Here is a 71,148-nt window from a genome sequence, read left to right on the forward strand (position 1 = left end):
TCAGAAAGTTCAGAAAGAGCAACTCAAAACTTTCTTCACAAATGCCGTGTTACTATAGCGGAGTAAAAAAGTACCAAGCTCGAAACGCACTAGAATACCAGGCGGGCGTAACTCCGGCATTTGCAGAACAACGCTGCAGCGCTCCCGCGCCCGTCCCGCCGCGACGAGCGCCGTCTCACAGCCGCGGTTCTCGCAGCCGAAAGCTGACGAGGCGGTTATTCCCGCCCGAGCCGCCCGCAGTCACGCACACGCAGGCCGGAGCTCCGGATCCCGGCTCCCGGCTGCAGGCGCGAGGCGCGGCGCGGCCGGGCGGCGGCCGGGCGGAAAGGGGGCGCTGCCGGCCCGGCCCTCCGAGCCGCGCCCTGACGGCTGCCGCCCGCTGAGCCCTCACCCCAAGGGCGGCGGCAGTGCTGAGGTGCGGCGGCGGCCCGTCACGTACCTGCCGCGTGCCCGCGGGCGGGACTCGCTTCTGGCGACACGCACGCGACGGCCGCGGCGTGAGGTGGACGGACCGCTCCGGGCCGCCTCCCGCGGCCACGTGATCTCGCCCCGCGTGGCCAAGATGGCGGCGCCCAGAGCTGTCAACGCGCTGTGGGGCGGAGGTGAGTGCGCGCCGCCGCGGGGCGGGAGGAGACGCAGCCTCGTTCTCTCGGCGCGGGGAGAGAGGCCGCAGAGCGGGCTCCGCCGGTCCCAGCGCCCGAGGGCTGAGGGACCCGAGGGCTGAGGGACTGGGGGCCCCGCGGAGGTTGGGGCTCTCTCGAGATCGCTGGGAGCACCGCGGCGCGGGGCCTGGCGCTGTGTGAGGGGACAGCCGAGCGCGGGCTCCGGGTGCGCCCCGTCTAACGCTGCCGTGCTTTGTGGAAGCGCGCCGGGCGCGCACAGGCTGCAGGAGCGCTTCCCTCTAGGCTTTATGTGATCATCTTAGCGTTTAACTAAGAAAAAACGTTTTTTGACAGAACTGTCTGTTTATCCTACCAACCCGCTGAATCTCGGAACTTTAACGTGCGTGCAGGTGCTTTCCCGCCCGCCTTTCCTCACGCCGCGCTCCGGCTGAAGGCGCCTTTCCTACCGCGCGCCCAGCAGAAGCGAATCGCTCGTTTGCCCTACGGCCGTGCTCACGCGGCACTGCTGCACCAAGTGCTCGACGGAAAACGCGTTATCTCACTGGTGTGAGGCGATTTACCTCTCGTCGCTTCCCCTCGGGGTTTTGCTGTCTTAAACTAAATCAGGTTTTGAGCCCTTTGAACAATAAGAATATTTCTTTTTCGCTTCCGTTGCAAAATCTTGAATGTGTGTATAGGAAGAAGCACCCTCCCAGTGATCTCAATGAAAGGCTTGTATGATTAAATGCACATTTTGTTTCGGTCTTAAATAATTATTATAGTAATAGAGAGTAGAGCAATTCCGTGTTAATTTTAATTTGCACATTAAACTGCAAGCACAATACTGCAGTGCTATGCAGCTGACATAGCAGCCCTTTTTTCACTGTATTGATCCTGATCTTCTACTGCACTTTTATTTTCCATTCTGCCCAATGAGTTCTGAGCAGCCTTTGGAAAACGTAAACGCTTTTTCTTCACAATTAATCCTACATCAATTCAGGTCAGAAGAGCCACATTGGTTGTTTTTTCCTTGATGAAGGCTAGTGTCCACAGGGAAATGCCATTTTACTCAGATTCTTGGAACCTGGGCTTCAGCTGAACGCTGGCTTTCTGAGTCTCCTATTTGTTTTACTTTAAATGCCAGTCAAATTCTTTGTGCTTACGCATGTGCTATTTGGAAACGGAATCACATTTTTAGTGCATGGTACCATTCAACACTGGCTATTTTTTTTTGTTTGTTTGTTTTAAATCTCAAATGATGTGAAATTTAGCATGCAGCTTCATTCTTGATTTCTTGCTTCAGAAGCGGTACATCTGCACACTTTGTTTTGGGTGTTGTGTGGCCATGTGTGGTCAGTACAGCTGCCTCCACCCCTCCATGCCCAAAAACCCCATGTCTGTCATTCAGTTAAAATACCCAAGCCATTTAAATTTGTTAAGCCTTCATACTCTTCCTTCAGATGTCAAACTTTATTCAGATCCCCTGATAGAAATACATTTCCAGAAGTTGAAAAAGCAAAAATGTCATAGTTCAGACAAGACTGATTAAACTGAATCTAATTTTCCCTGAATTGGACAGTTCAGTATAATTTAATTTGCAAATACTGAAAGACAGAAGTAATTTTAATTAGATTTCAGTCCACCTAAGAGAATCTATTCCACCTAAATTGAAAGAAAATTACTTTTTGATAGCCTCTTATGTGATATCTCTTTATACTTCTGGTGTCACATTTCTATGAATGATGAAAGTTTTCATGATTATGGAACTGTTTCTAGATAAGCACATTTGAAAAGCAGAGATCTTGAAAATTTGTGTGCTGGTTAAATACTTTCTCCTTATATTGGAAGGAATTAGGCTGTCATAAAAGCGTATATTCATTATGTTTGAAGATGTTGAATGATTATGCTTGCAAACAGTTAAAAAGTGTAATTTTTTTGTTAGATGTATCAGAGAATTTATTTGAATATTTCCTGTCTTGTTAGAGGCAGAATTGCAATACTGTCAACTGCATGGGAACTGCTGAATCACGTCCTGAACTTCTGATTGATCACCTGAGGTGAGCACTGAGTCAGCCAGAGGAGCACAGGTGAAGGCAATTCACCTGTGCTGCAGGAAGGGGTGGAGCCTGGCTGCACCTCTCCTGGACCCATTTAAGAGCTGACTGCCAGTGAGGAAGGGTCTCTCCTGGAGATCCCCTCTTCTGGTGTTTCTTAGTGAGCCCAGGATATGGGTAAGCATTCTATCTGTTCTGTTTGGGTATAATAACTGCATAGCCAAACTCTGGTACAGTTCATAACTGTAACATCTGTACATACTTTGGTTATACAGTCAACCCAAGGAGAAGGTATGCAGCTTTCTAAGTGTGTGGGTGGCTTGCACAAACCTCTGGGTTTCTGTAGGCTCCAGCCTGCATGTCCAAGAGGCCTTGCTCTGGACTTAGATGCCACCCTTTTTTGAACAGTATTTGTGAAGGATTTTGCAGGTGATGTATAGGAATGCTAATTGTATTTACAATTTTGTAAAAGATAAATAAGAAACTGCTATAACAGCCACAGTGATGGCATGCTAACCTCTCATAGTTTGTGCTTATAAATAGTACTGGTTGTATGGTGTTTTACCAGATTGTAAATGCTCTAATTATGTATTGTGACAGTTTCAGGTATTACAATAATTGTGTCTGTGATGTTCATTAGTAATAAAATCAAGAAGGCATCAAAGAACTGCATGTCTCCAAATGCAACTTAGGTGATTTCAGGCACAATAATCTTTTACTGATCTATTAATTTCAGGCAAGTAAATTATGGTAGACTAGAAGCCCCTATTGTCTTGTAATGAAGTTTCAGGACTCGAAGCCACAGGAAAATAACTGATGAGAAGACATGCCTTGTTGAACAAGTCTCTTATTGTGTTAAATATTGCCATGACTGATTTCTTACATTGCTTCCCTATCTCTACCAATGAATGAGTATTAATCATCTGTGATGTGTATTATTGCCAGGCATATGAAGTGAAGTTACTGTAGACTGAAGGGTGTGTGATGTATCTCTTAGATATGTGGTCTGTGTGTGCAGGCTGTAAGTCTATTTGCTTGTGCATTACTTTGTCTGCATTCTGACAGAACTGGGCATCTTACAGATGTCCTAAACAGGTGCAGGTAAGCTTTTAAATCCTGCTCATGTGGAAAAGCTGTGGATGTTTCTTTAGGCTGTTTGTAATGTGCAGTACTGGAGATTGTATTTTTCTGTAGATGGAAAGCCATATTAAAATGTTTGTTTTCAGGACGTTTTCTGATAATTTTACTTTTCTCCCATCCCTTAGCACCATGGAGAGGAAATATGTGATTAATGCATGTTTATAAATCTTTTCCAAAATAAAGGGGAGAGGGGGAGGCATAGCTAGAGTAAGGCTGTTGCACTATGGCTTCAAAGCCTCATGCTTCCAAGTTTGCCTAGAAGTGCAGTCTCTTTAGAGATCTTTATGTATTAGCAATATTTTCTGTATTACAAAGTGTATTATTGGGGTGCATAGATCAGGTCTGTTTGCAGGTCTGGTAGTAACGTGTTGTTGAGTGTTGTTTATCCTTCAGCCTGTCTAGGTAAAGTAGAGTATTTCAAAGAAATAAAAGGAATAAAAACATCTTCTCCAGCAAGGTTGCTCATGAGACTATTCTGAAGCATTTTCAAAGTTAGAAACATTAGCTCAGACCTGGTAGGGATTAAACTAATAGAAAAAGATGTCAGTAAATCACTGAGGCAATATGTAGCAATTATTTTATGTCTTTCAGATAAAGTGTGTGTGAATACATATATATATATATAAATTTTATGTAGTATTTTTGTGTGATTAGACATGGCTTTGACATTTAAGGTAGTAAAGCAAGCAGGCAGCTTTCGAAGTATCATTTTTATGGTGAACTCTGCATACAAGCATACAGAAATGTGCTATAGAGCCAGCAGCTGGGAGGTGCTTAATTAAATAGATAAATGAAGTACCTGCTGGAATTATCTTCACATCTCTCTTTCCTGGCTTTTTGGCTTTGGAAACGTAGTCAAGATCAAAACTGTTACTTTACTGAGAATATCTGTCCAAAACCTCTGTAGTTTCTACCACCTGCAAGGGTAGAGGGCTCTTCCCACTCTGGGTACAGTTTCAGAGATGCCCTAGGGAACCAGTCTGCTTCCATCTGCTTGATAATGTGCTTTGAAATGAGAATTACATTTTTTTTCAGATGTTGCTTGCCCTTTGCTAAGTGTGATCATAAACTCAGCATGTAGAAGACAAGAAGGTTTATTGTTGTGACAAGAGTAAACCATTAGAATTTCCTAGCACTGTTGATAGTCAAATACTAAAAGCATCTTTTTACCTGTATCTTTATCATTGTTAATCTTAGAAACGTGCAAATCAGAAATTAAAAATATTCAGTCCTCACCTGTAGAAACTTCTTAATTTTTTAAAGCCATTTAATGCATTAAAAAAAAAAAGCAAACAACCCTTTATAACATATAGATAACAGTCCTGTGGGAAACATTTCCTGGTATCTCAGGCTGATAATGAGTATGTCCTATAAGTCTGAAGGTTTTTTGGCAGCTGGGAAAAGTGATTGAAAACTTTTGTCAGAGAGTTTTCAAGATCAAATGATGCTTGGCTGCACTGTGCAATATGTGAGCTGGGCAATTAGCTGGAAGCAAACATTAATTCACATTTTCCATTAATTTGTAGACAGACTCGTGTCTCCAGAATTTAGCATTAGCATTATCAGCTGCAAATGATGCACAATGGAAGTTCAAACCATTTGATTGCAGCACACTTTTAACATTTTCAAATGATCCAAAGGTAGTTCCATCCCTTCTTACAAAACGTCAGGCAGACAGGGAATTATTCCCATTTCAACAGTGCAGCTGTGAGTAATTCTGGGGGAGACATACGCTTTCATGGTTTGAGGTATGAGAGAAAAAAATATTCCCCTTTCAATAAAGTGTTTAATTGTTGTCTTCTGTCAGCTGAGAGGTAATGTGTTGTTGGCAGCACACAGAGCCTTTGTTCTGATGTGATGTATCACTGCTAGCTGGGGGGCGTTTGTGGGGAACAGTTTCTCTATTAGCTTTATTCTCACCCATTGACATCAGCCAAGGTTGTGTTCCCAGGAAGGAGGCTCCTTAGCAGGTGTCCTCACCTCGCACACCTCACAGCAGGCCAGCCACTGTGCTGGGGGCTGTGCAGCTTTGGCCGCCTCCCCAGGGTCCATTTTCACATACCAGAAAATGTGGGGTAAACCCAGCTATAATCCTTCTGGCAAAACTGAACTGTTACGTTTTGCATGTATCCTTTTCCGTTTTGCAGTCTCTTTTCTTAAAAAGAGAAAAGTCACCATTCCCTAGACAGAAAGGAGCCCCTTTCTTCCTCCATTTTAGCTCTGTCCTGTGGCAGCTGGGTGCCCTGGTGTGATGGTTTGTGAAGCTGGTGCCCAGCTCTGTAAGTGGGCTATGGTCCTTGAAGGAAAAGTGGTATATACTGTGTGATACATCTTGGCTGGTCCCTGAACTTGTTTAATGCAATTGTAGCATTTGAAGAGTAAGAACAAAGAACTGAAACTTGCTGTATTCTGGATGTGGGCATTGTGAATGGCAGTGTATTTTAGAGCACGTAGCTCATCTTACCAAAGCGACAGGATGAGATGCCACTTGAGCACATAGTGGAACAGGTTGTGCCTCCTGGATCTCAGCACAGGTAGCTACGGGAGACAAAAGGGACTGAAATTGTTAACAGCAGTTGATGGATGGAGAAACTGTAACTCCAAGGGAGTAATTTGCAGAGCATCTTGTAGGAGCGTGACATCAGGAGAATTAAATGGAGTCTGAAACCTGTGCTAACACTTGCTATTTCTAAGCTGCTGGGTTAACGCGTCATTTAAAAATGGACATACATGAAGTGGCTTTCTAGATTTAGGTAATATTCCTTGGAGCCTAGTTTTGCACTGGATTTCCTTAAGTAGATGGGAAGATTACTGTAAGATGTACAAAAAAAGACGTGATAGCTAAAAAGTTCTGAAATTCTGTTATGAGTGATTTCCAGATCTGTAGGGGGAACAGAACTATTCCATTCTGACATGTTTCCCATTATTTCTCGCGTGACTTTCAATGTATAGAGATGGTAAGGTTGATGTTGCAACAGAAAATGAGTCCGTTTCAGTGGTTGAATCACCTTAGTACAGTGACACAGTGTTTTCATTTCTTACTCTGAAGTTTGGGTTTCTGCTCAATTCAAATAGAAGATCGGCTGCTTCTAGTCTTGGATTTGCAGCTAAAAGTACAGCAGAGATCTGTGTCAAGAAATCTAAGCTGTTTTTCCCTTCTGTTGTATTTGGACATACTAGATATAATGCTCTGGTTTTGACAGTTGTGAATCATGAGCAAATGTAAGTGAAAGTGTAGGAATTTCTAGCAATGTTCACAGACAATTCTCCTGTTCTGCTGCAAACTATAATTTCAGAGTAGATATTGGTTGTATATGCAGTCTGTAAAGGGCCTCTGTGCTAAAACTGCCTGTAAGACTCCAAGTTACAGTTATCTCAATTGCCATTTTGGGATTGTGTAATTTTTCCTCTTTTTCATTCCTCCTTTCCTCTTACCCACTCCCAAACCAGCACAGTTTAATAGCACTTGGAAATTCACATGTGGTGAGGCACTTTAGTACATCTTCCTCTGCACACCAGGTTGGGTTGGTGGCTTGCAGTGCTTCTGAACACCACACCCCAGTGCTGTTGGTCTAGTTATATTTATTAGCATTAAAATATAATTGGAACACTTTTGCATGTAATCAAATGTGAGGGGGATAGGTTATAGTCCAATTGTGGGTTTTGTTGGTTTGTTTTACTTTTTGATTTTGTATCTTTTCAAGCTGTATGCTTTGTTGCAGTGTTTTTTTTTCTCCTAAGTATTTCTATTTAAGATAGATACACCTGTGTGCTGGATCTAACTTTCATATTATATATGTACTTTCCCTTCCTTTTTCACATAAGGAGGGGTCTATATTTTGTGTGCTCTCTGCCTTACAGTTACGCATCCTGCAGGATTATTTGATTTCAGTGTTTTAATTTAATTTTCCAGTTTTTAGCTACAAGTTATGAGTTTTTCCCTGACCACTGCTGTTACCTGGTGGTGCTGATATTTCATCAAGTTTAGAGAAGCTGTCTACCTGGATTCAGGCCTGGGCGAGCTGCTGTAACTGATGCACCTGATCCCCTCTGCTCAGAAACCCAAGCCCTGTAGTGGCAGGATTCCCAGGGGCTCTGAAAGAAAGCTGCCTTCAGATGCTGCTCCCTGCTTTCATTTTCTTTGTTGTTTTTGCATAGCTGCACTTTATGCTGATGGACAATGTACCTCCCCACCAGCAAGGTCTTCTGGAGAGGAGATTCTTTTTAAAATAGAATGGAAACAGAAGTAGCTAAGAGTACAGGTAGTGAAGAAGTTACTTTGGCATCTCTTGACTGCTATTCAGAAATAAAGCAACAAGTTATTAAACAAAATAAAAATGTTGCAGCTTTAGTGTTATGCTGATGTGTTGGTTTCTTATTATATAGTCTATGCTTTCAGTGCAGAGTACAATGCATATTGATTTTGTTCTGCCGTGTTTTTCCTTTAATCTGTTTCATTCTGTTACAAGAGCTACATTCTGTAAACACTGCATATGGTTTTACAACAGTTGAAAATCCTTTATTTAGAAATTTTTTTGAATTATTTTTAATTTTTTTATGACCACAGAATGAGTGTTAGTTGTCAATCTAATTAAATTCAATTGCATTTCCCATATGTTTTGTTTTTCCTTTGCTCTTATGTGCCTCTATTTTTATCAGGATATATAAATTTCTCTGTTTTTTTTTTTTGTTGTTTTAAATAACAATGTTGGCAGACAGATACAAGCATGTGACTGTCCTGCTTTAAAATACGTATGAATATTTATAATCTTAAATTCTTCCAAGTGTGTGGAGGGGGGGGAAATTTGTAGTTTCTTCTTATTTGTCAAGACTTATTCTCTCGTTGTTTTGAGTTTTATGACCTTGCTGTCTTTTTTCTTTTGTAAAATTAATATATGTATATATAAGAAGAGTCATTAAAAGTTGCTGTTTCCTATTTCAGCCTTTTTGACCAGGCTGACTGGACAAGCAGACAGAACATGTTAATTATTCTTCCTGATAAATGCAGTTCTGTCTTGTTCATGTATCTTTTGCTACTCAGACTTACCTATCTAACAATATATACACCATTATTTGTAGAGAGAATTATTTTCCTGATATCCTAAGAAAGTGTGTGGAAACCTGGCTTTCAACTACTTCTTGTTTTTTCTACTGTTGTAAGTTTTGTGAACTCTATTTTTGTGAACATGAGCTATTTACCCTGGGAGGAACTACAGTAACTAGAGAACTTACAGAGCTCTGGCATCACAAATGTGCTGATAGAACAGATAAGGATTCTCAGATTTATTTAATTAAATCTAGTGGCTCACAAGCATCTGAGATAAAGACGTCTTTACTAAAAATGCGGTGATTCTGTTCCCGTGGTAAGGGAAGACAAGGTCTGCTGTAGCACAGTGCATGTATTGTATTACAGTTCACATCTCTCAGGCTTCTTCTCTGGTCAAGATTCAACATTTCTGCTGTTTCTGACATTTATTTTGAAAAGGAGCAAAAAAAAAAAAAATCACATCAGATCTTCTTATGCATCAGAAAGTATAGCTATAATCACATTAAGAATTTTTTTTTCCAATCTCCAGCAAGGGAGAAAGTTACTGACCTTGCTTACCAACATTAATTCAAAGTTTTGGATAATCAGGAATTACCTGAGGACTGAAGCTGAAGTTGTTCTCTTACATCGTGGCTGTACCTGGAGGCCACAGACTTCACACTTCTGTTGTTGGCATAGTCCAGGATCCTTACACTCCAGCAAATGTGCAGCAATTTGTAGAGTAAGGAGGGGCTGAGGCTTTGCCAGCTTGCTCTTGCATGGTGTCTCACCCTGGTGTCTGTGGGACTTCATAGTCCCCAGGCTGATGGCTGTGGTGGGAGCAAACAGCTTTGTGGGGCGCCTTCTCGGATGAGCTGCTGAGCTCGTTGTCTCTCTACCTACAATACAGGTATTTATCTACGTTGCAGGTGCATTGGCTGAGGTTAATGAGTTGTTTGTAAAGCACTTTGAAGATGAAAAGCTCTGTAAAAATGTTAAGTATAATTATGTATGAGCTCTTGAGTGCATAATGGCTGTTTGCTTGCTAGTATTTAAAGCAGTTTATAACACACTAAGTATGAAGGCGCTGTATGAAGTCAAGCTCTAGTTTCCATTTAAGAAAAGTCACTCTTATTTTGTGTTCAGTAGTTCAAGTCACACCACTCATCTTCTGTGTTTCACAGTGAACAAAAACATTTGGAAGATTTTCTTGAAAGAAGCATCTCAAAACTTTTTGAGTCCTTATCTGGTAAGGGTTTCTTCTCTTTCAATCATATCTCACCCTATCTGTATGACCGGCTTTTGTTTGCTGAGTTCCAGTGTCTTGCCCCTTCTTCTGTTGTACCAAATGTTCCTTCTGCCCTCCTTATGCTTCTGAGTGGCCGTGACCTTCCTCTCCCTGTGTAGGAGACTGGGACACAGTCATAATAAACTTTTTAAACTTAAAATCTTTTCAGTCTTTGGGTTGAGGCATAAAGAAAGGATATTTTGGAGGATATAAGAGAAAAAACATCTAAGGTAGTGTTTGCAAACTGAACCGTTTGTTGGTGAAGGGTAGTATCACATGATAACGCGATACTACAGAGGTTACTGGACAGAGGAAACATGATACTACGATACTAGTTCTTAAATTCCTTTTTAGCTAGTTCATATTAAAAACATACTATTTAAATGGAAAACAATCTGGAAATATTTTATGACATTTTATGTCAGAAACAAAGTATTGGAAAGTGAGTCTGTCTCATGAAATAGCTGATTCCCTGGCGAGTTTTCCTTTTAGAGCTGTTGTCCTTTCCAAATCAGTAGATGTCTTTCCCTATATGTTTTAATTTCTGAAAAAAGAAGAAAAGGTTGGAAGCCAAGTGTTCGTTGAGCTGCTTATGCTGCATGGAAGGAAGACTTAGGGTAATAAAGGACTCTTCAGAGCTCCTCAGAGGTCTTCTGGCAGCTTTACACTGTAGTAGTATGCAGCCTGAGAAAACTTTCATGAGGATGTTTGAAAGTAGTACTGTTCTCTCTCTCGTTTAGAACATAAATAACCAGCTGTGTAAAGTCTCCAACTTCTGCATTTTAAGGATGTTTACTTTCATGTATTTATACTTAAAATCACTGTTTGAAGTGATTATTTCAGTTTTAGATCAGGCGTACTTTGAACCATGAAGGACTACTGTGATAATGAACATTATCTAAATTTATACATTAGCGCTTACAACATATCAGACGTTGTCAGGCTATCTGCTTCATGTTTAGCTGTACATGAAGTTAAATTAGGTCCTGCGTTATGTATTTTTTAGATTTATGAGTAATCAACACACTTGACGCAACATTGAAAGAAAATGACAAATTATTTTTCTCACATATATCCAGCTGTTCAGTCTCAGATCTTCTGACTAGAGTCAGGAAAAAGCAATAGTGAGCTACTAACTTCCACTGTGTGCAGGCATAACTGGAGCAGACGCGCGTCTCTTTTTCTGACTGTGCCATTGCACTGGTAGCAAACATATCAGAACTGTCTTCACTGTGTCTGTTTGCTCACCGAGTGGGGCTCAGGGCTCCAGTGAAGTTGTTTGCTGACTTGAGGATGATTTGAGAGCCAGAAACAATTGATACCTCCTCCAGTAAGTGTCTCAGGTGCAATTCTGCCAATACCCATAACTCCTGTTATTACATCCTTTATATATTTTAGCACCAAAGCTCCTCACCTGGAATTTATCCAGTGTTGCACTGAAGTCTGCCGACAGACAGACTGAAGATATGTTGAATGTGGAAGATGTCTGGCTCTGTGGTGAGGCAGCTGCAGGAGCACCAGCACTAGTTCTAGAAACAAGGCTTTGGCTCTGTCTGTCCAGCTCTCAGAGTAATTTATAGTGCGCCACAAAACAAATTGGATAGAGGTTTAATGAATGACTTCACTGGCCTGAATCTTAATTAGAAAGATGGTTATTTCAGCTGTAATTGCACTATTGAAATTGAGATATCAGAATTTCCACATGCAGATCTGTGGTTCTAGTAAAGCACTCTCAAGATGGGTGTGTGCTGTTGCATTTATCAGGGTTGCTGACCTTCCTTGCTAGCATTGATGTGTACTGGTTGCCACATGTAAGCTCTGCTAGTAGCCTGGTTTTTATTTCCTTCTGCAGTCTTTCCCATGCAGTGCAGTATGTGCCTGTGTCTCTCATGACCCAGAGACAGCTAAGCAGCCTTATTTTTCAGCTGTGTCAAGGTTATATGTGCCACTGTATTTTTAATTAAGGGTGGAAAAAATGTCTCTTTTGTATCAATTTGAATGGAAAGTCTTTTGCAAAATATTTTTTCACGCAATTAATGTCTTCACAGATTGTGCCCTTTCAGTCACTTCTGCCTCTGGAGTTCTTTCTATCCTAACAAAGCTCTGAACAAATACATACAAGAGTGAGCTGGGTTCTAGCTGCAGCTTCCTCAATTGCAAACAGCTAAGTCTTGTTCTAGCAAGGGGGAGATCCAGCTGTGGGCCCAGGTTGCTGCCCACATTGGTCTGCATCTCCAGGGGCAATACTGCTGCAAAGCTTATGTTTAAACCACAAACCTATTACAACAAGAACAGAAGGAGAGTTACAGTGGATGTTTGTCAAATCATGCAAGAGAATCTAGGAATTCTGAGATGAATTTGTGAATTAGTAATTGGCTAAGTGGGATGTCCCTGTGGAGACTTCCATGGATCGCTGCCCAGCTTTGCAGACAAAATAGCTACGCTTGTTCTGAAGAAATGCCTGTCGTATTTTGCTGGCAAGTTAGTTTATCTTCATCTTGGGGGAAGCAAAACACTTACTGCTGTTTATAGACACTTACTATCTGTGCCAATCCTTTTCAGTTTAGAAAAGGATTTGGAAGCTTAATCTCTTGAAAAGACTTATTGCTTACTTGATCTGTTCTAGAAATCCAGATGGTGGAATAGTTCAATAAAATGTACACAGAGTGAATAGAGATGAAGGCAGTTTAGAAATTTAAGATATTTGTGCAGAAAGTAGCTGTCATGGGCCTTGCTCTGTCCATCATTAGGACATCTGATAGAAGTTTTATGTGGTAACAGTTACTGTGAAGTTGCAGCAGCAGAAGTGAATGGGAGCACAGTGAAGGTTTTGGAGGTGAAAAGCATTGCCTAAAGTACAATGGGACTTATAATCCAGTTTTAAGGGGTTAATCAGGTGCTGTAGTTGGTCTTTAATTGTTGTTGTTCTGATGTGATAAGTATTGCTTGTAGGTCTTCCAGGAAGTCTCTTGCAGCAGTAGCTGGGGTGTTGATGGTACAGGATGGGGAAGTCCTTCCTTACTGCCTTGTTTTTGGGATCTGAATGTGACGTTTGCTCACTGGAGAGTGAGGGGGCTGAGGAGCAGGGTTGGGACCCCTCCTGAAGACATGCTTTGGGAATTCACAGATGATTGCTGGCATCCATCTCAACTGCTCCTGCATTACATCAGACAGATGTAGGGAAGTGAGCGTGTGAGATCCAGGCTTCCATGTATGCTGTCGCTCTCTTGAAATGTGCTGATATCCTTCATCTTCCCAACATGTGTAAGGTCATGGTTTAAACTGAACCTGTAATCATCGCAGTGGTGATTACTGTTTAATTTAATTGGTGGTAAATCAGCCACCAAGCTGGTGCAAACAGATGCCTTAGCCCTTTCTCAGTTAAGGTGCCTGCTGTACTCAGCTATTTAATAGATTTCCAGTTTAATATTTGTTGGTCCAGGAACTTGAGCATGGCAAATGTGGTCTGGGGAGATCCAAGTAGTAGAGCGTAGTTGAGCCTTGTACTTTGTCATGTGCCAACTAATGTGTGTTAAAGTTGAAGCTCAGGTCCCGCTTGTTAGTCTGCATCCATGAACAGAAAGAGGAAAGGCAGTGAAGGTGTGACTGGGAGAGCAGTGGCTGCAAAGTGCTAAAGACGGGCAGGCAAGGGAACACATTGCCTTTGTGTCCAGGGTGCTGCAGCTCTCTTCTCACTCTGTTTAAAAAAAAAAAAAAAAAAAAAACTGCACAAGTTTTTCCAGATGCTTCCTTGGATAATTTCCCTCCTGTTCCTGACAGACGATTGCAGACACATCCCAGTGTTTGTGCAGAGAACCAGAGTGGCACCACAGAGAACTGCAAGCCGTGCTGCCTGTGCTGGGAAGGATGGCTGGTGCCTTGGGACGGGAGGGGCCTGGATTGCAGCAGTGCTGTGCAGGAGGAGTGGTGTTGTCTGGAGCCAGAAAACACACTTTGAAACCACTATGTGGGAAATGCAGAACACCTTATTACCCTTTCCGTACCACAGAAGAAAGCCCTTTTTTGTGTCTGACATTTGTGAAAGCTTATAAAAGCTCAGCGTCTGTGGGGATACCATTGCCATTCTGATTCAGACTGGCTGCCTCCTCCAGGCTGCTGAGAGCACGATGTCAGCTCTTCCAAATTGCTGTCCCTGAGTTTGCCTGTATCTGTTGGAGGACTCACCAAGGAAGCACAAGGTTTCCGTATCTCAAGCCTTCTGCCTGGCTAGGGCTGCTTTTTGGCTTCCTGGGGCTTGCTTAGCCTACCTTGCCTTGCCGCCTGCCCAGCCCTGCAGCTCACCTTGCCATGCGGTAATGCTGACGAAGATCTATTGGCAACAAGTGGTCCTGTCTGTCCACGTTGCCTTCAGCAGTTCTGACAATGGCCTTTAGGCAAGGGGCGCCTGGCTGCCAGCACCATGTCAACAGGCAGGCCGCCTGGCTGTGCAGCGCAGCCGCTTGTCCCCGTGCCAAGAGCGAGTTCTGCTGATCCTGATCTGCTCCGTTTGTCAACACGCGGCTCCCACTGAGCTGTGTGAGACGAGGATCATTCTTGGCATGGGGCTGTCTGGCTGCACCCGCCAGGGCCTGGCAGCCGCCCCACCAGGATGCCAGCACCCAGCCTGCTCCCTTGGCCCTGCAGCTCTGATGCTGTGCTGCTGGGAAGGGTTGGGATGGGAAGAGGGAGATTCCTTTGCTTCGTTTGCAAGGCTTTTTTTTTTTTTGTGGCTGTCTGGATGATTAATGTGAATAGGAAAATACTGTTGACCCATTTAAATCACGTTAAACGACATCCATTGCTCATCTGCATAATGAAATACACACTGAACATTACAGCCTAAGTATAAGAGCCAGTGAACTACAAAAATAATATTTTACTCATTTAGATTATGAAGTAAAATATAGGACATTAGTACTAATCATAGTATTAAGTTTTAAGCCATGCAAATTGTAATTGTCAGTGAAAAAGAACTATAAGTTGAAAAGGCTATTAGCATTTCAGCTTTAACAGTTAATTTGAGTAATCTTTTTTTTTTTTTTTTTTGCTAGTGTGCAGCTCAGGAAAGTCTGTATGCAAAACATTTAATAATAAGTTCAGCACTGTTTGGTGTCATTATTTAATTTCAGCCATTACAGAGGTGTTAGAAATATTAATTTGCAGTATTCAAATGTATTGACATTTTACGTTACAAAGAGTAAATTGCAATCTTCACTTGAATAAAATCAAATCCAAAAGGCAAATTGTTAGTAACAGGTGAGATAATTTTGAGCATTTAAGTATCAAAGCAAAAGCTGAAGCCTTTAAAATATGAATTTTATCAAATAGAGACATCATTTTCAGCATTTTAAACTAACTACAAATTTTAAAACACTGAATTTAGGCTGTCAGGTTTCTATGGTTACCCACCTTTCCAGCGGTTTTATGAGATGTGCAAATAGGCCTATGAGTCACTTGTAATTATTTGTTTCTTATTTGTTATAGTTGTAATTCTGTGTTCAGTTTGAATCCAATATAGTTCACACCGCATGCTTTGGTTTATGTATATTTTAGTGCATATGATTGACAGTGATTGAGCATTTCTTATGGAGTGCTTGTTTTTTTTGTCGTAAGTGATGTATGTTGGTACTTCTGAAAAGGTAAACAGCTTCTTCCTGTATCAGTGTTTGATAAACAGGACTTTTATGATAAGAAAGAGGTCTTTGTAAATGTTAAGCAAGGAGATAAGTGGAAGGCATTTAAAAAAAAAATAAATTAAAACAGCTCCCAAGCGTTATACTCTTCCCAATTTGATCCATAATCCTATCATTATAATTCATTCAGTGGCCCAATGTCACATATTTATGAATAAGCTTTCAAGCTATGCATTAAAAGCACATCCTGATGACTGACAGGTTTAAAAATAAATGCTTTAAGAAGGATGCTAGAAGTTATCTGCAGCAAGCTCTTGATTGGAGCCTGTGCAAAACATCTTCCTGGGGAAAAATCAAAGCTTTTTTCCTCAAACACCACAGCAGTGTAGTTGGGGCAGCTGTAAGCTCTTACAGCTACATGCTTATGTATTTTGAAGCCCAGCACACAGGGTGAGGTGCCCCAACCTTACCTTCCGTTCCAGCATAGGGCACCGGCATCTTATTTTCAGTACGACACTCAGTGTCCTAATAAAACTTACATTTTGAAGTGGAAACAGGGTAATACAAGGAACTAATAAAATTCAGCAAAAAGCAAGAAACACTGTTGAGTGTAATGAGTAGTAATGTAAGTACTTTATTAAGATATTCCTTCCCAATTTGCTAATGATGTATCTTCTTTTTCATTTTGAGATAAGACCAGCTTATCGTTCAGGAATTATCTGGTATCCTTAGAGAGTGGGCTGCAGTTGTTTATTGCAAGGAGTCTTGTATTCTGGGTGGAGAAAAGCCTGCTAACAACTAGTTTTCTCCCTGTTTTTTCAACCTATGCAGAAAATCCTGAGTTTGAGGGCAGTCCTGTGTTTTCTTCTGTGCAAATACTATGTATTTTTCAGCAGCCCTGCTCATCCATTGAAAGGATTTGTTAAAAAAAAAAAAAAAATTTTTTTGGGATGATTCAGGCACGTTTTTCCCATTTCTGATGGAAAAGTAAGATATTAAGGTAGGAATTATTTTTAACTTGCTGCCAGCAACATCTAGTGCTGCATCAGGCATGGGTGCAGCACGTAAACATGCCAGCTGAAAAGCACCTGTTTTCTGGAGTGCTGGAGCAGATTTTATTCAAGTAGGATTTGGTGAATATTAAGCTGTGGATGGGTGCATATTAATGACAAGATCCTGTATTGTGCACACGTGTGTGAGGGCTATTGGAAAGGCTTATTTTTTTAATCTGAAATGACTGCTATTTTTAAACTGACTAACTTGTTCCAATAGTTGTTACTCCTGTACAACATCAAAGTGGGGAACACAATAACTAACCTGCTGAGCATAAGTCATTCCTCTGATTTACAAAACCCAAAGATAGCTAGAAGGTGTTTGAGAGGTGTTTTTAACATGCAGACCTGAGCAGATATGTTTCTCGTTCTGATTTACTGACTTTATGATAGATTAACTTACTCAGTATAGGAATGTAGTAACAGAAGAGGAATGTTTCTTCTGCTAGCCACAGAAGTTGAAATTTACCAGATGTTGTATTTTGGAGCCTAAATTCCCCTGGTATTAACTATGTGAAACTCTTAATATTGCTTTGTCCAACTTTTCAATCTGGCTCATTTGCTGTGGTACTCTAGGCAGCACTTTCTGTTTATTTTCTGTTTGTTACACTGTTGGAGAGGGAAGATTCAGTAGAAATAGCACTGGGAGGGAAGACTGCACAAGAGAGCTACAGTGCTGTGTTTCCAAAGTTAAGCATTCCTCTCCAGGCACATTTCAGGTAATAGACAATTAATTTCCTTTGGTATATGTATAAATATAATGCAGATACAGCTGGATGCTACTCTGTATTATTTAAGCCCCATGATAAAATGAGAGAGTGCTGTTTAATGACATCAGAATTTTGCTGTCACTGCCTCGGTGTGACTGCATGTGTCTGTATACACAAGAGCTCAGGGAATTGGTTGAAGGGGTTTTTGAGGATATAAAATTAAGTTTTTCTCTTGGCCTTGTTTGTTGAAGTTGTACTGTGGGTTGCTGCTGATAGAAGGTGGCACCAAGCCAACTTCCTAGCAGAGCTGCAGGAGGGTCACAGCTTGTCGTGACCTGGGCACTATTACTTGAATGTTGTTATTATTGGGATGAAGTACCCTTAGGCTGTCATCCTTCCTGTAAATAGAAGAGGTTCTGATTCTCTGTGGCTTCCCAGTTTACCAACTTGCAGAACAGCTATTTTGTTGGCCATAGGTTTGATTGAATAATGAATTAGAAGATCTGCATTATTCAAAAGGATCTAATTCATCATCTTAGCGTGCCAGGCTACAGCAAGTAATAATAAGGAAAAGCCAAACAAGAATGCATTTCCATGGAGTCTGTAAATTTCCAACCAATTAAAACATTCATTTGTATTAGTATATGGCAAACAAATTGCCAGGCTCTGCTCTCCATGAAGTAAGGGCAACATTTTTATCAGCCGGGAGTGTTGCTGGTGCTGAGGGCCTGACAGGCTGCAGGAGGCCTGGGGAATGGAGCGGGGCTCATGGGGCAGTGAGAACAGCAACCCCTTGGTTCCTTAACTGAACAACTTTGTCATTAGTATCTGACTGACTGTAATAATTAAACTGAACAATGCCAGTCTGAATACAGATTTTGAAACATGCTGATCCTGATTTTGGATTGTCAGGGTACAGTCTAACTGTGTTGCTGTTATAACTGAAGTCACATCTACCCTAATGAATATTTCATTTCCCCAGTCACGCTATTAAAACCAGAATATTTTTACCGTTTTGTTTCTGTTTTCTCTTCTCCAGTACCATCGTGATGGCTGCGTCCTGTTTACAAATTGCTGCTGGTCACATTTTCAGTAGTCCTAGTAGGTTTCGCTTTCCCCTGATGTGGGCAATTAGGAGGAAATATTTCTCACGAGCATGGATTTGCTCTTTCTGTGTAATGACATAGTCCTGTAATCCAGGAAACAGTGCTGTATGGTATCCATGTCCATGATTTCCTGATGTGGGAAAAAAGTGTGGAAAGCATCTGGAGAGGAGGAGACCCCTTTACCAGCTTGTTTCCTGTAAGCGAAATTGGAAGACCTTGTCTGTGCAAATAGATTTCAAAATAGAGTCTGCCCTTTGACTGTCTCCATAATTACACAGCTCTCTCTGTATTTTATTTGGCTGCCAGAGCAGTTAACCCCTGGAAGTAAGGGGCTGATGGTGGCGTGACCAGCACGGGTGTGCAGACATGACCATGTGAATACACTCTTGTTTAGAGAAGTCTGTCGTTAAGACCTCATTACGATATACTTTTACCAAATTTAACAGTTTTTACGTGTTGGATTGTGTTGATTAAGATATGTTATATCCTTAATGCTGAGAGGTATTAGTTGCGAAAAAGGAGAAAAAAAAAAGTTATATTTTGGCTTTGATGTAATCAACATCTGTCAACAGAATGAATTTGCTTTTGTTTAATTTCAAGGGCTCTTGTCCTTCTGCTTTGCCCAATCAGTTTCAACTTGTGCCTGAGGCATTTCCCTATGTTGTTCTTTTTTTCTTCTTTCTTTCTTTTACTTTTTTTTTTGTTAGCAAATGCACAGGTTATTGCTTGTGGAAAGTGAGCAGCTCTTCTGTTACACAGGTTACACAGAATTGAAGAGAACCTTTAATCTTTCCCAGTCTATTTTTGAAGCTTGCATGTACCTCTGCAACACTGGAATTACAAAGTCAGTGTTTTATTAATTACAACTACAAATAAAGGTCTATCGAGACACAACCATTAGTTCAGATTTTAAAACTTGAGCATTAATATAAAAAGCTATATCAAATCTTATCTAGTTGCATTGGTTGGATTCCAGATGATTCAGCTATCACAATTTCTAACACTTTGCTTCAAACTTCAAAGATTCTAAAAAAAAAGGAAAACTTGCACAAGAAGTCAATCGTACCACTTTGCATAATAGTAAGATGTACTGACAAGCCAGATTAAAAATGTCTAGTATTTTATCCTCAAATATCAATATATTCAGAAAATCTGCATGGTTATTATAGTTCAGGGTTTTTTTTTTTTATGATAAAATAGATGAAATCATGTATTTAAAAATTTAAAAAATTGCCTGATGTTTGCAATGTTCATATATTCTAGGCAAAATTTGCTTTATCAAGAACAAACTGCTTTTATTTCCTAAATCAGTTTGGCATGAATTCTTGTAAATCTAAATGATTTCACTGCTGTGCTCCTGTAGCTATTAGGAGGGCCTTTATGATGGAAAATACTTAATATGGTCTAATTTCAGTTTGTTTCCCTTTCACAGTGTGCTCTTGTGTTTGTTGTAGCACAGAAACGTCATGAAGTTCAGCCTTTGGTAACATTTTTGCTAATGGTCAGGAAACCTGAAGTCTTTCATAAATACCAAAAAATTGTTTGCTAACAGCCACATTTGATGACTTGTGGATGAACAGTTTTTTGCATGGCCACTCTGCACCTTGTTGAAAATGCAGCAGATGGGTTGCTGTAACAGTTGAAAAAGCATTAGTGAAGTGCTTAACCATGAGTTCATTTCCAGCATCTCCCTTTAAAAATACTTCTTGACCAGAGGAAAATCACATTTAAATGACTAAAATCAACTTAATTAAGGGTCATTAATAGAGATACACATAAAAAAAACTCTCTGCTCTGAGAGTGAAATGGGAGCATTTCATTATACAGCGTAGCAGATAACAATTAAAATAGACCTAGAGTAAAAGGCTAATAAATATAGGGCACATTTGTGCTGCAAAATCAGTCACTTCAAATGCTCCCACCCATCATCACACTTGAATTCTGTATTCAGCCCCTTTGGCTGACTCATTTAAAAGGAAAGGAAAATATGATTTCCACAAAAGAGAAATCCATCTGGTAATTCACGAAAGCTCGCAGCACGTATTTATATGATTAATACAAATTAAAGTCTGAGGTGTGCAGAGGAATCCAGCAGCAGGCACACACACAGCCTGCACAGTGGGATTCACCACAGAGTCGGGAGAGCAGTTGTCTGTAATTTTCTGTGTGCAGAGCATCGTCTCTGCTGATGTGATTTCAGGAACACCAATAATAATTCTCATTATTGCAGTTGATAGTGAATATATTCTGTTGTTCGTGGCAAGTGATGCAACCTTGCTGCTGGAGGAGAAAAGGCAGGCAGAGATGGCAGCATCCCGCCCGGTGCTGTTGTGTTCCAGGCTGCCCGGCTCTCTGATGCCTGCAGTTCTGCTGGAAGCCGCCTAAATCCTGCCTTTATGAACCATCTCACAGCAATTAATGCACGCAGAATGCTTCACAAAAAGGATGTGCTCAGGCATCAGTTCAGGAGAAGTCCATCAGAGGCTGCCAGGAGCTGCTCAGGGTGGGGGGGACGGCAGCAGCACAGCGATTGAGGCGATGTGGAGCATACAGCCAGTTGCACTGTCTCAGTGATTGATGGTGTTGCTATATCAAATTAGCTGTGAATATGGGAGCTTGAAAATAAAAGGAGCTGTGGAGACATGAGGAAGGCCTTCTTATGGAAGGAAGTGGATGGAGTCCAGATTTTCATTATGAAACAGTAATGTCGTTATACTTTAATGCCATTTTATTTTTACTTCGAAGGAGAATGTTTTCTTTTATAATTTTGTATTGTTCCAAACAAAGGTTTAGTTATTGTGTTTGTAACTCTTGTGATGTGCTTTAGGAGACAGATCATACTGTGGTGATATTTATTTGGTCGTTGCATTTCACCTGTTTGAGCGGTGGGTATTTTTGTGCACATCTGGTTTATAATGAGCAGTTAGTGGGATAACAACAGACCGCAGTACCTCATTATCCTGTTACTTGTGACAAGACTCACAGTGTGGCTTTGGGGGAACAGAAGGAAAAAATTTATTCCCGATAAGAAGGTATCCCTTCTGAACGTGGAATGGCTGATCAGGCATGAATCCACTGATCTGAATTGGTTTGATGTGTTGATTTGGGACGTTTGGAGCTCTGCTGACAAATAACTGGCAGAGACTTACATCTTTATTTTGCCAGTGAGCAATGTGCCCAGCTGGACAGATGCCCAGCGGTGCACCATTGAAATGGCAGCACTGAAAATATGACCTAGGTTATTGGTGACCATGTGGACTTCAGCTGCTCGTGGCATTGTGTGGTTTCAGTGCCTTTAGCACATGGGTGCAGAGCTGTGGGGCAGTGCCATCAGCTGTGGTGAGAGCAAGGTCCTCCTGCTGTGCTTTGTAAGGTGCTGCCTCTGCAGATTCTGTGTTTCCAGCTTCTGAAAATGTGTGCAAACTGTTCAAGTTGTAGGATGCTTCAGGCTCTTTGGATAAGCTTCTGCACTCTGCAGGGTTTTGTTTCTCATTTGGCAAGATTTTTTCCTTGTGAAGGATATACTAGGAAAGTAGTAAGAGATTAAACTAGTGATGAGATGATAACTCACAGAACGCCAGCCCAAGCCACTTCCACATAGTGGAATAATGGGGCAGGTCCACTTCCACAGAGGCACTCTCTTCCCACAGGAAGCAGGGGACTGTCACTGGTACCCAGGTTAGGCTGGCAGTGGGATCTGAGCCTCACCCTCCAACTCTGCCTCATTACTTAGGAACAGTTTAAAACAGTGAAAATCTTGCATTGAGTAAAATTCTCTACAGCTTTTCAGGTGTTACACAAATTCAGATATTGTTAACTAAGCTTAGCACTGCCCAGTGTAGAGACACTCAGGAACGAGTCTAAAGCAAACCTTGTTCAGCAATCGCGTTCATTTTTTGGGGGCCCAGGAAGTTTGTAGTTCGACTCTTCTGTGTATTGTGGGGTGATGTAAAAGGGCTCTCTGTAAAGCCAAGCGTGCATGGGAAGAGATACTGTGACATCTGGACAAGATAAGTGTAGGAAGGAATATACAGTAAATAAAAATAGACAACATACAGAAAAACTCCTAAAAAAAAAAAAAAATTTTTTTTACATAGTTAAAAATACGCAGCAGACAAATTTCTTTGTTTCTGTGATGTAAAGATGTCTAGGTAACCTCTTCTTAAACAAAACCACTTTCTTTTTACTGAGTATTAATTATTCATACTGGTTACTTGCCACAGAAGGTTGCTCTTGTATTTATACACATGACTTCTTTCAAAGGCAATTTAACTATTACGTGAACCTTATTCCTTATTCAAAAAATAAAAAAACTGCAGTTTAGATTATAGACTTTTTTAGCAAAGGAAATAAACACAATATTTTATAGTGTTTAATTTGACAGTGTAAATAATCATCTTAAATGTAGTGTACTTTGCTGTCTTGATGCTAGTGTCATCTTTTGTAATGTTTTACTGTGTTTCTGTTGTCTTTCTGACAACAGTTGGGCTTCTATGCCCATTTTTCTTGGCAAAATGCATCATTGCCCAGAAAGTGAGGGCAATGATTACTCAGGAACTGCCCTCCCAACTTCCCACGTAAATTAGGGGAAATCTGATTCAAATACTCCAAGGCAATTACAGACTTCAGTGGCCTCAATTGCCCTTGACCAAGACTAAAAATCACTTGTGGTGTTTGTTCTCTTCCTGCTAAGGCAGGAAATGGCTACAGACTGAACCAGAATTTTGAATCTTGATGCAAATGATGAGAGCTCAAATGTGTGATGAATTCATTGAGAATTTTTGGATGAAAATGTCTGAAATCAACGTGGAATTGTATTTTCTCTCTTAATTTCTAGCAGTTTACCCTTTCCCCAAACTTTGCGCAGTGCAGCTTCTAGCCATGCAAGCTGCTACAAACAGATTGGGCATCAGTCCTGCTGAGGTTTGGGGAATTTCCCCGTGCTACATTTTAATGCATTAAACCAAGACAGATATAATATTTTATAAAGCTTTGATGTAATGATTTGTGATTATTTTTTTTGTTGTTGTTCTCAGTGTTTCTTGGTGTTAATACTGTAATGGTACAAGATTTTAATTTCTTGGCTACTGCACAAGTTCTGCAATTGATTTTACATGGTGCCTTTCTCTTTTCATATTTTACAATTGTAACATGGTAGTAGAAGAAAAGTTAACCATTTCAAATTTATGTTACCAGGTTCTGTGACTGGCTGCCTCAGAATTTTTTCTTCATGCAATCGTGTCTACCTGCACAGGCAATCAAGTAATCAACAACAGAGATGCTTCTTTTCTCAGGGACAAAGAAATGCTGTTTATAGCGTAGTTTGGCCAGCAGTGGTTTCTCCAGCTCATCCAGTTCCCGAGGTACTGCAATTGTTATTATCTAATCTGTTTTTCAGTCAGTGTAGGAGTTGACTGCACAGCTGATCAAGTGCATTCAATGGTTTGGATACAGTCCTATGATGCGGTCTGGCATTTGAAATAACAGTGCTAGTGAGAGAAGTTTTCAGCTCCCCACCACATTAAACAGTGATGTGTCTGGTTATTAGAGAGTTTAAACCTGAGGCTCGTTAAGTTACATTCATATAAACATGGAATGTTATAATCATCTGTTAGCACTTAATGCTTCTAGTCCAGGTTCTCCTTTTGGACAACTATAGACCTACTAGAAATCATTAGGAATCATTCATGAACATCTAAGTCCTTTTCTGTATACATCTCTAGCAAGCTAATTATAAAAATGTTTATATCTACCTGAATGTTTTGTTAATTGCTGAGTCACGTTCAGGATGAGAGCACACATTACCTGCTAGTAGCTGCCCTACAGCCCCACTGTTCCTTCCAAACTAATCTTAACTGTCTCTTTCTTCCAACATGTAATTTTCTTTTTATTTATTTTGGGGCCAAAGGAGGTTTTCTCATGTAATTTTAACATATGTTCTACTTCTGGTTTCTTTTTTTTTTTTTTTTTTTTTTTAATTACAGCACACAGTTCAACTGTATCTTTCATTCAGCCAAAAAATTGCCCTTCCTAAGCAGTGCTTTTCTGGATGAGCATTAGTACTTTCCACATGATTATAGATTTCTTGTGCAAAGTGCAAAATATTTCCATGAGCCAAAAATACAAAAAAAAAAAAGTTATTTACAAAAGCAGATGGGAGTGCTGAATGTAGGGCTCTGACTCCTAAGGAGCTATGGAAGCTCTGTGTGCAGGGAAAGCATGTGGTTTTGTGCTTTATATGCTTTCAAAGGTTGAAGAACTGTATCACTTGCTTCTTCTAGGATAAAGAGGAAGAAATATATTGTCATACTAAAAAGTATTCTTCACAGATCACTGTGCTTACACTGTCTGAAATTAGTCTAAATTTTTCAACTCTGAAAACTTGAGGATATAGTTATCACTTGCTACAGAGTATGCCAGAAACCAGGTTGAGATGATGTATTTTGGTGTGAAATTGTAGATGTAGATGTTTATACATATGCTGCTTTGGATTTTTCCCTTAACAAATTTCCCAGGTCAACAGGTTCAGGTCTCAATAGTTAGAAAATCAGTGCCTTCAAAGGAGATGGTGGAGGTGCTGTAGTGTATGCAGTGGGTAATCCAGCAAATGTAATTTTTCCTTCTAAATTAAGTCTCATGGTATATATTTCAACAGGGTGCTGTACAGGCTGATATGCCGTTTCTCTTAAATGAAATTCACATTTGAAATTCTGTTGATGTGAATTCGGTAAAGATACAGTTACACTCAGAGTAGAAGTGATGAAATACCAGTAAGAACAACAATGGCCTTCTTATTTGAAGTCCTGCAGGAGTTAATAGGTTACACCACTCTTCTTTACCCCCACACTGGGATGTTGTGTGGTCTTGTACACAGCTGAAGTGGCCGCTTTGCCTCCTGCCCTGCCAGCTTGATTCTGTTTTGTGAACTGATGCAGAGCCATACTCTGGTGGGTGAAGATGCTCTGCTACCCCACTGGTGAGATCACCAGCACCTGTGGAAACCAAGTGCATTTTTCTCACTGTGCGATGTTATTTTGCTGTGAAATTACTGTGGATTCAAAAAAATAAATCAGAAGTTAAATTTAACATCCACGTGACTACTGAGAGCTTTCTGTGAAAACAGAAAAAGTTTATTACAATTTCTGCAACACAGAAATTGGGAAATCCTCACATAGATGGACAAGTTTGCATGTAATTTGAGAACTAGATTAACAAGCAAAAACTGTAAATTAAAATAAATTAAATCCTAGAGTTCTTAGTTCAAAAAAAAAAAAAAAATCAAAAAAAACTGTCTCATGAAAATTAGCACAAGTTTTGTGTGAGCAAGAGACTAAGGACCTAATCGCATTGTCCAGGTCATTGTACTGCTCAGATGCTTTTCCTATATGATGTGCCACTCTGCAGAAGAAAATAAAAAGGCTCTAAGTCTTTCTCTCACAGTTTTAAAACTTGAGACTGTGCTAAAAGTGTACTGCAGTCCTCAGGATTTCAGCACAGGGAGGTTAACAGACTGCACAAGTCAGTAGTACCAGGCAATGTTAAGTTCAAAAGGGCAGTGGAAGCAATACTGAGGCACCCTTGAGGGTTTGCCCTGATGGCTTAGGAAGGTCGATACTACGACAGAAAGGGCAAGCTGCCATGAAGCAGGAGGCAGTATCTGAGAAAATGATCCCATTGTCATGCTCAGTTTTCTGATCTTCATTTTCAATCCTTTTTCTCCAAGCACATAAAGAAGCCAGACTATGTGACGACAGGCATTGTACCAGACTGGGGAGACGACATAGAAATTAAGAATGAAGATCAGATTCAAGGCCTTCGTCAGGCTTGTCAATTGGCCCGTCATGTCCTGCTTCTGGCTGGAAGGAGCTTAAAGGTAATGATTACGTAAGTCCCCAAATAGCTTGAAAGTCTTTTATGCTTTCACTTAGTTTTTTCTTTTTTTCTTTTGCTATCCTTATTGTGCATCCAACTGTAACATAGACATTAAAAAAGGACTTGTTAGCTTCTGATTCATTTCCTGATATACCTACTAAACTATTTCTGTATTTTAAATCTATGCAGTCTGAGCTGCTGGCTCGGGTGCAGTCTCCGTAATCTTCCCTCTATTTGGATTATGCCAAATCAAATGAGCTTCTCAGAAGGCCCATGATACTTTTTTTTTTTTTTTTTCCTGTAATGTTATGGCCAATCTTCCTCATATATTCTGCTTTTTGACTCTGCATGTATGCGAGGCCAAGGGGCCAGGCTGCTACCTCTCTTCCCCTTCGTCCTTCAACTCCTGCTGTCCCACAGGGTTGGCACAGCACAAGTCTTTGAACTGCTGTTGGAAAAAAACAGCTGCCAAGCTCCACACTATTTTCCAGAGTGCATTGGTAATAAAGCCTCAGGGTTTCCAGTAATGTTTCTACAGTATGCTTTTTGGGATACCTCTCAAGAATAAATATGCTGGGAGGAGCCTACTACAAGTTTTTGCAGATGAAGGAGTGATTTTTTCATGTTACCTTGATATTTCATTTAATAGCATACTGAATAGGGTAAAATGGGCTGAGTAACTATGAGATGCAGAGATAGATGGAGACTGTAAGTCAATGTCATTTACTTAAAAAGAGAAAAACATATCAGTTTACCATGGATTTTTCTTTCTATTCTCATTGCACTGTCGCAGAGATTTAGTTCTGGAGCTGGGGTGGCCAGTAACAAAATGCCTGAGGCTTTAATTTTACAAATATGCAGGCTTAACCTTTTACGTGCAATTATTTTCTGGTACAGTAAAACTTGCTTCTGTATAGGGACATGTAGAGTCCTGATTCTTCAGATACACATACCTCAAGAGTGCAACATGGGGATTATGAACGAGAGCAGATTTTCAGTAATACTGTGTTATCATACATGTTTTTTATTGCACATAAAATGCATTTATACGGAGCACAATATAGTTTAGGACAAAGTTGATACTGCAAACATTACATTATAGCAAGAAGCTTCTACATACGCATAACAATTCTAGGAGAGAAGGAGAGTGTTTGAAAGGAATGATGATGAGGAGCTGGCATAGGCTGGGAGGGAGGGAAGTGGCACACAGAGCAGGGATGCTGCCCAGGCCAGCTCCACTTTGTGCTACAAGTGTTTCTTCAAGGCTGCTCTGAATGCAAGCATGTCCAAGGGCCTCCCTTCATCAGCAGGGAGCGTCTTTGTGCAACCAGTTTGTACCCATCTGTTCTCATGCCAGCCCTGCTCTTTAATTTAAGCTGCTTCCTGTGTTTCCTTGAGTCCATTTCCTTCACACAGTGATTAGAATTCCTATAGCTTTCAGGGTGCTGGAGAAAGCAAACTAAGCTCTTTTAGGCTGGCCTTGTAAAGGATACTCTGAATTCCAGTTTTATCTGAAGAGCCCTATCTCTCCGCCTGTTTCTGCTCTCCTGCTGAGCCTGCCTTGCACCCAGCCCTCCACGCAAGCTTGTGTTGACACTGTGATCTGCCAGCAGTAATGTCCCTAGTGTGACAACAGTGGTGTCACAATATTTGGATACAGAGGCACCATGGACTGAGCATGTGTTTTTGCTGTTGCCATTTACTTCCCATTGGACTTCAAAATAGCACATGGTGTTTTATATGATAGCACTTCCTAGGCTTGGGGGAGAGATTTTGGAATAGAACAGCACTTTCTATGACATGGTAATAGTTGTTTTGTGTTTTGTTTTTTTTTTTTTTATACAGTCACATTGCCTAGCAAATTGTAAGGGATGTGGTGCACAATAGGTGCAAGTAAACCAGGTAATGTTAAAAGCAGAACATTTCATAGCACCTATGTCTCCCACACGGGCAGCACAGACTTGTCCACCAGAGGTCCAAAAGCTACCCTGAATTCCTTGGGCAGGGGCAGCCCCCAGTGTGGTGCACTGTGCTTCCATCTGCCTGTTTGCAGCAGGTGGTATATGGGTGAGCAAAGGCAGAGCAACCTGCATGGAGCCAGAACTGCTGGCTGCAGCACTGGGCACAGATGGTATGCAGAAGCTGCAGCCATCACAGCTGCTGCAGAGCAGGGCAGCTGCACGGGAACCCCAAATTGCATATTGGGTGTTGCTGTCACTCTTCATCTGCCCAGCCATGCTTCTATGCTGAGCAAGATGCAAGCTGAGCAAATAAACCCAGCTTTATCCTCAGCACAGGACACAAGTGTGCTCCATTGTATTCTCTGTACATGATTGCTGAATATTTCAGCATACAGTTATGTATGCCTTCTACGCACCGCAGCCTACCTGCGTTCCACGTGTTAGTGAAATGCCCTCAGGAATCATAGCTGCTGTAACGTGTGTGTATGAAGTATGATTTTCAAAGGCTCAAAACTCATTCAAATCAAAATCAATTTGCACAGGAACCCTCGAAGGCACTTTTTCCCAATGAGGGAGGTTTCCCTACCAAATCTCAAATTTCAGCTCTAACCATTTCAAGACAGACTTGATCCCAAAGAAAAGCTAGAACAGTATTTTAAGCGTGATTGTTTTCCATCCCACAGATTCTCAGAAAATGGCTGAATGATTTGAGTTTTTTTTAGTATGTAAAGCCATGAGAAGAAGATGAATCTAGAAAGCATCAAGCATAAAAGTGTACGTTCCAAAAAATGATGGATAAGTGCGTGTAAATTCACTGTGGTCATGCAACCTATGGCAACTTGAAGTAAAATATCTTCAAGATATGAACTCAAATATTTAGATCTTTTACAATGCAAAGGAGTACTCAGAGCTATTTCATGAAATGTGCAAGTGCATAATGATATATGGACTGGGCATTAATATCCTTTATCTACAAATAAAAGAGGAAAGTAGTATGTTTCAAATGACTGGAACAATGAAAACCATTTCTATAGCAGCTACTGAAACAAGAGCCATGGAAAATCGGTGTCTCTGAGAGCAAATGTGGAAAAAAAAAAAAAAGTGGCAGGAAGTAGAGCATATTTTAGTTTTTTTTTTTAAGAACCTTTGAGTGCTTGTTTCTACTGCATCCTTGGTTTAAAACATTGACATATTGGACTTTTTTAAAGAGAACAATAAAGCATATCAGACAGCTTCATGTGTTGTATCAAAGCAGTGAATTTGAAACACCCAAGATTTCACTGAAACGTTTGGCTGCAATCGCATTCGGTAAATATGAGAAGCTAGCTTTGCTTTCTTAACAGAATGTTATTTTTGATATTTCAGGTTGGCATGACAACTGAAGAAATAGATTCCGTTGTTCATCATGAAATAATCAGACAGAATGCCTATCCTTCACCTCTGGGCTATGGAGGTTTTCCAAAATCTGTTTGTACTTCTGTAAACAACGTGGTATGTCATGGTATTCCTGACAGGTATTTCCCCAATAATTTACATTTTAACACCAGGAATGAAAACGTTGAACTGAAATTAATAAACTGTATTTAATATTGAGCATATTTCAGCTTAACTATATGTCACATGTAGATGTATTGCAGATGCATATCATGTTACCATACAATGCTGATAGATGCTATAGAAGTGTATTTGAAGTAGAGAAGCAATAATATTGTCCTGTTTGTCCAGATACTGGGGAAAAAAAAAAAACAGCATAGTGCCTTTTAGAGTTTAGTGCATGGAAAATAAATAATGATTTTAAAAAAACAGAGAATAATTCTGATTTTTTTTCTCCAGTGAAATAAGTATAGGGTAAGGAATAAATATGTTTGATTTTTTTTTTTTTTTTTATCATCATTTGCAACACATTCAGCTACTTACAAAGTAAAATACAAACCCTAGTGAGAGAAAAAGAATAAACATAATAGTGGATTTTTCAGATGTTGATATATTTTCCCGCTAGTTGTTTCTCGTTATTTTATATTCAGCCATACTTGTTCTCAAAGTAGTCAGAGCTGAACATTAAAAATGGTTATTCTGTTTTCCTCTGCCTTTCTCTATCACAAAATCTCTACCCTCTGATTTTTATGTATGTGTCATTAGGTGTTTATTCTTGTGTTCCCTTTGTTGGGAACCGTCTGTCACCATTATTTTTCTCCTTTCTGTTTTTGTTTCAGTCGACCTCTTCAGGATGGAGATATTATCAACATTGATGTCACGGTGAGTAATTCATATAAAAAAATAGTCTTTGATCAACTTTAGCGTTCCTGGTAGCAACAGGAAGAATAGTGGATGGGAGATGGGGAGCGCACAGATGGATGTGCTGTTTACTTCTAAGGCAAGGCACAAGCAGCTGGTTTCCTTTTTTGTTTTTAACTGTGTGTTTATTCCAGCTAGACCCAGGCCTGACTTGAATTTAGGACTGGAATCAGATGCACTGAGATCAATGTTGGCCTAAGTGAAATGTCAACCCAATCCTGCTATGTGTCATGTTTCTGAGAAGGTGTAATTGTTATTGATCCACTGTGTAGTTAATGCAGAGCACCGCAGTACTGGGCAGCAGCTGAAGATAGATATGTATGAGATGAGCTAACATGAAGAAAGCCAGCATTTTTCCTTCACTCTGCCAAGATTGATCTTCCTCTTCCTGCTGATTTTGAGTGGGGCCTGTCATTATCTTACTCTGTCATTAGAGGCTACATTGGCCTGTGTATGTCAGTCTATTTGGACAGCAACTCTTTTGCTAGCAGTGTTCCCTACATTTATTAAAATCCCCGAAGGTAGTGTTGTGTTCCATTTCTCGTATAACAGCCCTGAACCTTTTGCACAGAAACAGAAATAGTGTGATATAACTGTGACTTAATATTTCCAGAGAATGGTCAATTACAGCTGCTTAAATAAACACCGGCTGGATTTTTGCAGGAGCAGGAAAATACAGAAACTGGGAACTTAATTCTCGTTTCATATAGGCAGCACAATGCATTTGTGTCTTGCAGAAGCTTTTTGTCTTTTCACTGTACATGCTTTTATTTTCCCAAAGTGCTGTTTATTTTTAATACAGACACAGATGTGTTTTGAATTTTGCCTTTGTTTTCCAATTTTTGACATACAAAGGAGTACCATAGGGATGAGATTTTTTAATCATTAAAAAACTCTTGATAACTTAATACTGTTTTTCTTGGGCCCAAATTTCATACTAGTAGAAGTGAAGAAATCTCAGTTGGACTTACCTCCGAGCATGAGATTCCAGCATTTAAATCACTTTTCCTATGAACATTAGGGTCACTGACCTTTTCCCATGGTATATGTCTGATCCAGAACTGCCTTGTTCTGGGGATCTTTTTCCTTGTAATTTATTCCCCATCTCCATACTTTCTAATTGTAGAATTCTGACTGCCAGCTTCAGTGATCTTTTGGTGTGATCTTTCTTTTTTGCAGTATATTTTTGGCCTAATTTTCTACTGTGGGGAGCTGATGTAGCTTTGCTCATTTTACTAAACCAAATCAGCTTGCAACAGCCAAGGATTTAACATCTCATTTCTCTGTAACTCATTAAGGCTCATTTGTTGTTTTTTGTTGTTGTTGTTGCTGATATTTCATCTGTCAATATAGTATTAACAACTCCTTAGATTTAGAAAAAAAACACAACTTCAGATTCATATCACAGATCCTTTCCACAATATACTAACCCAGATATTTTTGTATTAACATGGAGTATGCATCTTTTCCACCCCGCTTTACAAAAAGATGTACGACCAAATATTAGTGGTCTTTTGGAAAATATATTCTTACTGTGTTCTGTTTACCCTCAAAAAACAAAATCTCAAAGTTCCCGTGAATGTGAAAATTCCTGCAAGGGTAGGAATTGCTAATTGTCTTTGAAAACATTTTATATTGTATGAAACTGAACTATGCTATGTTTGAGAACAGTTCAGTCTCAAACAATTTAAGGAAGAAATACTACTTTGCAGCGTTGCTAATTGATCTTTTAATTTATTTTTAATGAGCAGAATTGGGATGTTTCACAGGGAACGGTGTAAAAATCAAAGTAAATATGCCACAACAAATTGTTTATAATTGCATACAGGTTCTATAAAATGATTAAATAATATTCTGGTTATTAACTATAAACACTTTGAACGACATACAAATTGTTTGAAGAAAAAAATCTATTTTTGCGCAATTCAGATGGTAGAATTTCATAGGTGAAATACAAATTTTATTGGCTTCATCGTGTAGCCTTTAGAATGTATTTAAGTGTAGAAAGAGAAGCATTATGCATCAGTGAACTGTCAGCATTGCACAATTTCCAGCCAGCTATTGGCAGGTAAAGCTTCTTGCAACTCAAATCTTTCATTGACTTTTAAGGAATTAGTGTGTTACAGTTGCTGAGGTTGTAGTTTATTAATGTTAAAAATACATAATTGCAGTTGATGGCCAGCAGTAAATGCAATTATTTTTAAGCTCTGCTGTGTTTTAAATCTGTACTCATTTCTCCAGGATGATGAAGTGTAATGTTTTTGTTTGGCTTTTAAGTGCCGTACTTGCTAGAGCTACAACTGAACTCATTTGGCTTACATACGAACTAGCTGGAGTGAAACCTCTCCAGCAGGCATTAAATTGTAAAAGCAGATCTAGCAGCAGCTCCAGCTGGCAGAGGGAGGTGTGAGCCGGGAGGACTGCGAAGTTGGATCCTCGCTGCCATTCACTGTCCTGTGCAGTGCTGTGCACCCGCAGCTGCCTGCATTTTCTTTACATCTCCCCCCCAACACAAACCTGGCCCTGAGATAAACCGTCTGTAGCCAATTTATTTTTTTTCCATTTGCAATTGACCAAAAGGAATGCGAGTCTGTGTCTTTCACAAATAGCTTGCGAGTGGCAAAAGTTCAGTGCTTCAGACTTGGTGAGTCATTAGTCCCAGGAGGATAGTTGCCCACTGTTTGTGGAAAAAAATGTTTTAGAAGATCAAAACTGTGCCCCATTACAATTTGTCTTTTGATAGGGAAATTTGGCTTGCTCCCACAGTTGTGTCCCTCCTGCAGTACTGCAGAGCTGCAAAACCCCTTTCCACATGGTGCTGCAGAGCTCTGCCCGAGAGGGAACTTCAGGAGAGCTGAGGCTTTGAGCCTATGAAATGACAAACAAACAGAAAGCCAATAGGTCATTAGTACAACAGGTCGCTGCGCCTTCTACCTGAGATTAATCCCACCATGCTGCCATGGGGATGTTCCCTGTGGAGGGATCGTTCTCCCAACCCCTGCTGATGGGCTGGCAGCTCTCCCCATCCCAGCCCAGGGACCCCCTTGGCACTGAGTGTGCGCACGGCCCCCTCGTAGCTTCTGGCATGCTCCTGTCCCCTGTCTGAGCAGCGTCACCCTTGTCTCCTCCTGTGCTCTGCTGGGTGGCCACACACAACTTCTGCGTTTAGTCGAGTTTTTAATTGGCAACCCTTATACACCTTGCAGTCTTCTGTGCTTTTTTTTTTTTTTCCCCTCCCTCCGGTGTTTTGCTTTTCCAGTCTCATTCTCTCATGTGCAGCCTACCAGTGACCTATCTGTTGCAATATATAGCTCATTCCTAGAAAGAATGGATTTCGTTTAGATGATCTGTTTCTGGATGCAAAACAAGAAACTGTCTTTACATTTCTGCATGTGTTTAGGTGTATTACAATGGCTACCATGGTGACACTTCTGAAACCTTTTTGGTGGGCAGTGTGGACAAATCTGGTCAAAAGTTAGTGGAGGTTGCCAGGAAATGTAGAGATGAAGCAATTGCAGCTTGCAGACGAGGGGCTCCCTTCTCTGTAATTGGAAACACAATCAGGTAAGCCTTATATTGACAAGTAAAGGGAGGGCTGGCAAGTGGGACAAAGGTTATTGGAGGTTTGGTATAAAGCTGATGACATGTTTTATGATTCAAAACCATCATTTCAGTCTGATATCAGTATGTGAACTGCCAAGCTATAATGTTGTTCCTTGGGTAAGAGGGATTTTTTTTTTTAAGTGAGTTACACCAGGCTCAGCAAAGATAACTGTGGAAAGAATCAAAGATATTCATAAGGTAGACTTATATTAACAGATGTAATCTGTGATGGGTTTTTTGTTTTGTTTTTTTTAATTTGTTTGCGAAACTATACTTCGTCTGTCTAATGATGTAAGAAAGTTAAAAGCCATTGTTTTCATTGTACAGCAATAATGAATCTTAAAAAGGAGTTAATCAACATAAATAAGTCTCTTTGTTTAAAAAGTACAAAAATATTTAACTCGAGAGCTTCTTGTCTTACAAAGAGCAGTGTGTACTAACGTCATGGGGAAGAAAGAGCTCACATTAAGAGGTTTTTCCCTGTTTTGCATCTGTTGTAGCCATCACTCATGGCTCTTCTGGCAGTTTGAAATAAAATTGTGCTTAATTTTTTTTTAGGTGCCTATGGAACATTTAAAAATGTTTGCAAAAAAAAAAAATTAAAATTAAAAAGACATATATTGTATACACTTCATTAAGCAGTACTTCATTGGACTGTTAATGGTCCCAGCATACTATTGAATAACATTGCGATTACTTAAAAGCTGTAAGGCTTAGTCACCTTGAAAGGATGCTGCTTTTTTTCTTTGTAAATCTTCAGATACTTTAAGGAAAAAAGCAAACGGCAAAATATCAGTCAGATGTGTTTATAGCTTTAAAAATATTGTAACAGAGTCTGAATCAAACTTTAGTAAAACCTCTTTGGGTTATATCTGAGAAGCTTTTATTGAAGACTTTGTATAAAATTGTGTTTTTGACAGTTTTAAATTATAGGCTAACTAGCCTGGAGAAAAAGGATAGTGTCTTTCTGTTCTTTCATAGGAAATGTTGAATCAGACCCCTACTGGGAAAAGAAATTTAATGCATATCTCACTATCTTACTGTCCATGAATATAATAGAAGTGAATTCAAAATGTAGTTTTATTTTTGCAAATGGGATGAGTCGATAGATGCACCTCATATTTTTGAACACCTAGGGTTCAACAAATTTACTGGTGGTGCTCTTGCATTTTAACAAAATTTATTCTTGAGTAGAAGGGGGCACAGAACACTAGATTCTTATTCAAGCATTCTATCGAGCTCTGCATTCATGGCTGTGTCTAAAGGGCATGTCAGCCTTTGATTCTCTCTGAGAGGTAATTATCCTTTTCCTGTCACGGAACAACAAATGATAGCTAACTACAGAGGCACATTTGCAGTAGTCACATTCATCAACTGCAGAAAAAAAAATTCAATTTAATTGTGCAACACAGCTGCACATAGGCTTTTTGAGCATTTCTGTTGTTCTCCCTGTCTTGCTATTCCTCCCTCCAGATCTATTTTTTAAACTTTTTTTCTGGTTATTTTTTCCCCCTTTTTGTCTCTTCTTCCATTTTTACTCTCTGTACTTTCTTGTTAAAGTAATTTTCCTTTGTGGCTCTCATTCTTTTTTCCCCATTGAAGGCTATGAATGTAGAAAATTATCACAATTACTCATATAATTGAGCCTCTTTGTAGCAAGTGCAACTCCAGTAGCCTTTCTCCATCATGAAAATGGTTTCATTATAGGGTTTTTCATATTCTCTGACACCATCTACACAGAGGAACAGGCGTGCAGATGAGATGTACTAGGAACAGGGTAGATCAGTAAGGTCACAGTAGGAATAATTAGCTCTGCTATGGAAAGAGCATCTAGGCCTTTTACTGCTACATAAATGTACTGTCCATGGCTTTTAGTCACAAAAAAACTTACTAACAAATGGAGCTCCCGCCTACTACTTTGAAAAAAAGATTTGTATCAACACTACAATTTTCCATCATTAAGACTAATAACACAGAGCCTAGTATACATCAAGGGGAATAAAAAGAAAAATCTCACATTCAAGTGGCGGCTGGGTGCTGACCTTTGTTCCCTTTTTTTGTGTTCAACTTAACTCTTTACAAAAAGGAGCCACACGCCACACCAACATGCAGGTGAACTCCAGCTAGTGCGAGCAAAGCATGGCATTCAATTGGAAAATCTGATAAATCTCCATGCAGGATAATGCATTTCATTACAGATTCACTACATTAATTCTAGCTGTATTTAAAAAAAAAAAAAAAATTTTAAAAAAAAATTGAATGTGACATTGAATTTTTACTGTGCTGTTACGGAGGGTCAGTTTACTTGCAGAGTGTAAATACATCGGCAGTGCTCCCTCTAAAAGCGGATGAATCAAAGCTAGTAGATGTCCAATCCTACATATAAAATAGTAGATCGTTAACTTTATTATTCAAGATTTTACTATATAGATGGTTTAAATATCCCAGTTTGTTCAGAACCCCTTTAACAGTGCCTCTGCTGAAAGAGATTGGCTGAAGCTGTGTATTTCTGGTTGCTCAGCTTTCTGCGTTTGCATCCATCTATCGAATTCTTCTGTTTTGGGAGACTTTGGAGATTGTAAACAACTGAGAAGGTTTAGGCCCATTGGAATGGAGATGTGTCTACGTATCTTTCATCCATATTTTCTATAAAAGTGCCCAAGAATGTATCTTAGGCACCAAAAATCAGAATATTTGCTTCCTATAAATGATTTAGGAACAATTGTATTACAGAAATAAGCTTGCATCGTAACATTTTTTGTTGCAGAAGCTCAGTAGCTGAAACATTGTTTCATGGGCAGCAGTTCTGTGTCACATCGCCTAGGAGTTGCAAAAGCAAGATTTTGCGGATTCAGGAGTTACTCTGCCAGGAAGAATGGGAATCTTTGCTAACATGTTCCTATTGAAGATGGTGGCAAAATTGGCCCCAGTGGGAAAAGAATTGGGCCCTGTATTCCCATTTCCTTCTACTGCTGGTGGCATTTCTCTTTCAGACAGAAACAAACCTGGTTTGAAATCTACTTTTTAGCCACTGAGCTTAGATATGTGGAACTGTTGTGGGTGCATAAAGCTGGAAAACACAAATGTGGTATTGTTAAATGAACCAATTTTCAACTCCTAGGAAAAAATAGAAGTGAGGAAAGTATTAATAAATGGTTTAAAATGCTTAACTCCTAAGTATATGTTTTGATATTAATTTAGAACAATATAAAGCAGATTTTTAAAAATCTGTTTCTATCAGATTATGCACATTTAAACAATAAGTGGCTCAGGCAAAATAAGTCATTTTAATGTCATCTGTGATAGATTTTCCTTGACAGCTACAGTAAATTACAATTACACTGCTTCTCTCTGCACTTGAAAGTAAGCATTGCAATAAATTATCTTTTATTTCAATCCATCATGTCTGCTTTCAGAAACAGAGAACCTCAAATAAAAGTTCAACACTATTGTAAGAAAAATACAGTAATTTGTGTTCCAGTTTGAAACTAAAATGTACCTTTCTTTCAAGAAACAATTGTTGGCTTTCAAAAATATTACTAATTATACCTCAACATTTATTGTCATTATGGGGAATCCCTGAACTTGTGCATTCCCTCAGTCTAGGATTACTATTTAAGTGAAAAATACTGTAATATTTTCCCAGTCAAAATTTGTTATTTTCTCAAATTAGTTAATATGGTTCTATTGAAAGTAAATATTTTTTTACCACATGCAAATCTAATTTAGGCTGATACTGATTTCAAGAATAAAAAAGGAAAGAAAGAAAGCAAACATGCCCGCTGGGCATTAAGAAAAGCCTGATTACTTTTAACTTCAAAAAAGATGCATGTATGCGTGTCCCTAAATAAGAAAGCAGTGCCCATGGATCTGTTATCTCCTGGTGTCTCCCAGGTGGGCTTACTGCGCCCTGCTGTGGGACGGGCCACTCGGTGGGTAGGGCTGGCCATGCTGCTCTGCGAGGCTGCAGGTGGTGAAGTTCTGGCTCCGGGGAGAGGTGCAGGCGCTGGGGGAAGTGCCCATAGCTGGGAATGGGTTCCCTGCGGTGCTCGGCCCAGGTTGCAGTGTGGGATGTTGGCCAGGCTCAAAGCAGGGTTTGGTTTGTTTCCTTAGTGAGGGCTGATTGTACTGGACCAGACCTAGCATGAGGAAAAAACAACAGAATTCAGTATAAAGAAAAGGCAGCGTAGGTTTGGGAAGTTTTGGTCCCAGAATGGGAGTTCCAGTCCTGAGAGAGTGTTCACTCTGGAGCTGGGACACCTATTTACTCCTGGATGCTCACTGAGGCTCTGTGGGAGGCTCAGGACCAGCCCTATGAGGAAGTCCTGTCAACTTGCTTTTCAGCCTCTCAGGTGGAGAGATTTGTCCCATACGCACAAAAACTCCTTCTAGGGAGGGGCAGAGCACTGGGGAGAGCTCGCAAAAATGCGGCTCTGCCTGTTGCTGCACTGTTGCAGTTTGTTGGGCTGCAGCACTTCTCCACACTCATCCCTCCTCTGGCAGGGGTTAGATAGATGCCATCTGGTAAAGAAGGAGCTAGCGCCCAGCTCCGCCGTCCCCTCCGGAGCACGATGGCAGCACACGGGGGCTGTGCCCATGAGCTCCCCTCACTGACAGCTCGGCTGCTGCTGTTCCATCCCGGTGTGGGCACTTTGCCACCTGCTGCAGAGGAGCAGCCCTGCAGGTACTCAACTGCAGCCGCTGGGCTGTATCGCTCGGCAGCAAAACATGAAATCAAGTACTGGGCTCATTAAATGATTATGCTTTTAATCCTGACCAATTCACCTCTGCCCAAGCGTGCTACGTGGCTCCAAGAATAAAATGCATAATGGCGAATGTTATCAATGGATATTTTTAACAATGGTTGTGGTAAAGAATCCCTATGTTTTTTTTTGTGCTGCCAACGCAGCGTGTCTGTGCTGTCTGTGGGTGCCATGCCCCGGCTGAGTGGAGGCAGCCCCGTCCCTCAGCCCCACGCTGCTGCTCTCCTTCCCTGCAGCCCTGCCTCTCTCCCGCCCTTCTGTACCATCTGCAGCCGGCGCCACTCCAGGTGTCTACACATAGCAGAGCCTGTAATCCTCTGGGGCTGCCCTCCAGGGAGAGCTGGAGAGAAAGGCCGTTGCTGGCACATCCTGAGTAAGGCAGCCAGGCCAAAACGCTGAGCTTCTGTCAGCCGGAAATGGCAAAGGTGGGCAGGATGCCCCGTTTTGTGCTATCCAGGTTTCTTAGCCAGGTCCTGCAGCCCTGGATGCTGGTGGGTAGAGGCATGGCCGAGGCCAGCAGCTCACCCAGCACTCCCTGTGCAAGCAGCACACTGGTGCAGGCAGAACGGCCCTAGCAGGCTGCAGCAGGGCTGGTGGCTACCTTCGTGATGGGAGCAGGGTTTTCACAGTGCCCCTGTGGGTGTGACAGCTCACTGGGTTTTCTCAGTACTCTGAAGTGAAGCCGGTAGTTGTGGAGTGCTTCGAAATTCCCCATACAGTGCTTCTGAAGCACGATGTTAAAACCAGACTGAATGTGACCAAGCTGTGCACCTGCAGCTTATTTTCTTCTCAGATTTTCTTCATGTCACGACAACTTCATTGGTCACGCTGCATTTTTTAGGAAAAGAACACCAAGTCAGCTTGTAGACAAGTTCCAGTGGGAAGGCAGGGGAACGCAGGCACCTGTCAGTGTGGGTGTCACAGCTCATGAGCTCCACATCTCCTGTCTTGGTTCCAGCATCCCCTGTTTTGGTCCCAACCACCTAAGTGCTGATGTTTTTGATCTCTTGGGCAAGGAAGTGGCAGAATTCACCACTGCCATGCACAAGAACCACTTCTTTCAGGGCAAGAGGAGGGAACACTGTCACACCAGTGCCCCAGGTGCTCTTGCTCAGCTGGGCATGGGGCACAGCCTCAAAGCAGCTGGTGGGGTCATTTGCTCTCTCACAGAAAGCCCTGTGAAGGAGAAGGGACAGCTCACCATGTGGTGCATGTCAGGCCTCCCATCTCTCTTCAGGGAATCGCTTCCCCCGTCTGGGAACCATTATCTGCATTGCTGTAGGCTGGGTCACCGGAGACCTTCCATTTCGTTTTGTGTATGTTTCTGAGTAATTTGACTTTGTGATTCCTCTCTGATCTTCTTTGGCCTTCAGCAGTGTCACAGCCAGCCCCAGCCGTGACCCAGGCTGGCTGGCATGGTGGGGAGCGTGGACTTCCCTCACTGCTGGGACCTCTTGCTGCATAAACCATTGTGGGTTTTTTTTCCACATAAACTGTATATAACATCAAGCTGTGGACCTTGAGTTTGAAAATTGAAGCCCAATTTCTAGCTATATTAATATTCCTCTTTGCCAGAAATTAGGAATTTGGGGACAGCTAAACATGAAGTTTCCAGTCTTCTCCAAATAGAAATGTGATGGCTCTCTGTATTGAGGCAGCAGGCACATTTGTTCAGCTGTCAATACAAGCAAACCTGAAGTGTGAAGGGCCCACCGTGATCTTAAGTGAACAAATGAATCTTTTAGGTTCGTAGACAAAATCTTTTCAGACAGACTGCTTCCTGTCCCGCTTCCATGCTCCTGTTTACTCTGGGCACAGTGTGGGGTTGATACTCAGGAGCAGTTCCCCTGTCACTTGCACTTCACTTCAGGTGCCCCAGATTTCCATTTGGGATGGGGCTGGCTCTGCTGGCTGAGCTGCCCTGGTCGGTGCTGTGGAGTGGCCCTCTGGCAGAGCCCGGCAGGTACTCCCAGTCCTCTGGGTCCCCAGCTTTGGGCACCAGGATGGGATTTTGCTTTCCTGACATGGAAGAGGCCTGGGGACAGGCTCTGTTCCTGCAGACAGGACATCTGTCTCTCTGGAAGATGCTCTTTTGGAGAGGCTGTGAAGGACCGGACAGATCTTCCCAGCAGAACTGAAGTGCCATAATTATGATTATTTGGTTTGGGGACTGTGCTGATGGGTTCAGTAGAAATACATTGTTCATTATAGCATGAACGGATTTTCTGGAGTTGCAGTACATTTTGGCACTGGATGTTTGTAGTATTTCAGAAGTGAACAGCTTGGTGTTTCCCTCCGCATTGGCACAGGCCGCAGGTGCACGCAGCGGGGCACTGCAGGCAGTAAGGGCTGCACTGCTCTGTGCTCTGCCCTGGCTGGCCCATTCACTCTGAAACCTAATGATGGTTACATGATGGCTGTTTTCTTTCAGAGCTGGCAGCAGCCCCGCGCTGGGTGCCGCTGATGGTACGGATGTGTGGCAGGGTCGGGCCATGCTTGCTAACTGTGTCCTCTTTGCCCTGCAGCTCTGTGGCACAGCAGGCCGGCTTCCAGGTGTGCCCCTTCTTCGTTGGCCACGGCATCGGGTCCTACTTCCACGGGCACCCCGAGGTGTGGCACCACGGTAAGCAGCTCCCGACCAGAGCACCGTCTCCTCCCGCTGAGAGGGCACCGGCGGCAGAAGTGCGATCTGAAACGGTGTGGCAGCCCCAAACCCGCGGGGGAATCTCTGCGGGCGATCCTCCCAGACGTGTCCCGGGATCTGAGGAGCCGTTGGGTCTGAGGCTGGGGAGGCGGGAGTGGGAAAGCCCCGATGGAGCTGTAGGGTGGTGGGATGGGCAGCGGGGACAATGAGAACGGGCGCTTGGATCCGGACTTGGGTCGGGGCCGGCGTGCGCGGCACCTGTGAGCCGGAACGAGTTCTGAAACCCAGTGCTGAGTGCTGTTACCAAAAAAAAAAAAAAAAAAAAAAGAAAAGGTGAAACGAGACAACAACTATAAAAGCGTTTTTATTTTCTTTTCTAGCCAATGACAGTGATTTGTTAATGGAGGAGGGAATGGCGTTCACAATAGGTTAGTAAATGTATTCTATGTTTGTCTTTTAAAAAGCACACACACAACAACCCAGCTCCGTGCCGTTTCTTTGAGCAGAGAAGCGTCCCTTCAGAAACAGTGACGGCAGTGACACTGGCCCCTGGGAAAGAGATTCGAATGTTATTCTAAAAAATGCACTGAGGGATCAGTTGGGCGACACAGCTCCTGAGCGACACGAATTTGGGAAGGAAAAATCTGATCGCAAATCTTATTAAGCGGCAGACCTGACGCGTCGTTTTGGCAGTGCGGCTGTGGCGGTGTGCAGACTCCAGAGCGCGGCTGTGCCCCGCTGCCCGCTGCCGCCAGAGCTGCGCCGGGCCGGGCCGGCCGCGCGGAGTTCGTGAGAGCCGCCCCACAACGCGAGTGCCGGTGCCGGGGGTGGAAGCCCATTCCTCCTGACGCGGCAGTTAGCCGAATCAGAAAATCGTTGTTTTGCTGATTTAATTGAACATTTTAAGTCTGTTTAACAAAAAAAAAAAAAAAAAAAAAAATCGGATATGTTAAACTGTCCGCGTTTGGTGTTCTGATTGTTACCACGGAGTCTTAATAAAAGCTGGAATAAATTTCCCTGCTGTTACGAAAGCGGAGCGCACCTTCCCCGCACCGCAGCGCTGCTTCCCACCCCCCCCTCCCCGGTGCGGCCCCGGCGGGGCAGTGCGGTGCGAAGCGCGGGTGGGAGCTGCCGCCGGGCCCCCCCTGCCCACAGCAGCGCCGCTCACTTCGGGCGTTTTTTTCTTATTCCAGAGCCAATAATAATGGAGGGTTCTCCCGAATTTAAGATTCTGAAGGACAAATGGACCGCAATTTCGGTAGACAATAAAAGGTGCCCGGTTTTGTTGTTTCCCGAGCGGCGGAGCTGAGCGCTGGCAGCCGGTGAGTCTTACGGGCGTGCTGGGGCCGCGCTGCCCCCCGCTAACTGCTCGCTGTGCGTTGCAGATCAGCGCAGTTCGAGCACACCGTCGTCATTACCTCGGAGGGAGCAGAAATCCTCTCTAAGGTGCCGGGAGAAGCCTAAGGACGCAGCGGAAAGTGGAGGGCTCGGTGTGTTTTGGCGTCCTCGGCCCCGCAGGGACAGCGCTGAGCTCCGGGTGGTTCTGGGGGGACTGAGGGGACACGGGACGCGGTTCGGGGGCTCGCTCCGGGCGCGGTGCTCTGCGCGGTACCCGGTGAGTGTTGAATAAAAGCCTCTTGGTTTGCGGCAGCAGCGGCTGAGCCTCAGCCCGCCGGGGGATGGGTCCGGCCGTGGGGGAGCGGAGCAGATTGCCGTGCGGGATCCGCGGCGGAGCAGAGCGGGGATCCGCTCGCAGGGAAAGTGCGGCCGCTCTGTCATCAGCGCCACTGAACGGGGCTGGAACTTATGCCGGGACGGAAAGAAAAGTTTGCGGGCGTGGCGGTGGGAGCTCAGGCTGCGGCCCCTTTCCCTGAGTTGTAACAGCAGCTCTCCCTTCCCTGCCCCGGCCCGTTTCTCTCTACGCCGCACAAGAAAGGATTAAAGACGAGAAGCAGAGCGCGCTGTTCCGGAGAGGGATAACCGCAGCTCCGCGCCGCGGACGGTGCGTAACGGGGCACTCCACGCCGGGAGCGCTCGCAGAGACGGAGGGGTTCTGCCCTGGGGGAGGGTTTTGCTCTGCGTCCCTCGGAATCGGCCCGACGGAGTGGCCGTGCGGCGGGGGGTGTCCCGGGCGGAGCTGCTGGGCCGCTGTTGGGGCAGGCCGGGCCGGTACAGGCCGGGTGGGACGGCCGCTGGTTCCCTGAACCGTTTGTTTTCACTGGAGTACAGCGAGCTGTCAGCTCTAATCGTTTCTAACAGCATCTTTTTAAGAAGCAGGACCAGTCCCCAGCCCGTTCCCAATACCACGGGGCAGCCTTTCAGCTCGATTGCCTCTTAAATTAATTTGGTAGACCTTAAAACCTGTACAAATAAACGATGCATCCAACACGTTTCACAGTCGCACCGAGTTTCCGCCGCTTGCTCTCTGCCCGGGAAGTCGAGGGCCGCCGTGCCAGCCTCTCCCTGGCCGCCGCTGCACCGTCCCGTCCGTCACGTCTGTCCCGTCCCAGTCCGTTCCCAACCCCCCTCCCCCGCAGCGCGGAGCAGCGGCCCCGGCCCGGGCGGTCACTTACATGGCCGGGGAGGTCCGCGTGGGGCCGCGCCGCTGCCCCTGGGCACCAGTCCTCAGTGAGGTGGTGGGAATGAACCGTACGCACTGCATGCAAAACAAAACAAAACCAAAAAAAAAAAAAAGAAAAGAGGGGGGGAGGAAGTAAAAGAGGCGTTAGGAAATGGGCAATTAAAACCGACAGAGCGACTAATAGGGCAAAAAAAAAACAAAACAAAACGGAGCAGAGATTGGGGCACGTTCGTGTCAGCTCTGCGAAGCCAGCACCAGCAGAGCCGGGGCTGTGCCACGGGACCCTCTCCCGCCCAGCCCCGCCGCCGGGCTCCGCGGTCTCGGCGCGACCGTGTGCCCTGGGAACGGAGCGTTCCTCGGGGCCTCCCTCTGCCCGTCTGGGTCTGACCGCGGGGACCCGGGCCCCGCTCGCTGCGCGCCCCGACGGCCTCGGTGCGCAGGGAGGTTCAGCCAGGCCGGCTCACAGCCCGGTGCTCAGCGCCGGGAGGCCGCGTGTTGCTATTAGCGTTCAATATACGGCTAATTATGCGTATGAAAATTAAACATCAGTGTTATGCTAATGGGGCCGCCTTCAGCTGGGAGCCGAGCACTTGAGACTAGCATTTAATCAAATGAGTCGGTAACGAATACATCTGCACGTGTGAACTTTCGCGGGATCATTTTCCTGTTACAGTCACACCGCTGAATTATGAAAGAAATAATTACCGACACTTTCTAATTATCCAACAAAGTAATTTGGGATTCATCGCGGGCTTTCTGGGGAGGATCTCCCAAGTCCCACCTCGCTCCCTGCTCACGCACGCGGAAGTTTGCGTGCTCAGCTCAATCGCGCGTCGGGCCGAGCGGGGCGAGCCGCGATCCCCCGCGCTGGGCTCCCATCTCCCCATCTTCCCCCGCGTTAAGAGCGGTGCCCGGGCGGGCGCGGCCCGAGGACAGGCGGGACCCCGGCGGGGAGCGGGCACCGCGCGGCGGGCGCGGCTATGTCCGCGGCCGGAGTGGCTCCGGAACGCCTCGGGGCCGTCCCCGCGCTCCCATCCGCGCCGGGGGCGATGCCTTCCGGTCCCGGCCCCGGCCCCGGCCGCGACGGCTCCCGGCCGTCCAGCGGTGCCTTCGGGGCGTGCGGCCGGGAGGCGCGGCGCTGCCGGCGCGGCTCTCCGCGCTCACCGGGGTCCGGGCGAGCCCCGAGCGGCTCGGACCAATCCAAAGCGATTATGCAAGACGGGGAACCAATCAGCTCCGCCGGCTCATGAATATTCATCGGCTCGGATGAGTCAAAGCTTTTAGGCGAGTTTGTGTAGATGAGCGGCATCACGCTCAGACTTTTCAAAGAGACAAACTCCATTTTCTTATGAATGGAAAGTGAAAACCCTGTTCCGCTTAAATTGGGTTCTTTCCCGTCCTGAGAAACACAACAGACCCCCAAAAGGCACGCTGAAGAGAGAGCACACACACAGACCCAGCGGCGAGAAATGACCATGACTACCATGCCTGAGAGTCTAAACAGCCCCGTCTCGGGGAAGGCCGTCTTTATGGAGTTCGGGCCGCCCGGCCAGCAAATGTCTCCTTCTCCCATGTCCCACGGACACTATTCCATGCACTGTTTACACTCCGCGGGCCACTCGCAGCCCGACAGCGCGTACAGCACAGCTTCGTCCTTCTCCCGACCGCTGGGCTACCCCTATGTGAACTCGGTGAGCAGCCACTCCGGCAACCCCTACATCAGTTCAGTGCAGCCCTACCCCAACAGCTCCGGCCTGGCCCAGCCCCGGCTGGAGGAGACAGGTAGGTGCCGGGGGCGGGGGGCGCGGAGCGAAGCAGATCCGCCGGGGGGGGAGCGAGGCGGCATCGCGGAGCGCTGTGTGTGAGCCGGGCGGGGCCGGGGCCGCGGGGAGCGGGCGCCGAGCGGAGCGGACCCAGCCCAGCTGCGCGCGGAGCGGTCCCCGTCATTATTTGTTGCGTAGCGCTATAAACAATGTGCGCAATTAAGGGTAATTAAACCTCGACTGCAGCCGGTAAAAATAGCAAACTTTGTTGGGATGGAGCCGGGGCTGCCACCGCCGCGCGGAGCCTTTGTTGCGGCGCTCCGCCGCCCCGTCGCCGTGAGCGCTGCGCTGTTACCGTCGCCGTCGCCGTTACTGCTGTTCTCTCGCTGCTATCACTGTTATTTACTGTGCACCGTTTGTGGTTGTAGGGGCCGAATCGGAGAAAAGCACTGTGGTAGAAGGAGGGGAAGTTCGCTTTAATGGGAAAGGGAAAAAAATCCGCAAACCCAGGACTATTTATTCCAGTTTGCAGCTGCAGGCTCTGAACAGGAGGTTCCAGCAAACCCAGTACCTGGCCCTGCCCGAGAGAGCCGAGCTCGCGGCCTCTCTGGGACTCACTCAGACTCAGGTACGGCCCCTCCGCGCCCCGCCGCCCCGGGCCCGGTCCGGCGGGGTCGCTCGTATCGAAGCCGCACGCCCGTCCCGTCCGCGGGGCCGATCCCGGCCGGGCTGCGGGAGGCGGGGGGGGCGAGGTCGGAGGGAGCGGGACACGGCGCGGGGGCGGCCGGGGCGCGGGGGCACCGCGGGGCGAGGGCGACCGGGGGCCGTCGGGGCGGGCAGGGCGAGTGTGAGGGCCCGGCCGGGCTGCGCTGAGCCGTGCCGCGCTGCCGTTGCAGGTGAAGATCTGGTTCCAGAACAAGCGCTCCAAATTCAAGAAGCTGATGAAGCAGGGAGGGGCGGCCCTGGAGAGCGGCGCTCTGAGCAACGGCCGGGCCCTGTCCGGCGGCTCTCCCCCGGTGCCCGCCGTGTGGAACACCTCCTCCGCCTCCGGGAAGGCGTCCTCGGGCAGCGCAGGCACCTACATCCCCAGCTACACGTCGTGGTACCCCTCGGCCCACCAAGAAGCTATGCAGCAGCCGCAGCTTATGTGAGCCCGAGCACGTTTTTCCCCGCCGCGAGCCGAAAAAAAAATTCACATTATCACGGACAAAAAAAAAAAAAAAAAAAAAAAAAAAAAAAAAAAAGGAAAAAAAAAAGGAAAAAAAAAAAAGGAAAAAATAAAGAGTAAAATAAAAAGGAAAACAAAACAAAACGAAGAGGAGGAGGAAGGAAAAGAGGACAAAGGCGCGCCAGCAGCCGGCCGGGCCCTCCCGCTCCGGGCACAGATGCGACGCGGCGCGTCCCCGCCGGCGGCAGCTGACGGAGCGCGGCCGGGGGACAATCGGGGCCGCCCCTCTGTCTGTGTTGTGTGGGATCTGGGTCACGGATGCGGCCCGGCAGTGCGGGGCAGCGGCCGTACCGCGTCCCGAGCGTGTTCCCCTCTGCGTTTCCTGTCTCTTTCCCCGTCCATCTGTATATTTTTTGTTCTTGTCTAAGGGGAAGAAAGGGATTTTATTTATTGACCGAATTACCGCTGAGGAGCTCCGGGCGCAGCCGGGCGCGGAGCGCGCGGCTCCGGCAAAAGCGCCCGGTGCCGTTTCCCCGTCCAAAAAAACACGCAAAACAAAACAAAACAAAACAAAACAAAACAAAACCGAAACGCCGCACGGAAGGACGCGCTTTGTAACTTTTCCCATCGCTTTTCTACTTCGCTGCTGCGGAGATCCCCGGCCCCAACGCCGCGCACCGCCCCGCGCCGAACAAAGGACGGCCGCGCGCCGCCCCCCGCCCTGGAGCGGCTTTGCGGAGCGCTGTGCGGACGCGGCATGGAGGCGGCGGGGGGACCGCGTACCCCTCGCTCCGCAGTGCGGGGCCCATCCCGGAGCGCGGGAGCTCCCGCTGTACATATTTGATTCTTAATCCTTATTGTTCTGTAAACATGTTGCACAAATTTAGCTTTTTTCTTTCTTTCTTTCTTTCTTTCTTTTTTTTTTCCTTTTTTCTCTTTTTAATTCTGATTTCCGTTTCGTGTGGCTGTACGACATGACGCTTTGTGTACGGAGATTTGCCATTTTCTTGTGACCCTCGGAAGATGTGATACCTGAGCTCAGCTGTGTTTCGTGTCTATATGTCAAAGTTTAGTTTTATATTGAGAATGTTAACTTATTGCTTTGTATTTGGGGAAGGAAAACAAAACAAAACAAAAAAAAAAAAAAAAACCACACAAACCTTTGTACATAAGTTATAAAGTTTCTTTGAGACAGTAAAACTATGGTTTGGAAAAAGAGCTCCGCGTGGTCCATATCTCGCTGGGCGACCCGAAAGGGCTCCGTGCGGGCAACGTGGGTCCGATGGGTACCCACACAGCGCCCTACGGGCAGATCCGGGCTTCGGGACTTCGGGGCTTCGGTCTCGTGCCCACTCACAGAGCGCACACGCAAGGAGAACCCTTCCCCGGAGCTCCGCGCATCGGGACCGGGAGCTGCGGCCGAAGCCAGCGGCCGCGCATTGCCCGCGGACTCGTGCCGGTCCCCGCGGAGCGCTCTGAGCGGGGCCGGGACGGCGCTCAGGGTCGGCCGGGTGACGGACCAACGTCGAGCTTACGGTACGAGCACAGAAATGGGGAGCTCTGCCCCAGCGAGGGGTCCCGAGCAGGGAGTCTGTTCTCACCGTTCGCTGAGACGCGACTCTCAAGCCGGGCCTCGTTAATTCTGCCTCGTCGCTGACGAGGGGTTCGTCACGTATCTGATTCGGAGATATTCGTAATGAGGACATTAATTAAACTCGGAATAATCCGAAGGTGCTTCTATTGAGACAATACCTCATTACGATGATTAAACCCCGGTTTCCAACATTGTCCATTGTCCCTTTAACAGCCGTCGCCCCGCGCGCACAGCCCCGCGGATGGGGCAGCGAGTGGCGAAGCATAATTTGGAGATCTATTCGGAGATCTATTTTTTCCCTCGTCGGGGGAAAAAAAAAAAAAAAAAAAAAAAAAAAAAAAAAAAAAAAAAAAGCTCCCCTCATTTTCAAACACTTCGGAAATAGGTTACACACAGCTTAATGATGATCAAAATGACTCTTTTCTGCGAAAAAAGACCCCAAAGTGCGCGTACAGCTGCAAACCCAAGAGGGTCAGCATCATTTCACTGTATTCTCTTCTTGATTACAAGCCGAGCCCATCAAACACAACATAATTACAGTAATTTCAGGTTTATTTATTCTAATGCAGTTTCCCCATCTCTCTGGTAATTATGAGCAATTTTTTCGCCCAGGGAATCTTTTTGCATTAACAAAAGAGATAACGCACTGAAAGCCAAATTTGCTGCGCATTGAGAAAAGCGAAGGAAAAAAAAAAAAAAAAAAGCGGTAGGTGCGAGCTGCCATCCCGCAATTCGGCGCTGCAAATTGCTTGCAGGTGTATGGAGCAGCGCTGTCAATGGGAAGGGGCTTCCAAATTAGCAAATGCACAATGTTGAAGTAATGAAGACGGACTGAGCGGCACTGCCAAACAACGGATACCTCTTTCACATCTTCCACCCGAAAAGAAAAAATAATAATAATAAAAAAAATCCCCTCGGAGCGTCCCCGCGAAGCCCCGCGAGTGCCTGCGGTATCAATCCGACGGCAAAGCGCAGAGCGGCCCTGAAACCGCAAACAGTCGGAGGGTCCGAGCCCCGCACCCCTCCGCCGAACAGGGGGGGAAGCTGCCCCGCGCTCTCCCCTCGACTCCCGTGGGGAGCAGCTCGGCGTCTGCCACCCTCCTTCCCCCCGATCTCCCCGCGGCACTGCCCAGGCACTCCGCGGCCACGCGTCCCCCGAGCGCGGCGGGGATCGCGGCCCCGTATCCGCGTCGGGTCCCCGCTCGGCCCCGGCCCCTCCGCGGCGGTGTCCCCGCGCCTCGCGGCGCGCACTCACCTGGCCCCGGGGCGGCGGCGGCGGCGGCTCTCCGGGCTCCGGGCGCGGCGCTCCGCGGTAGCGGCGGGCGCCGAGCGCGGGTCGGGCTGCGGGGTGCGGAGCGGAGAGCCGGGTGGTAGGGCTGAGGAGGGAGAGGAGAGGGGAAAAGGAGCGGCCGAGCGCAGGGATCGCGTCCTGGGAGCACGGCGTGGGCTGAGATCCGCGGAGCGGAACGCGCTCCGGGCGCGGAGCCTTTTCGCGGCTCCGCTCTCGCAGAATATGACTGAAATTTTCTGCTATATAGCCTCTGTCTTTATAGCTGATGAAAAAAATTGCAGATTATTAGCATAAATGTTTACTCTTCATTACGCTGATGACATTGTGCACTCGAGATCTTGGTAATCTTTGGGAAAATTATGAGTAATTTTTAAAAATTTTAAAGCAGCGGCAGTTACCATGCAATTCAGGCTAATTCTGCGTAGGCTCCGAACGGATATAATTATCGAGGAGTCAAGATGTTATGCTAAAAACTATGCATTGATATTCCCATTTATTATGTACATACAACTTTGACAATGTTGATGCTTGAAATAGCAGGAAATTGTCTTGCGCAAAAATTACAGTCCATATTAGGACATGTGAAATTGCGAAGAATTATATAGTAATTGCAGGCTTTCAGATGGGAGAGCCAGAATGCTCAAACTGGTGCAAATGTGGATAAAATTACAGATCAGAGCAAAAATTAGGGAAAAAAGGGGTCTGGGATTTTTCAAGTTGGCTATAGGATTCCGGAAGTGCCTAATGCCACATGATTGCTGCGGCTTTAGGGGAGACATTCATGCCTCAAATAACTCCTTTCGCCAGAGCCGCTCTAATCGAATTTCTCGGGCTCTGCTCTTCACCGGAGCACACGAGCGCGGCGCCCACCCGCCGAGCGCCGCCGACACCCGCAGCCCCTCGACGGGGACCGACGGGAGGGGGTGGAAAGCGGTGGGGGGGCGGTGCCGAGAAGAGCCCCACGGACCTTCCAAGGGCGGCGCGGCGGGACCGCACGGGGCGCTTCGTCCCGTTCTCGACGGCCCCGCTTCTCGACGCAGCCCGTCCCGTGCCCCCGGGCCGGAGGACGCGGGTGCGAGGAGCACCGCCGGCCCGTGCGGGCCCCGAGCCGGGTGCCGGGGTTGCTCGGGGGGATGCTCGATAAAGGGCGAAGCGGTGGAGCGAGGACAGGGAGAAGGGACGCGCGGAGGACGGAGGGAGGAGCGCGGGATGCCTCGCTCTCGCGGAGCGCTGCGCGGCTCCCGGCCCCCGACGGCGGCCCCGGCCCCAGGCGGAGCGGGCCGCCGAGAACGGGACTGAAGAGCGCGGGGCAGGGAGGCGGTCCCGGCCGCTCTGCCGGACCCACGCCGCCCTCCCACCGCGCGCTGTGACACCGCCCGTCACCGGGGTGCTCCCCGCCACGCGGGTCCGTGTCCCGGTGGGTCCCTCCGCCCGGCTCCCCGCCGTTTCCCTCCCTGCGCGCTGTCACCCGCGTCCCCGCGGGAGCGTCCCCGGGTAGCGGCCCCTTTGTTTCTCCCGCTCTCCCCTCCCTCGCAGCCGTCCCTCTCCCCCTCCTTTCTCCTGTTCCTCCGCCCCCCTGGGCCCACACCCCTAAAGACCCTCCCCGAGGCTCCCGGCAGCGCACCGCACGGCCGGGGACGTTCCGAGCGCGGTGTGCGCCCAGCGAGTGGCGGGGCTTCGCGCTGCCGGAGGCGCGAGGATTGACTCAGAGCCGCCCCGCGGGGCTGCGCGGGCGGGAGCGGGGTACGGGACGGGGCGGCACCCCGAGCCCGCTCGTGTGGCGTCGATAGGATGTCGAAGGGGGGCTGCTTCGCCCCAAGTCAGCATCGGGCCCGGACCGACGCCCCCGACCACCCCCGTCCCCAAAGAAACGGAGAGCTGGCACCGTGGAAACAATAATTTATTTAAATAATCTCTGCTTGCTGTAAAAGAAACACGAAAGAGCGCTGAAGTTTTCCATAATAAATAACCAAAATACCCTTTGTTTGTTTATGTCGTGTCACGGCTCTCAGCGCCGCGCTGGCAGCCGCGTGCCGAGGGGGCTCCGTCGGGGCCCGATCCCTCCCGGGGGCACCGGAGAGGGACTCCCGTGCACAGCCTTGGGGGGCGACGGGACGCTCCGGCTTTAAACCTACATATAAAACATATTTATCTTTTTTTTTTTTTTCTTTTAATCGTTTTATTTTTATTTGTTTGTTTGTTTGTTTGTTCAGTCCCCAACATCAGAATGAGGTCTTCCGCAAAGGCACCTATCGACTTCAAAAAAATAAAAAGGGAAATGACCCGCGGTCCCTAGAAGACGCCGCCGCCGCTTCCGCCGTGGTGCTGAGGGAGGGAGGCGGCGGACGGCGCGGGGCCGGGCGGGTACCACGCGTAGCTGCCGAGGAAGGCCGCGGCGGGGCCGGGGGAGCCACTCCCCGCACGTGGGTGCGGGGCGAAGTCCCACGCGGGCGGCGAGGCAGGGGGAGGCGGCGAGGCGCTGCGGCGCGGGGGCGGCTCGGCGGGCAGCTCGCCGCTCTTCCACATCTTCTTGAACTTGGAGCGGCGGTTCTGGAACCAGATCTTCACCTGCGGGAGAGCGGAGAGCGGCGTCAGCGCCTCGCGGCTGCCCCGTCGGGCCGAGCGGCGCCGGGCAAACCCTACCTGGGTCTGAGTGAGGCCGAGGGAGGCGGCCAGCTCGGCGCGCTCGGGCAGCGCCAGGTACTGTGTCTTCTGGAAGCGGCGCTGCAGGGCCGCCAGCTGGAAGCTGGAGTAGATGGTGCGCGGCTTGCGGACCTTCTTGGGCTTCCCGTTGACGATCCGCACCTCGGGCTCGCACTCCTCCTTCTCTGCTCGGCGGAAACGGCGCCGTGAGGAGCCGTGGCCGCGGCCGCGCCCCTCCCGCTCCGACGGCCGCCCCGCTCCCCCCGGCCCCGGGCCGCGACATACCGGAGTCGTTGGCGGCCGGCGAGGCCCCGGCGCCGTAGGGCCCATAGGAGCCGTAGGCGGCCGCGTAGCCCGGGTCGTAGCCCGGCTTGGCGGGGAAGGGGGCGGCGCCGGGCGCGTAGGGGCAGGGCACCGGCTGGCCGTAGGGCTGCCGGTTGGCGTAGTAGCTGCTGTCGGTGGCGGTGGAGACGGGCAGCGTGGGGGACTCCTGCGGCTTGTGCAGGCCGTGCTGCTGATAGCCGCCGGCCGAGAGCTGGCTGGCGTGCATGTCCGGCGCCGGGCTCGGCAGGACGCCGGTCATCCCGCGGCCCCCGCCCGCCCGGGGCACACCGCCCAGCGCCGTTCCCGCCGGCCGCGGCGCTCAGGGCCGCGGCGCCATCCTGCCGCCCCCCGCACTGCGCTGCGCCGCGGGGCCAGGCGGGCACCGCGCTCCCGCCGCCGCCAGCGGGACGGGTGTGCGGCGCCGCGCGCCGCCGGGGCGGCATTTAACTCCGGTCACGTGGGCGCGGCGCACGTCACCTAGCAACTGCCAATGGGGCGCCCGCGCGCGCCGCATCTCCGGGGCCCAGCGGGGCGCGAGTCGGGAGAGACGCGGGGGCTGATCCGGCCGCCCCGTCGGAGCCCGGAACCCTGCCCTGCCCTGCCCTTCTCTACCCTATCGTCACGTTGCCGGCGAGCACCGACGGGGCGGTCCCAGGGTACAGCATCGCGTCGATGCGGCTCCCCTGGGACGCCCGCGCGCACGCACCGGTGGCTGACGGCCCCCCCAGGCCGTGCACCCCTCGGCGGCGACGGTCCCGGCGCCGTTGCGCTGCCCGACCGTCGGGGCGATAGGCCCGGCTCCGGCCTCGGACGCCCCCTGTTGCCGCGCGCGGCGCTTCGCTCCCTCCGTGCGCGCGCCGCTCGCGCAGCGCCGTGCGCGCCCCTTCCCTCGCGCGCTCCTTCCCGCTCCCGCCGCGCGCCCCAACGGTCGCCGCTCGCGCTCCCCACACGGGGCGGGCGGCTCCCCGGGCGGCTCTACAGGACCAGGCCGCGTCGCGCCCGACGGTCGGAGGTGAGCGGGACCGGCAGGCGGCGGCCGGGAGCGGGGCGGGAAGACGGCGGCCGTCGCGGGGACGCGGCGGGGTGCTGGGAGAAGAAAGGCGTGTTGCGCGGCTGTGGGAGCGGGACCGGCGGGGCCGCGGCTCCGGGAGGGCCTCCTGCGCGCGCCGCTTCCCTCAGAGAAACTCGCCGCGGGGCCGCCCGAGGCGGGGCAGCTGCCGCCCGTCCCCGCCAGCACCCGCGCGGGGCGGCAGCCACACGAGAGTGACCGCCGGGTGCGGCTTCTGCAGGTGTCCGCACGGCCCGGCCCGCGGAGCCGCTCTCACTGCCTCTCGGTTGCTCGCCGCCGTCGATTCAGACGGTTTGTTTGGCCGTGCTGGCGCCGGGCCGTCGGGCGGCGGGGGGGAGGCGGGGTGAAGGGTGTGCAGCGCACGGCCCGCTGCCTCGGCGCTGCCAGGGTTACGTGCAAGGAAGGGAAGCGTTCGAAGCTTTGGTTGCATCGAGTTTGCACCGGCGCGCGTCTCTCGTCGCCTGAGGCTGCCGAACACGTGGGCTGCCTTCGTTGGCGTTGGCTTCCCTGGTTTGGAAGTGTCCCCATGTAGAACACAGCGCCGCGGGCGCTGTTAGGCAGATACACCAAACACACTGCGTGCACCACGCTGGAGTTCCATTGCTCTTCAGAGTCGCCTCTCCAGAAGAGCTGTATGTGTCCATTAATTTTTTTTTTTAATTTTTCTTTTTTTGCAGGGCAATTTTATATGGCTCACAGAAATGTCTGCAGCGACTTCTGCCTGGTATGTTCTATTTTTATTAATTATTGCTGTTGTGGTTCTTTTGCTAAAGCAAATGTAATCTGAGAAAAAAAAAAAAGTGAAAATGCTTAAAGCCTGCTGTTCTCGGTCTTTAAATATTTAGCCTGGTATCAAGAGGACAAGATGTCCTATGAGTGTTTTCTCTCATGTTCGACTTGAAGGGAACCACGCTCAGCATTAGAAAAGAGATGAGTTTCTAATCGCCTGTAATTGTGATTATCATTTGATACATTGTAGTCCACATCTCCCTGAACAATTTATTTCACTGATTTAAGTATGAATGTGATGAATCTCAGGAAATGAGCCTGTTCTTTTTGACAGTGCTAAACCTGAGTAATTGGACAGTAGCGTCAGCTACAATGGCACATCGGTGAGTGCAGAGTGCAGGTTTCTTTTGTGGCTGTGTGAAATGCTTTCTGGTAGATTTATAGTAGCACAATGCCTGGATAGTCCTGAGCAGGTGTCTTGGTAATAGAAAGGCCACTTACTTCTTGTGCCATGTGGAGCAGCGGATGGGGCTCTTGCTAGCATTGCATCTGTGAGATCTGGTGTTGCTCCCTAGTAATGGTAATGGCTAACAGGTAAAAATTCACATCTGAGGAATTAAGCTTATCAGCTTTCAGGAAATCGCGAGTCTTTTCAGCGCCCGTCCGGAAGCTTGCTACCCGCTGTGCTTAGTTTCCGAATCCAGTGTTATCATTTTCCTCTCCAAAAACTGTTTATCATCTCATCCATCTGTTCATCAGATTACTTTATTCCAAAAATCACAGACTCTTCTGGGAAGGATATGACCTCTTGCTTGGCTCCCCAGGGTGCCAATTCTTTGTCCCTTGTTGTGAACAGCCTATACAAGCATGATAGCAGGCTTTGCATGATCCTTTCAGAGTTGTTTGTAAGACTGTCTTGTCTAAGTGGAGATTCACTGGCTGCTCAAGTCTTTTTTCAACAGAAACCTTTGCAGTCTGAAGCACAACCTGTGATTTTTAGTAGTTCATTAGCCAACTGTTATTTAGCACAGGCGATTGTTTTCTTGTGCCATGGTGGGGAGATGCACAGCCTCCGTTGGGGTGAGCTGTAATCATCATATTCATTGGTCTACTTGCTTGTGCATACTGGGGGGAAACTGGAAAGTCTTTGTGTATGGAAGGTGAGGAGATCGGTGCAGTGACCCCCCACGTGCGGCGCACAGGTTAGGGAACAAGGCAAAGTGCTCCTCCGCAGTCCCTCCTGCCCTCTTTTATGGCTGTGAAGTCTTTCCTGGTGCTGAAGTGTGGTACTTCTGGCTGCTTGGACCAGTCCTCCCGTTTCCGTAAATTCTTTTCCATAGCAAACTGTATCACAAGTAATAGCACTGACTAAACAGTATGCTTTTCTCTGTAAGAAGGCAATAAAATGGTATTTTTTGGAGTGCTATACAGCAATGTTACCCAGGCTCTTCAGCCTGGAGCAGATGGATCTGAGCCCACTTTCTAGTGGATTTAAGCAAATTCGGGTTCAACTCATAGGTAAATCCTCGTTTAAAGTGTTTTATATGTGAATATTTAGATGACAAAAATCTTTAATAAGAGCATGCAGGAAAAACATTCTCAATGTGAATCACTTAGTAGTTGCTAACACTGCTGCAGATGACAAGTGTGAGGGACGATGAGAGGCGTGTTTTGGGGGAGCAGATGTAGGCTGTGTCGATCATTTGTGTCGCTGCGAGCTCCACTTGTCACAGGTAGTAGCAAAAAGACTTTTTTGCCTTCCTTGCAATTTCTGTACGTCTTTTACCTGTGCAGTCTGAGCAGAGTTTGAGCAAAGTGTTCAACATGGAGAATAACCTAGGCTGCTTTGGTTTTACTCTGTGATTATTTTAAGGTTCAATTTAGTGGGCAATGCTATTTGGAGCTGAGAAATGCTCTGTTGCCTTGGTGTGCTTGGGTGAGTCCTGATCTGTAGTGCCAGCGGACTGTTTGAGATGTGGAGTGCAGTTTCTGCTGCAGCCCATTTCTTGAGCTGATGATGCTTCTGACTGGCAAATAACAAGGTCTGTCCCTGCTGGAAAACGTGACCATCTTGCCTGGAAGAACAGAACATTCGCTCTTCTTTAAGGAAGATCTTTTCAGCAGTACCTCCTGAGTGGATTAGACACACCTGAGGCAAATACTGCTTTCCATTTGGAGTGACACTGAATGGACTCAAACTGTGGGCAAACTGTAGAAGTCCTTGTGGGAACACTTGAGCACATGCTTTGGGATTTAGCACTGTCTGTCCCAGTTTCCTTAAGCAGTTTAGGTACAGCCGGTGAATGGCTCAAAGATGTAAACTTAAAGCATTTTTCTTTCCTGTGGTGAGAAAATATATACATACAAACCACAAAAAACGATTGCCCTTAGAATCAAATAGATTTTCTTTTTTTGTTTGTTTTAAAAAGTGATTGAGTCAACATGGTCAGGAGTAAGTCGAAGTGGTCTTGGCTTACAGAGCCATGGCTGTCTGTGAACTGGCTGCGGACCCTTTCCTCAAAGCATGAAGAGAGAGGGGGGTTTAGTCTGCTAATTGTCCACGAAGAGCACTCAACCTCCTATTCTGCACACACATCTGTCCTGAAATTGTTTCTCCCTTGAAGGGAAGGGGTGAAAGGAGCACTGCTCAGATTCACAAGCATTCCTGGCTTTTCACTTCTTGTGGTTGCTTACCTTACTCCACTGACTGGTGCTTTACATATGCATTTCATCCATATTTCACCTGATAGTATTTTTCCCATTGGTAGAATGCCAATATCTGGGAATGACATACCTATTATGGACACTGCTATAAATCTAAGTAAATGAGATTAGAATGTTGTTTTTCACTTTTATGCATGGCTTGCATGTAGCCTACCTCAAGCTCCCTAAATGTTCTTTTTTTCCCCCCATTACTATCGTTCCTGTTTTTTTTTAATTGACTTGGAAACATATAGCCCAGAATGAGAAAGCGAACTGAAAGCACTGACTGCAGAAGTAGAGCACAGCAGCAGCTAATAAGCGATTACATGGGCTGGTAGGTGGGAAGCTGGCTAAGAAAATACAATTGCCATCAGGCTTTCTTACATTATTAAGCGACTTTGCATCTAATTCTCAGAACTGGTTGAAAAATCGATTAAAAATAGTAATGGGAACATTTAACTGTAAATAAAGTAAGTGGCCACACGATGTCCCCACTGTTCCATGCTAATGCATATGATGGGGCACTTAAAGCTTCCTACAAAGCTGACACTTAAGTAACAAGTTTAGCATCCATTTTTATATTCCCAGTTCTTATTGATAAATCAACCAACACCTGGTTTAATAGCTAGAGAAAGTAAAAGGGGAATGCATTGGTTACCTCACTTGCTTTTTGTCTGAGTTCTTTAAATCCCAAAGACTGGGAACAAACAAGACTTGATTTTTTTAAGGCAACATGTATTCATTCCACAGGAATGCAGTTTGGTTACTCCTATCAGAAGGAGAAAGGCATTTAGAAAGGTAATTTTCTGCTTTTATAAAAGCTGTTACAGTTGGTTTATATGTTGACTAGGGAAGTGAGGAGCTGTGGTTTTCTAATAACTTTTTTAGACAAGGCAGGTAACTAGGAACAAACTGCAATACGAAAATAAAAGTAATGGTTTGGGGGAGTTAAGGCAACTTACTGTGGAAGGAGTTTGCTTTAAGCAGAAGGAAGACATTTTGCAAAATTAATGTGTCCACGCAGGAAACTTATGCATAGGATAGCTACAATGAAAACATATGCATCCTGGCTTCCAGATAACAGATGTGCCCTGAAATGCTGTATGCACCATGTGTGAGTGACCAGATGGTGGTTGATGCTGCACAGGTATAGAGCATAATGAGCTCATCGTTAGGGTGAAAACACTCCCAAGTCCAAGACCACACCGTTATATGCAGGGGGGTAGTGATGTTTTCCTTAGGAATTTTTATAGCTAGAGCAAATATATCCATCCAATTGCTTTGGTTTTTCAGTATCTCTGAAAATCACAGCCAGATTGTTGAAGTCCTATAGTATTTGGTCTGAAGAACAACATTTTGGGTAGCCTGTTGTGCCTGAAAACTCATGCAGTGGAGATATGTATGCCTGGTATAGATAGACATCACCAAGTATGTCCATGTTCATACTTTCTGTACATGCATTTTGGTTCTTCAGCTTGTAGAGGATCTGCCTCTTCCCTGAGAGACTCGATGGGTTCAGTTGTCACTTCTCTGGTGCAGGAGCTGTGAATTGTACTTTTGTATTTGTGGTACTTTTTGTTACCTTGTGATACCTTTTGTTACTGAATTGATTGGTGCAATACTTGCAGCATCCTGTGGTCTCGTTTACCTGGCAGCTTCCAGAGTTGGATTTTTATCCTATTTTATGTATCTCTGTGGCCAGACCTGTCTAAATAACTACAGAGATTATACTGCAGGTTATACAGCAGGTGACTGGCACTTCATTTAGAAGTGATTCCCTGGGAGTTGGTGAAAGTGAATGTACTTTCTTAAGAGAGACATTAAGAGGGACTGCTCAACCAGTAAGCTCAGAGTGCAGCACTGAGTTAGCATACAAACTGTCTGTCTTTGTGCAGACATGCTGCCCAAATCTTTGCAGATGTTACTGAAAGGGCTTGGAAAGGGATGAGTGTTTTCCAAAAAGCTGTGTCTGCTTGGTGTTTAGTGTGGAAATTATGTGCCTTTTTATGTCTATGATTTTCATGACTGGTGTGAAAAGTTTTTTTATAAAGATGGCATATGCTGTCAGCTACTACAGTACACACCAGATTCCCACTGGACCGGATTCATGCTGCTGCTGCTGCTGCTCAGACAGCTGGCTCATTGACATCAGAGGTGGCCTTGCATGAAATACTAAACTCTGGTGGAGTTGTAAACAATGGGGCTCTTATGTGCCCAGAGTCTGCAAATCTGGACTCAGACCTACACACAGCCTGATGTGATCTGGCTGAAAGCTGACTACCAAGTAGAGAAGTCTTTACAGTGCTTCTGGAGCTGAAAGACCTGAAATGCAGTACAGCATGCACAAGTTCCCTGCATGCTGGCAAAGTGGCTCATGGGAGCAGTCTGTGTTTGCAAGGAACCTGCACTGCTGCTAATTGAGAACCCTGTTGTATGGATTTTAGATATGGAAGAGTAATTGCTTTACTAAGTACAAAGGGAAAGGGCATTTTTGTGCACTAATTAAACTGTGAACAGTTGCTCTTGAGCTATGTGAGACAGCATATATAAGGGACAGTTGCTCTTCGGACGTAAACTATACAGTATATGGGTCACATGCATGTTTCATAACACGTTTTACATCCTGTTGGCTGCTGCCTTCCTTTTTGCTTCCTTTTCTAGAGTGGGGACTAATTAGTGCAGCCTTTCAATGAGGGGCCAGCTGCCCTGGGGTTATGAATTCTCTTTTCTTGGTTCCCAGAGGGAATGAAGCAGGAGATGGTGTTCCCGCCTGGGAGGCTCCAGATCACTTACCACATCCTGTACTGCATGCCTGGCTGTGTAAATGCTTAAGGCAGTGTAGTAGCAAGAGGAAACATGCTTTCAAGCCCTCTATCTACCACACAGCTTCTCTGTCCAAGCACACTTGTCTGTGTTTGTGTGTCTGTGTCAAGCAGGAGCTCAGTGCTGCCGTGGCTCAGTGTAGCTGCTCCCTGCTTGCTGCAGGAGTAGTGATTTGGATGTTACTGCCTCTGTGCCTAAGAGGAGTGTGCCATGTTATCATCCAGTTTGACTCACAAATAATAACGCTGGGGAACACTGCTCTGACCAGGTTGTTGGCCCCTGTGTGTGCTGGCCCTGTCTTGATGTCCCAGAGCCAGGACAGAAAGGAAGGTGTGTTCACAGCTATATTGTCAACTTCTTCCCATGAGCTGGCACTTTTCAGCCACATTTGTGCACAGGGAAGCACCAGCCCCTTGGCCGAGAAGAAAATGCAGTTTTGTCTTTCAGCAATGAAGCCAGGCTTTCTCTGGACAAATTCTAGAAAAGTGAAATAGGAAGCATTAATCCCGCTGGTAAGTATCTGTAGCTGCCAGTTGGTCCTCATCTAGCACACTTACAAATCTTAAATTCTGTTCTTACCTCAGTAGCAGAGAAGCTGGGGGTGCCCTGAGAATACTGTTTGAAACTTGCCTGGCTCTGTAGGGGAAGCAGGAAGGAGAAAACAACCATCACTGAGTGGTGGTGGGAAGGGGCAGGAAACAATCTGTTCTGCAGTCCAGATATTTGCTTTTAATGATAATAATAATAAAAAAAAAACTTAAAGCAAAAACCAGAACTCGCTTTACTGTTGTGGAACTTCATTTTTTGTAAATAATGTTTTTGAATGCTAACTCTGAAAAAGCATCCTTGCTGTTTTGTGGGGAGAAGCGTGGAGATCATTTAGCAGTCTGTTGGAGTCTTTAAGATGAAAGTGAGTTTTTGCTGATCCCTGGCTTGCATGTCCTTAAGTTTCTTGGAGCACTGCGGGGTCTTAATAATAACCTTGTGTTGTAATTAGCGGTTCTTCAAAGAAACGCCAAGCTTCAACCAATATACTACCAAGGCTTAATGAACTGATAGCAGAAGGTAAATAAGTAAGCTGCTGAACCAGCTGCTGTCCTGTATGCCTGATACGTTGCTTTGAGCATTTTGAAGGGGCCTTCATGTGACATGTGTAAGAGCAAGCTGTTTTCTTGCTGCCTCTCAGGCATTTTCTTCCATTTTTTATTGATAGCAGCTCACCTGGAAGAGTTGATATGGCCCTGTGTCCTTAACACAAGACCAGTGTAAGTCAGTCATATACAATCTCTTGAAATCCTGTTAATATTAAATTTTCATTGCTGTGTCCATTTGTTCTCGTACTGTTAGTTTTTAACTAAAGGATGGGCTGCACACACATGGGGGTTGTTAAGGAAACAGTTAAATATAGCTTTACTTTTTAAAACAAATACATTGCATATGTTGCTTCATTGAATGATGCTATCTAGCAATACTTGGTTCATTCACATTCACAAATGCGTGGATTGCTATGCCAGTTTTAATAGGACATTCTGGAAAGCTGGGCTTTCTCCCTGGTGATGGCAATTGAAGGTGAAAGCAGAGCTGTATACTCCTGAAAGCAGGGAGAAAAACATATTTTGCCATAACAGTGGTTGTACTCCTGTGTTTGTACTCCCTCTCATATACACCACTGAAAATGGATGGCTGAAATTGGAGTCTGTGTAAAGCACACCAGTCTTCATGAAAAATCAGAAGAGTAGTTTGAACAATCTTGCCAGGCAGTGAAGATGTCAGTCTTTCCAGGCAGTGAAGATGTTCTCCACTCTTGTGGAGAACCTGCAGCAGGAATAGTGGGCACGTTGCAGATTAACGCTGTTATGAAGGTTGCCTGAAGGCAGTTATGGGCTTTGTCTGCATCCAACATTCATGAGTATTTACTGAAGAGGAACATCCTTCTATAAATGCCTATGTGCATCAATGCATTCTTCTTACAAGAAGAGCAATGCCTGAGCTTTCTTTTGTGTGAAACTGAAATGTCAAAATATGTCTGCTGTGTTTGTATTTTCTCTCTGCTGGAGCATGGCATCTTCCCTTGCACAAACAGTGCTATTGTGGCAATCTGACTAATGAGTAAGTACTTTCAAAATGTGTCCACTTGGCTGCACTGTAGATTTATAAATGTTACCTTAAAAATCTGCTCCTGGTTCTTGTTTCTGGAAATAGTACTCAACCTGAACTTGAAAAACTTTTTATTTCTTGGGACGTTTCTGGTGTTCTGGCATCAGTTCTTTTGTGAGAACAAAACTTTGGAATGTTTTGATGTTCCATCTGTGCCATATTCAGGCTAGGTTTTGGGCAAAAGCATTTTTTGGTGCTAACCCAGCTCCGAAGTTAGCATGAGCTGTGTGAACTGGGCACAGCTAAAGGCTTGGCACCTATCCTGCTGGACAGGAGCCAGGGAGAGCGGCAGCACAGAGCCCTGCTCCGTGCCCACTGTATCCCAGCAGCCCTGGCTGTGCCTGTGTTGGTGCCGGTAGAGCACTGGGCTTTTGGGGCAAGTGGGGAAAGGCAACGTGACTCATGCAGCCTGAATGGGGGCATTAAAGGGTGGGTTAAAGCACACGAGGAAATATCTTGAGAAGGTTACTCAGGCTTTCTCTGCTCTCCACGCTTTTCTTCCCCCTTGGAGGTTTCCTGCAAAATCTGGGATGTGGCTGATCTTGCAAGGCCTTGTAACAATACTGCTACCTCTTCTGACCTATGGGAAATGTAAATCAGGAGCTATGCACCTTCACTGATCTCCCGTATGATCCTTACTGGTGCCTTCCCAGGCAGAGAGATCTGAACCCTATCTGATTTGAAAATTGTTTTGATTTGATATACGCAAACAGTTTACTTCTTCCATATCTCTAGCATTGCATATTGTGAACTGGGAATTACATTTCAGCTAGCAGAACACAGTTTAAAATGTATAGGTTACTTCATTCAAACATTGCTTGTTATGTTCCATATTGCTTCATCAAACACTGCATTAGCTTTGACAATCACACACAGAAGAACAGTGTTCAGCGTTAACAAACAGCATTACTTGGCAGCCTGACCACCCAGCTTATAAAAAGGCTTTGGCTTTCACATCAGTGGGATCTTTGTATTGCTGCCAGCATGTTTTCCACAACACTGCTTCATGGTTGTGTAAAACTTCTGAGAGGGGAAGACTTACAGAAATAACAGGCTACACTATTGTGCAGCAAGATTATACGCTGCTTATCATAGATGAAGTGCTAAGTGCTGGCTGAGTCATCAAAGAGACTGAGATTGATGTGTGTGAGAGCAGATAGCTGCGTGTTTGTCTTCTTCCTTGTCTTCCTTGGTGTAATATTGTGTTAGCTGTTCAGCCTGAGTACTTTCACCAATTCTTGCTCTGTTAGCTACTGCCAATTTTGACTAAGCGTGGTCACAACAAAGAGCAGCAAATTTCTAAACTTGTTCTTCCCTAGCTAGATGGGGTGCATCTGCCAAACTCCTTGATGGAAGTCTTACAGATAGTGTGCATGGATTACCTGGATTTACACTTTCAAAATGTGCTCGATCATGATATGAGAATGACGGCTTTTAGAGATATTTTAATCAAGAAACATTCCTCTTACAAAATTGAATGTCTTACTGTCTATTATGTGCACTAATAGCATTTCCCCCTTTTGATATTCTTGTGAATATCGGTGACATTTACTTCAAATACAAAATTGAGCCAGCACGTGTGTTTACTTCTGTGCAAAACAGTGGCTTGACTTAAAGCCAATGGTAAAATAATAACTTCAACTGTAAAACTTAAACAGTAATGTTTCAAAAACAGCTTATTTGATCAGCAAAAAGCAGGAATATTTTACAAAATGCTGTACAGAATTCAGGAAGCTTGCAGGTGAAGTCATCTAAACACTTCAGTTCATCGAGAGCAAATAGCGTAACATTAACACCTTAATGCTGCAGGGAAAGCTTTGCAGCAAAAAATAATAGCTTGCTATTTCCTGAACAGCTTAAAAACAGACAGTGGAAGCATGCATGTGCAGTTATGTGCTATGGGAGCGCTTCAGTTGTTACTGGAGAATCTTGCTTTTTCTTCTTCCTTTTCATCTTCCTTTTTCTTCTCTTTCTCTTATTTTCCTTTTTCTCTTTTCTTTTTCTTTTTTTCTTTTTCTCTTTTTTCTCTTTTTTTTCTTTTTTCTTTTTTTCTCTTTTTTTCCTTCCCCCCCCCCTCCCCTCTTTTATTTTTATCTTCTTTTATTTTCATTTTTTTTTTCCTTTTTCTTTTTCTTTTTCCACTTGAAAGAAATAAAGGAATCTGGGCATCTGCCACAAAAATGTGGGCTGCCAGCTGAGAAGAAATACGTATGCAGCAGTAATCCAAAAACAGCAGCAAGGTTACAAAGACTTCTCCTCCAGGGTTAGGGAGTTTGCTGACTTTTAGACCTCTGCCTATTAGGCTATTAGGGCCTGCCTTCAACCTTTGATCTTTCTGCAATTCTGGAAGCTCTCTTCATTTTTTTGCAACACAAGGCCAAAGCTGTGTCATCACAATGAGGCCATTGTTCTAATCATCCCACATATGGATGCAGCGCAGAAGAGTCAGAGAAGTGGCTTATGTTGCAAGAATGCAACAGTCTGCATTGTACAATGTATATTAATCAAAACAGCCATTATGGGGTGAATAAGGCCTGATTGTTTTTACTTAAACAGAGCTATTTATTTATTTATTTATTTATTTATTTATTTATTTATTTATTTTCAGAAGAGCAGATGCACCTCAAGACAAGATAAGTGAGGAACACATTAAGCGGGGGGGGGGGGGGGGGGGGAGCAGCTTGTCAAGGCAGAATTGTTAGAGAGCAAATCTGGGAGAGGCTGAGGAGCATCAACATGACAGTGCAAAAACTCTGGGCACACAGGGTTGATCTGTGTTACAAGTTTAATGAAACTTGGACACTTTTGCTGCAACACCCAGTAATGGTCTGCCTGGAAGAGCTCTGGAGTTGATGTGTTCTGCATACGGCATTAATGGGAGACTCAACTAACTTGAAATTACTAGTATGTCAGAGAGAAGTGTAACTTCTTGTCAAGCCAAAAGATGCTGGATGTATTTTTTAAGAAGAATTCCCTTATTTAGTTTTTAGGAAACATTTCCTTTCTCCCTTGGTATTTGGACAAATAATGCAATAGTGTCCTTAGTGTTTGTTAGTGACTGCTGAGTATGACTGCCTTCCCTGCTGATCTTGCGGGCCAGACCCTTGGCTGTTTAGGGTATCAGTGGCCATTTGGGAGCATCACTGTACAGACTGGAAATAGCACAGCGTCTTTGGACTTGTTCTGGTTGGTGGAGTGGGGCCAGACAGTCAGCTCTGATCTCTTTCCCTAGGCTGTGAAAGAAAAGACCATGGAAATGGCTCTATTCCGTGGTTACTCAAAGCTTCTATGCTGTGTATTTGCTAATGTGTCACCTCCTTCCTAGCTCTAAGGAAATGCCTGACTTTTGTCAGCTTTGCTTTTATTGTACTCCACTACCTCTGACAGATTTAGACTATGAATCATAGAATAGCTTGAGTCAGAAGGGACCTCAGGAATCATCAATTCTAACCCCCCTGCAGCAGGCAGGATTGACAAGTGATAGATCAAGTACCAGGCTGCCCAGGGCCCCATCCAGCTTGGCCTTGAACACCCACAGGGACGAGGCATCCACAGCCTCTCTGGGCAGCCTGCTCCAGCATTTCACCACCCTCAGTGAAAAACTTCCCCCTACATCTAATCTAATTCTTCCCTCAGTTTAGAATCATTCCTCTTTGTCCTGTCGCTATCTACACATCTTAAAAAAAAATGATTTCCTTCCTGTTTATGATTTCCTTTTATATATTGGAAGGCCACAATGAAGTCTCCCCACAGCCTTCTGTTTTCCATACTGAATAAGCCTAGCTCCTTCAGCCTGCCTTCATAGGAGAGGTGCGTCAGCCCTCTGATAATTTTTGAGACCTTCCTCTGGACCCCTTCCCAGAGCTCAACATCCTTCCTATATTAGGGGCTCCAGATCTGGATGCAGTACTCCAGATGGGGCCTCATGAGGGCAGAATAGAGAGGGACAATTTTGTCCCTGGCCACCCTTCTGATGCAGCCCAGGATACTATTGGCCTTCTGGGCTGCAAGTGCACACTGATGACTCATGTTAAGTTTTAAGTTTTTCATCTAGCAGGGCCACTAAGTCCTATGGTCTAGTAATCCAGTGGTTGCTTTCTTGTTTGTTACAGCAGAAGCCACTTGCCTTTAGTTACCAGTTAGCTGGTTAGTGCCTAGCAACCAGTATTACATCCTCAGTGAGAGCTGTGACTGTGCTGGGTGCAGCCTTCACTCTCTGGAAAAAGTTGCTGATACCCTCCTGGTCTGTCTGCACTTTGGACAGGACCCTCAGTGCTGCACAGAGAGTCTCCTGCGGCAGTGGGCGAAGCACTGAGTCATCGGAATGGGAGCGGTGCGTGGCGCTGGCAGTGAGAGCGAGCTGGGGCTGACTCCAGGACTGACTGGCTTAGCCCCACTCCTGCCTCTCAGCCTCAAACTCTGGCAGGCTCTGTCTTGTCCCACCTCGCAGTGCTGGGACTTGCGTGGGCTACAAGGAAAGTCCCAGTGTACCTATGTGGTAAACAAAGGTGTAACTGTGCAGCCAGGGGCTGAAATCTTTCAAAAATCGCAGCGGCTGGAAGGGCTGTGCTGCGAAACGTGTTTGAGCCAGTTCAGTTCAGCGACCTTTCATCTTTTTTTTTTTTCTCTTTTTTTTTTGAAGATAAAAACCAAAGGGAACCATTAGATCATCTGCCTTAGTGACTATCTGATACTTAGCGCAGTTAACAATGTAGCAGACATAAGTGACAAATTGTGTAATACACTGTAATTAGAAGGAATTCTGAAATTAGTGTAAGCATTAATAACAATAGGAGAGTTAGATAAGCATATTGTAATGAGGAGATACTAAAATGCTACCATTTAAAAATATATATTAAAAAAAAAGAAAACTTTTTTCCTTTAAAATTACTGCCAAAGATTTCCCTAATTAGAAATGATGTTCTTTCCCATTTTTAAAAAAGGAACATGACAGCATGGCTGGGTTTCCTGTTAGGATTTGGTATCTTCTATGCTGTCAGTAGGCAGAGGATATTTACCAGGAAATGACTGAAAATCTTTCTGCGATCACTGTGTCCAGAGCCTGCTGCCTCTGACAGTCCTGACAGCGGCAGACCTTTAATAGATCCTAGTAATTGGGAATCTATTTCAGTTAGTAACAGTTCCCCTTTTGGACTGAAAGAGCTGGATCAGTAACACACTGCCATCAATTTTACATCCCACATCTTGCTGTGTTTTATCTGAAGAGTGAAGCTATTTGTTTCATGTCTAGTTGTTATTTAAGCACTGCCACTTACGTGGCACCTAACAGGATTTGACTGCATGGCATTAAAAAATGGAAATATTTTTATGCAGAACTCACAGCTCTGTGAATTTGGCTTGTCTCACTGCAGCATCTTTGTGCAGCTCTTATCTTTGGTGTGCAGGGTTTGATCTGCACGAGTTTGCAGTAAGGAATGGTCGGCCCTGGGGGATCAAACTTTTGTAGAAACTGGCTGCTCTGTTGTAGTGGTAGCAAGAACAGGGGGAAGTGTGTAGAGCTGAGCACAGAACAGATTTGGTCTGTTTGCTGGTTGCAAATGGTTCTTCATGTTCGGATTGTTAAAAGGCGGTTGTACTATTTGTCAGAGCTCGACATGTAAAAGCCACAAGAAACACACCCTGTCTGTGCCACTCAGAAGAGGTAAAGCACGATGGGATGCTGGCAACCAAGAGAGGGGAAAATGTTCCCTCTGCAGGAAGAAATGTGCCTGTTGCACTCAGCTGAGGAGCTGTGTTACTGCGCCCCACAAGTCTGCTGTGTGGGAGGGGACTTGTGGGGATGGAGACACTGCTTAGCGGTGCAAAGCACTTTCCCGTACCTCGAGCTGGCTGGGATCCCTGTGTTAAAAAAGGGAAACCTGGCCTAGCAACCATGAATTCATCTGGATTGCCTGATTCAGACACGAGCTGGCAGCATGACTGCACAGGGCGCGGTGAGGAGGCAAAGGTAGATGGGTGTGAGTAATGGCTCTGCACGATGAGCAGCATGCTGAGCAGCTGCTCCCTGACACCACCGGCTCTGGGGACTGCTGAGAGCTTCAGCAAATCCCTAAAGGAAGTCAAGTCATGTGAGGGTGCCGGGTAATCCTGCTATGTATGTTCCTCTCCTGGACGGTCTGTCTTTGCAGGCTCACACTATGGCCTGGTGCTTGCTTCAGCTGGTGCTGCAGGTGAGAGGCAGTGTTGCTTATGTCCTTCTCTCGGGCCATTCTGACCCATGTGTGTGCTGGCATGAGCACGGCTGGTGAGCCGAGCCTCAGGTAGTGTGGCATAACGCTGTAGTGCAAATACAGCCTGGCTGCCCTCAAGGAATACATTTTTGTGTGCAGTTGGCACGCATGGCCTTATGTAAACCATAAGGTGTGTCCAAGAAGCAGAGTGAAGCAACTGCTTGACCCCAGGCACAGGACTTTGAGAAACGTGTTGCAGAGTTTTTCAGCAGGAGGTGGGGAACAAGGAATAATGGGCATGTTTTCCCCTGCAATTTGTTTATGCAGGTTTCAGCTGTAAGGGCTGCTTTGAGAATTTCAACACAAGGCTAAATCCTGCTCTGCATGGCTGTGGAATGACAAACTGAGGATAATTTTTTGTTTTGGTAAGACACATCCTCTTTAGAAAGAGGAATAATGTTTTAAATCTCACAAATACTTTTTGCAAGTGAGCTTCTGCATCTCTATTCAGCCCTGGGCTACTTCCAGTGGCACGCAGAAAAGAAATACTTAACAGCATGGAGACTGTCCTGGGCTCGGGGAGGACTGGAAGCAAAACCAGACATGTAGCAATTTAAATTATCTCTTTCTTGTTCCTGCTTTCACTCTTTTTACAAGATGATGGCGAACAGTGTCTTGCTGGACTTCTATTTCAGTTGCATGTAGCATATTCTAGAGTAGCAAAAGACACAGCTGTTATACTGAGGGTGTAAATTAGCTTGTACTCAGGATCACTGCCAGGTGGGAGGGTGGTATGTGGGGCCTACCAAATGGTACAGCTGGGTATGCAGGGATGATAATCAGTTCAGAGGAGGGCTGCCTCCTATTTGCACCAGCAGAAAACCGATGAGGAGAGAAAATGCCCATGTTGACCCTATTCATGAAGAGGAGAGAAAAGGGGATTAAATTAGCAGTTAGTATCATCAGCCTCAAGAACATCTCACTGCAGGGCTGCGTGCTCCCAGCAGCGTGTGGCTGGAGCCTGGTGAGGCTGGGCAGGCACCAGGCAGCATGGACCGTGTTAGTGCATGAAGTTGGGAGGTGGCTGCTGAGTGAAGTGTCCAGCTTGCCCATGGAAAGCTGCCTAGGGCGAATCTGGAGCTCAGCTGAGTGACAGAGTTCTGGTTTAAACATTCGTTTCCAGCCCTGCACCAACATGAAAGGAGAGGCAAGATGTGCAGGTTGGGCATGCTTAAATGTAGGAAGGAAAGCTGCTCTTCAACTGAATGCTGTCTTCGTCGTATGCTAGACAGACAACCTGCAAGTTATTGAGGCAGTAATATAGCACCTCCAGACATGTAAGACCAGCAGCTGGTTGAACAAATCTGTATCGCACTGTCTAGGGGTGAGAGTTTTTACCAATACTCTCATTGTGCTGAATAAGAAAATGAGAAACAGAAGCAGCAGAATGCTGTGTCACGCAGCAGTGTGGGAGCTGCAACTCAAACGAGTTGCAACTCACGTAGCTACAGTGCTGTCTGTGAGTAACTGGCAGATGAACTTCAGGTATTTCTAGGAAATCTGTGTTTTTTCTGTTTTGCAGACAGAAACACAAAATCTCTACATCAAGAAAAGCCTGCTTCCCTTTTATAGGATTTAGTTCTTAAAAATTGTATTACCCTAACATCTAGGAATCAGTTAGGGACTATAGCCCTGTTGTGTTTGGTGCCGAATAGATGTAGGCTGTCAGTAAATAGTTGTTGATGAATATGGTTACTTTAACAGATTTGCAAAGCGGTGTTGCCTTTATAGTTTTTTTTTTTTTTTTTTCCTGTAAAAGTTTATCAGAGATTTCATACTAAATAGCTTTATCTATTCAGTTTTCAAAAGCTGCTTGGTACATCTTTGGTGCAGTCTGGTCTGATTTAGGACCTATGGCCACAGTAGCAATAAGGAGCCCTTAAAATGCTGGAGCTATATTAGCAAATTATTATCCTTGGGGCTGTTATGTGGGTTTTTAAGTATGCTTTGATCTCTTACTGCATCTTCCCTGAAAACTGGTTTTTAAGTAGCAAAGCCAATTAAAACTTTTTACTTTTTTTTTTTTTTTTAAAGCACTATATACATTCTTATCTCAACCAGTGTTCACATAAACTGTAACTGTTTGCTCTCATAGTTTAAAATACAGCCTTTGTGGTGGCAACTTGTTCCACAGCTTTCAGCTGTGACTGTTGCTAATTAATTCAGTTAATCATTAAAAGAACAGTACTGCTGACTGGTGACAAGGCAGCCTTTGGACCAAAATAAAATTACTGCACAGACTTAAGGTGGGAACTGATGTAGGAATAATAGCAATAGACCACCAGCTGTGTAAGCTGTGTAAG

The 71,148-nt window shown here is 45.5% G+C and overlaps 3 protein-coding genes across 3 annotated transcripts; 2 read left to right on the top strand and 1 right to left on the bottom strand.

Annotated features, from left to right (window-relative positions):
* Positions 1-562: 562 nt before the first annotated feature.
* On the top strand, positions 563-43,213 carry METAP1D (methionyl aminopeptidase type 1D, mitochondrial; the record flags this gene model as incomplete). Its single annotated transcript, XM_079538933.1, has 10 exons — positions 563-602; positions 23,808-23,974; positions 26,335-26,484; positions 29,810-29,958; positions 30,658-30,700; positions 34,140-34,303; positions 41,631-41,728; positions 42,130-42,177; positions 42,943-43,021; positions 43,135-43,213. The coding sequence occupies 10 exons, from the start codon at positions 563-565 to the stop codon at positions 43,211-43,213; spliced, it is 1,017 nt and encodes a 338-aa protein (XP_079395059.1).
* A 2,586-nt stretch (positions 43,214-45,799) lies between these two features.
* On the top strand, positions 45,800-47,244 carry DLX1 (distal-less homeobox 1; the record flags this gene model as incomplete). The annotated part of the gene is made up of 3 exons (XM_079538926.1): positions 45,800-46,112; positions 46,522-46,721; positions 46,990-47,244. 3 exons carry the CDS (start codon positions 45,800-45,802, stop codon positions 47,242-47,244), a joined length of 768 nt encoding a protein of 255 aa, XP_079395052.1.
* Positions 47,245-52,438: 5,194 nt separating this feature from the next.
* Positions 52,439-53,372, bottom strand: DLX2 (distal-less homeobox 2; the record flags this gene model as incomplete). Its single annotated transcript, XM_079538874.1, has 3 exons — positions 52,439-52,714; positions 52,790-52,974; positions 53,075-53,372. 3 exons carry the CDS (start codon positions 53,370-53,372, stop codon positions 52,439-52,441), a joined length of 759 nt encoding a protein of 252 aa, XP_079395000.1.
* Between the last annotated feature and the right edge of the window lie 17,776 nt (positions 53,373-71,148).

The sequence above is a fragment of the Tetrao urogallus genome, assembly GCF_951394365.1.
Source record: "Tetrao urogallus genome assembly, chromosome: 8".
NCBI lineage: Eukaryota > Metazoa > Chordata > Aves > Galliformes > Phasianidae > Tetrao > Tetrao urogallus.